This window comes from Lytechinus pictus, chromosome 16 (assembly GCF_037042905.1).
Source record: "Lytechinus pictus isolate F3 Inbred chromosome 16, Lp3.0, whole genome shotgun sequence".
NCBI classification, from domain to species: Eukaryota; Metazoa; Echinodermata; class Echinoidea; order Temnopleuroida; family Toxopneustidae; genus Lytechinus; species Lytechinus pictus.
Genome location: NC_087260.1, coordinates 1,151,295 through 1,218,910, shown reverse-complemented (window position 1 = coordinate 1,218,910; position 67,616 = coordinate 1,151,295). Strand labels below are relative to the sequence as shown.

General features: G+C 37.3%; 1 protein-coding gene across 1 annotated transcript; it reads right to left on the bottom strand.

The window, feature by feature from the left end:
- Positions 1 to 16,525: 16,525 nt before the first annotated feature.
- On the bottom strand, positions 16,526 to 64,706 carry LOC129279031 (conserved oligomeric Golgi complex subunit 7-like). Its single transcript, XM_064111559.1, has 13 exons — positions 63,523 to 64,706; positions 61,801 to 61,928; positions 61,088 to 61,162; positions 60,291 to 60,356; positions 59,407 to 59,575; positions 58,881 to 58,995; positions 56,318 to 56,418; positions 35,957 to 36,087; positions 32,892 to 32,969; positions 32,329 to 32,443; positions 26,099 to 26,236; positions 22,272 to 22,362; positions 16,526 to 18,961 (listed from the first exon to the last, which is right to left on the bottom strand). Exons 2-13 carry the CDS (start codon positions 61,801 to 61,803, stop codon positions 18,883 to 18,885), a joined length of 1,161 nt encoding a protein of 386 aa, XP_063967629.1. The 5' UTR covers positions 61,804 to 61,928; positions 63,523 to 64,706; the 3' UTR covers positions 16,526 to 18,882.
- Between the last annotated feature and the right edge of the window lie 2,910 nt (positions 64,707 to 67,616).

The following is a 67,616-nucleotide window of genomic DNA, read 5'->3' as shown; positions in this document are numbered from 1 at the left end:
ACATTTATGCAGTAAATTGAGTATTAATTCCCAAGTTTTCGAGTGTGCTCACTCGACCATCACAGTGTAAAAGTTCGGAAAGTGTGTGGTGATAAAACCAACACCAATTAAGTTACATCTGAAACCGAATTTGCCCCTATTATTCACTTTATAACCCCTCAAAATGAGTCTGTGGCATTAAAAATGCCAATTTTCCCCCTTTGAGGTGTGCTCACTCATCCATAAACAAACAAATCGACTTCATTTTTGCATAGAATTCTGCCCATAGGTTGATAAACATTAATGCCAAATGATAGTGCTAAAGATAGCTTTTAAAAAAAGTTCCACCATATTGAATAGGGGTTACTTATTCTCAAAAATATGCACCCATAGTGTACACAATGTCTATGAGAGAGGAAGTCAAAATTTTAACAAAAGTGAAATAAGGGTTTGTTTCATAGACGGTTTTTGTTACTTCTGCCAAAGATTTTCTCATGAAACTTCGCAAGTGGCTTTAGAGCGACACTATCCAAAGGGCTCGCACACTCAAATAACTATTCGATACGGCACAGAGCGGGGCCAAGGCCTTGAACTTTCTTCTCATTTACATAATTTTCGAATATTGTGTGCTCACTGAAGCATTAAATATCGGGATTTTCATTAAAATCCAATCAAATTAATTTTGCAAGAAGGTTTGTGACAGATATCCATAGTTAGCAATTTCATTTTTTCCAATAACGTAAAAAAGAGCTTATCACATTCCACATATTCATTCAAGCGTAAATGCTTAACTAAACGCCTTTGAATCATTGAAACATGTTAATTGGTCATGGACATCACAAAAAAAGGTTGAGAAAAAATAATTTCAGTTACCAATTTGAAGCATTATGATATTTGAAAATCGTATTTTTTGTTCCCATTACATGTTCATTGAGCCGTGAAATTATGAATATTGTTGAAGATGCTCTTCCCAAAAATTATTGTCATGTTCGATCATTTTCATCGATAGAAATGTGTAAAAATTCCATTAATGGCAAATTTTGACTGTGTTTATTCAACCGTGAAATTTAGCAAAAAATTGTATCGTCTTTAAGAAAGTTCTTTTTACAAGCCTTCCGACTATTTTTCATGATGAGAATGTGGAACCCATCCCAATAAACTGGAATCAAAGTCATGATATTCTGCTTGTGACTTTTGAAAAGTGAAAATTTTGCATTCTACCAATGTTCACTGAAGCATAACATAAAATATGTCCGTAACATTCACTAAGAGGGTAGCTTATAAAATTACCTACACGCTCATGTAAAAATATATTAACAACTCCCAGTGGTTCGGAAATTATGGATGTTTGTTTAATGGGGGACTTACTTTTTTGTTGTGTATATATGTAGAGAGCTTTTACTGACTGGTTCAATCCAATTTGAGGAACTGTCTTGGTACAGTGAATGCTGTAAAGTTGGTGTTCCTATTCAAAGCTCTTGACATGAAATGAGGATCAGTTTATTTGGAAGAATTCCATGACTCAGAGATTCAAATTTTCTAAAGATAAACATTTTGTTATTTTCAGGCCAAGGATTGAAGATCATATGTTTGTTTAAATATTATTTAGTTGTACAGTTCTTGCGATTATTTTGCAATTAAACAGCAATATATTTACAAAAAAGTATGTGTGATACATAAAGAAGCACAAGCATACTGAGTTTGATTACTTTTCTCTCAAAGGATAAAAACTGCAGCAAAGCTTTATGTGTATTACAAAAGAAGTATTTTTTTCAATCTGACACAGGTTATAACTGATACCGATGGTTGCATGAGCCTAATTACAACAGGAAGGCATAAGATATTCATTCGACCCAACCCATTCAATTTTTTTTTTAATTTGATATAGCCGATTGACCAAAGTGCATGATTATGATTGAAAATCTAAAACTGATTCTTGGGATGGTAACTACTGAACTTCCTTCGCCCAAATTGGGAAGATAAATAAGTGACTTGGAACTATTTTTTGACTGGCGGAAGAATTAGGGCTATTTTACTGTTTCAGTTGATGAATTTGATCCATTCATAGTTATCTTCATAAATGGCGATTTATTTTTAAAATGAGCTGGCTACGGTACCCTTTCCTGGTCAGATATATATCCTATCCAAGGGTAGTAAACATTCCACCCTCTAATTTCACGTTTATTTTTATGAATTTTTCAAAAGTGCCATTTTAACACACAAGTCTATGGAGAATGTTTTACGCGCGTGACACCTGATTGCTACTTATTTATTTTTTTTAAATGTAGCATTAAAACTTTCAGTTAGCAAATTGTATTTATAGAGCTCTCCATATATTGAAGCAGATGCAAAGTTTATGTATATATTTGTAGCACTGCAACTGAGAATGAAATGAGCCAACAGTGACTTAAACTTTATAAGAGATATGTTTCAACAACAAATTGTGACTTTAACTGCTTTGGTATTTCTATCCTTGTTGAAAGCATCAGATCTTTGATAACAAGGATTAACAATGCAAAATCTGTTGACAAATATTCATCATCCATTTTACATGGCAAAAGTAGCTAAAAATAAAAGAACTGCCAACAACCTTTTACTTTTATATTTTCTTGAAAACTGTCCTCTAAAACACTCTTATCATGTTGATATAAAGAACTTGGTTTAACTATCAACAAAGTCAAATTTCACAGGGAAGATTTTATAAAAACACTTATAAAAGTGGAGTTAGGTTCTAAGTGTTAATCGCGTATATAGGCTACATGTACATCTTTGGTTTTACGAGATTAACCTGATTTTATTGATCTGATTTCAACTGTTATGAGTAGGTATGGATGATTTATTCATGTTTTGATGGCATACAATTCACTATAAAATATTCTTTGTGTAAAAAATAAAACTGTACATATATATATATATATATATATATATGTGTGTGTGTGAAGTTATACATGTACTACAGCTTTTGGCAACTCTTTTATATTTAAATATTGTGTGAAAGAAATGGATGAAGAAAACAATGGTAGGCGTAGCTTAAATCAAGGTTCCCCAGAGCTATCTACCCTTTTTGGAAAAATTGGTGATGCCGAAAAAATGTCTCTGCCGGGAATCGAACCCGGGCCCCCAGCTTTGAACGCCGGTGCCTTAACCACTAGACCACAGAGACGGGTTAGAGGCTAGGGCGACCCCGATCCAATTGACCGTCAGATAGACAGATTTTCGACACCATACCAATTATAATTTCCTTTGTATATATATATATATATATATATTATTAAAAAAGAAATAAAAAATCCGTAATGAAAAGTATTTCACGAATTTTCGCCCATAGGGCTTTGTCAAGTGATTTATTGATTAAGATCAACTTTGAAAATGCGTCATGAACAACAACAGTAAAGCGCGCACTCTTTCAAGGAGCGCCCTTGATGTAGGCGCACCCGACAGAGGGGCGCTCTTACGTAACAAGAAAAGAGAGGAGGGAAGGAGACGATCGAGGAAATAAAGGAGAAGGGATCAGAGAATAAACGAAAGAAATGAAAAGAAAAACGGGAAAGCAGAAACAAGAGAGAAAGAGAAGCATTTGGAAAAAAAGCAAACATAAGAGGAACAGAGAGTAGAATGAACAGAAAATGGATAAAAATAGAGAGAGAGAGAGGGATATATATATATATATATATATAGTGGAGTGAAATCACGGCGGACAAGCATCTCACTAAGGTCATGCCTAAGGCCCCGTTGCATGCACAGAGGCAGCCTCCCAGCCTTAAAAGGTTGATCGTGAAGAGTCGGCTACCGGGACCCCCTCAACCTAAGGGTAACCATGGACCTATGGGGTAACCAACCCTGTGGAAAAGCCCGTTGTCAAATATGTCCGCACATCATAACCGACAGCTCAGTACACCTCCATACTGGTTATACAATCAAACCTCCCAACCACAACTGTGATTCAAGCAATATTTTCATAGGCGGATCCAGCTTTTGGCGAAAGGGGGGTACTGCCGAGCGGCGCACATATTTTTGCACTTCACCGGCGCCAAAAGAAAATGTTGAAAAAGGGGTAAAATCTGACCCTATCAAATGCTCTTTTCAAAATGTAGGATTTCCAGTCATATCATTTTGCATGACCACACGCAGATAATATTTCCGGGGGGGGGGGGCAAGACTCGAAAATTTGGTGCACATCTCACATTTGCATATTTTTCATAGTTTTCATGAAATGTTAAGGAAAAAAAATTGTTTTTCACAACAGCAGATCGCGAATGTGCCCCCTTCCCCCTTGCTGCGTACGGCCATTCCATGAAGTCCACTTAAACATATTTCATTATAACAGAAAATATACATCAATTTAAACATATAATCTAAAACATATATAGAGAGAGATTGAAAAACTTATTAAAGAAAGAAACAAGCAAAAAGTAACACAAATTATGCATGTTATGTGCGATTTCAAAATCTCGTGTAGTAACCCTTTTATTGCGATGAGGCCAATACTTTTGTATATTATTAGAGATACAAGTTTTTTTTAACTATATGTATATATATATATATATACACAGGGGCGTCGATCCTTTTTTTAAGATTTGGGGGGCAAAATCATGAATGAACTTTCCAAAGGCGCTCGATATCACACATAACAAACTCACACACACACACACACACACACACACACATATATATATATATTTATATGACTCATGAGATAGAAACACATATCTCACCAACAAATTAATGCGAGCGTGAAGCGCGAGCTGAAATTTTTTAATATACTGACCTGAAAACAGGAAAAAGGTGCCTGTTTAGGACTGTTTGTAGTAACCCATGAGGAGGATACATATCTCACTACACAGATAATGCGAGTGCCGAGGGCGAGCTGAAATTTCTTTATATTCTGACCAGAAAGCTTGATATTCTATGTATTTTTGGTACCAATGATTAAGATGGGTATCTAAAAAAAACAATAGATGCGAGCGCGAAGCGCGAGCATAAAATTTTGATATTTCGATCTAAAAAAAATGACAGTTTAATGGACGTTTGTAATAAAGAACAAGATTATATCCAGCAAAAGATTATTGCAAATCGAAGCGGGAGTTCTTTACATTCTATTCACCTATTTAATCATAAAAAGTATGGGGTTTTGCTACAGAAATGATGCGAGCGCGAAGCGCGAGCTGAAAATTTTTATATTCCAATCTGAGAAGCGGATAATTTAAGCACGATTTTAAATAAAGAACAAGTTGTGTAGCTCAATCTCAATATACGACTGGTTGCGTAATTATACACTCCCGGTACTAGCAACGGGTTTTAGCAAAGTTTTGGGCAAATATATCGAATCATCTTCATAAAACACTATAGTAGCTGTCTTAAACTAAAGGCCATAGAGGTGGCACAATGTGGAATGTGTAAAGAAGAAAAGTGACTGACCTTCTTTTTATTAAAGCATTGGAAAATAAGATCAAAATTAAAGGATTTGCTCTACGCTTTTGTATGATTCTGGGATTTTTTAAATAAATTAAAGATTTCATGACATCTGTCATTCTGTGGGCAACTGCCCCGCCCCAGTCCACTCTGTAAGGGCATGCGATAAGCTTTGTTATGACCATTCAACAATAAAATGTATAACCAGGTGCCGCTGATCATTCTTGACCGGCGCCGATCTAGATTTGGTTGGCAATAGGCCCTTCTTCATTATTGTACCGGCGCCTATTTATTGGAACCAGGGGACGCTGATTATTCTTGACCGGCACCGATTTAGAACAAGTAGTGCTGATTATTTTTACCGACGTCACGTAAGATTCAGGCAGCGGCAATTCATAATTGACTGGCGCCGATTTAGAACCAGGAGGCGCCGATTATTCTTGACTGGCGCCGATTTTTAACCAGGTGGTGCTGATTATTCTTGTCCGGCGCCGATTTAGATTTAGGTGGAGCTGATTATTCTTGATCGGCGCCGGTTAAGACTCAGGCAGCGCCGATTAATAACCAGATGGCGCTGATTATTCTTGACCAGCCCCGATTTAGATATAGGTGGCGCTGATTATCCTTGATCGGCGCCGGTTAAGAACACAGGCAGCGTCGATTTTTCTTTACCGGCGCCGATTTATAACCAAATGGCGCTGATTATTCTTGTCTGGCGCCGATTTAGATTAAGGTGGCGCTGATTATTCTTGATTGGCGCCAGTTATATGCAGGCAGCGCACTGCTGATTATTTTTAACAAGTTGTTGGGAAAAGGGTAGTTAAAAAAAAGATAAGGAAGATGATATGATTGTGCTTCGCTGGGGGATAGTCTTTCCTTACTGTTGCTAATATTATACCAGTGTATATTTTTTTTAAGCGGCGCCTTTTCTTTTCTTTCCTTTATTTTTATTTTTTCAAGCAGCGCCTTTTCTTTCTTTTACTTTTTTTTTTGAGCGGCACCTTCGGCGCCGCTCAAATATTAGGGGGGGGGGGGCGCGCCCCCTGCGCCACCCCCCTGGATCCGCCACTGATGTTACATGTGGGCATTTGCTACAGAGTAAGCAATACAGAATTTCTGTATTGCTTACTCTGTAGCAAATGCCCACATGTAACATACATTGGAGAAACCAGTACTAAATTAAAGTAAATTTAGGACAAGATTCAATAATCACGGGTCTACTATCCGACATCACCGCGATGGTTTCCCGGTAGCTGAGCACTTCAACAGAGAAAATCACTCTATCGGTGATCTCAAAATAGTCCTTTTCGGAGGAGGTTATAAATCCGCGGAAGAGAGGAAACTCGCTGAGCCATTATTGATAGCCGAAGTTTTCAGTATGGCCTAAACAAGGATCTGTCTTGGCTGGAAAAATACAATTTTTATAAATAATTTCAAAAATTTCTCATAGGTTTATTATCATTATTATTGCTCTACTCTCCTCCATACATTATTAACAGTTGATTTCAAGATAGAGTGATTTAGGAGGCCATTGTCACCTCCTTTTATCGTAATTTATTTTCTTGATATATTATAAGCCTTTATCCTTTCTATTCTTGCATTTTCATGATTGTGGTGGCGTCATAATAAGTGATTGTTACGTAACAATGATATCCTCACGCGATAATTTTTACAGCCTGCGCCTCCAATATGCTTTTTTTTATTATTATTATGATGGTGATGGTGTTTTGTGCGCGGTTCCATGACTACCACAATCATGAATAGGTGGTTTCAGACCGCCTCGAAGTTCGCCAGTTCCAGGTATTCTCTGATCGGGAAATTTACCCCGATCAGAAAATACCAGGTATTTTGGCGGTGTGAAAGCAAACTACGCGTAATATCCCCGAAAGAAAATACCCGATAAATAGTAGGTACTTGGCGAAATTACGAGAACTTTCGCGGGGATTTTTCCAAGGTCGTGGGTATTTTGGCGGTCTGAAAGCAAATTACGGGAACTTTTAGCCCAGCGTGTCGTTGGGTGCGGCGCCGTGCATGGGTTGCTGCTGGGTTAGTGATTTTGAATTTCGCGCCTTGCTGCTTATCAGACCATACTGCGCATGCTCGTAACTTCAGGAACTTATCCCGAAGGATATGTTTCAGGGCGGTGTGAATGCAGGAATAATTAATGGGTATTTTTCAGCCTAAAAAAGTTCTCGTAATTTAACGGGGATTCTTGTGATCGAGGCGGTTTGAATGTTATTATTTCAGTTCTTGTCTCTGTGAGCTTTATTGTATCCCTGAGGAAGACGTATGTTTAACGTCGAAAATTTTGAATTCAAAATAAACTGTTGGAACAAAGTACAATGCATTACCACTTTGCCTCATTAATATCTTCTATGTCCAACACGCGGAACGTAATATCGTCATATATATATATATATATAATAAACACAAGTTCACAAGGTTGACTGGAGGTTCATCAAATTTAATTGCAACTCTGAGTTTCACGCAACCTACGTGAGGTGCGATCTTCAGGCAACTGATAAAACTTTTCAATACCATTGAACAATGCATGTCGCGATCGCGCGAAGCGCGTTACACCAAACACGCACATACTGGGCGCAGGAAACTAGGTAACCAGTGCGCGCTGAGGTTTTTATAATTTGAATGTTTTTCAAATGTTTTTCAAATAATCGATACTCCGCGATTAATCGATAATTAGATGAGATGCCATAGGATTGATAATAATGAAAGTGAAAATGAAAATTATGCCTATAAAGGCTGCATCACTAGTATTGGTGATGTCACTGCATTATACGATGTGCGTGCATGGTGATTACGGAAGATATATATATATATATATATATATAAAGAGGGCCGTTTGCATAACGTGTGATGCATCGCGTCATGTTCTATGTATAGGCGTAAAATAATCCAGGTATTGACGCTAGACGTAGCTTTCAAGGTATCTCATTTAATACTAGCTTTCGGCCAGTAGGGCCTTCATCAGGCCTATATGTATTGAAACAAACAAAACAAAATAGAACAAAACCATACAAATAAAATCGTGATAACAACAAAGTAAATAAAGGGTAACAAAAGGTACAGAACAGAAGGATAACAGTAAGATAACACACACAAAAAAAGAGGGGGTAATGAATTAAACGACATAGTTGAGTACAATAGAAACAGATTTCTTAACTTAAACTGTGAAGAAAGACAAGGTATTTACCGGCAAATGAGATTAACTTAGGTTTCTTGGCATCTGGAAGGGTGGTTAGTCTATGTAGTATGTACTGTGAATTAAAATAACGGATAATATTTCATGTAAAATCACAACTCGTTTCAGTATTATATTATTTTTCATTTCATATTTAAGTACATAACTATATTGATATATTCATACATTTACATAATATTCAAGTAATCAAGGTATTGGTGGTACAAGTAATAGTTTGAGAGCTTGATATTCAATGTTCTATTATGTATAAATATATGAATATAAAAATATAAATGTATATTTCTTTATATTTATACTTTTATATTAATATATTTATATATATTTTTTTTGTCATCTTACATACGTATACTGATACTGTACTGTTCAAATTTCCCAAATCTTATTGACGAAATAGTTAATTGTACATGTACTTTGTAAGAACAAAATATTGTTTTAAAAGAACATTTTGTTATCAATTAGTAATAAAACATTTAATTGATAATAATTTGAATATATATTTTAATTCAAATTCATTTACGTTTATTAAGGTAAAAAATTGATATGACTAAAGTTATTGTAATATTTTACATCTTGTACTTTTATATGATATTATTTTAGGTTTAGTTGATATATTTTGATAGTATAGGTTAGTAGATAGTAATCATTGCTACTGTAGGAGTGTTAACCCTAAAAGGACTGGGCTATTTGAGACAGAGGACTGGGGGGGGGGGGGCATGATCTCGGTCGCCGTTCGCGCCGAAATTTGGCACGCAAATTCTTTACCACATAAACTACGAGCTAGTATAAAAAAATTATGAAAATTGTTATTTTTTTATTATTATGAATAAAATATTCAAAGTTATTCATGAAAACACTATTTGCATATTTAACACCCTATTTCGATTCAATGTTTTTTCTTTTTTGCAGATGTCATCTTTTTGATCTAATTTAAAGGTTTCCACAAAGAAAAATTGCAAAAGTCAATTTTTTCCTTATGTATTTCTTTGTTTTTAGAATTTCTTATGTATTTCTTTGTTTTTTTCATCTTTTGTTTTTCATTGTTTTTTTCAATGGAAATTATTACAGACCATTTAACAACTAAATTAAACCCTAAATTAATTCAGCAGACCAATTAGAATGAAAAATAATTACCCCCTTTATGAATTTCATCTCCCATAGACTTTGTACACAAAGTACATGTATAAAAATGAGCCATTTTCGGCATGACATTAGGTGGTTTCAGACTGCCTCGAAGTTCGTCAGTTCCAGGTATTCTCTGATCGGGAAATTTACCCCGATCAGAAAATACCAGGTATTTTGGTAATGTGAAAGCAAACTACGCGTAATTTCCCCGAAAGAAAATACCCGCTAAATAGTAGGTACTTGGCGAAATTACGAGAACTTTCGCGGGGATTTTTCCAAGGTCGCAGGTATTTTGGCGATGTGAAAGCAAATTATGGGAACTTTTAGCCCAGCGCGTCGTTGGGTGCGGCGCCGTGGGTGGCTGCTGGGCTAGTAGTTTTGAATCTCGCGCCTTGCCTGCTTATTAGACCATACTGCGCATGCTCCTAACTTCAGGAATTTATCCCGAAGTGTATGTTTCGGGGCGGTCTGAATGCAGGAATAATTAATGGGTATTTTTTAGCCTAAAAATGTTCTCGTAATTTAACGGGGATTCTTGTGATCGAGGCGGTTTGAAACCACCTATTGCATCATAAAAAGTCACATGACGTCGCGGTGGTTTACCCGTATGTCGTGAATCTGGTCTCAAAAGTTGAGCGAGACTTCAAAGACAAAAGGCATAAAATCTCTTTGCGTTCGGAAATATCGCGTGAAGCGTCGAGGGGGGGGGGGGGGGCATCATCCCCCCAGTCATTCTAGGGTTAAAGGAGAACTATATTGATTATGAATGTGGTCTTATTATATGTCAATGGAAAGGTAATGATGTGGGGATTATCAGTGGGTCATTCAAAAATAACGAAAATAATACATAAGGTGAAAATCGCCGATTAAAAAACGCTCAAAATGCCTCTCCGAAATATGCCTCGCATCGGTCTCTGAATTGACTTGAATTTGATGACGTCACTTTGTACGAGATGCGTGATTGGCTCTCCCACGTGAAGCTCCACTTGCATGCAAAACCTGTTGCGAGGGTACGTTTCCTCCACACTGTCACTGAATACTTCGATCACGAAATGAAAGAAAACCCAGAATTTTATCTAGATTTGGATTTTCAAATTGATGATTTTGAAGATGAAGAGAATGATGATGAAATGAACAACAAAGTGACGTAGTTGGAGGTAAATTGGGGGAATTACGCCGATGATGATGAGTCGGACAATTCAACTTGCAACACGATCACGATTCGCTACCTAACTCATGCAGCTGCTAAGTGCTAGCTACACCGCGCGGGCCAAATTGAATTCATGAAAATGAATTACCAGACTGTCCAGACAGAGTCTCTTACCTCTGTGACTATGAAGAAGGAAAATAATGAAAAAACTGTACTTACAAACAAGTGAATGTAATCCGAACCTGAAGGCAACTCAACGAATAGCAGCAGACGATATGCACCGACGATAAACTTCATGTGGCTGGGATAAATTGTCACTCGTTCTAGCTGTTAGATGTAATTTTTATCTCATTTATTTGACAAAATTACGAAACTCGGGGAATTATTTATCTATATAAAAATATAGTAACATCTCGTATTATTTTTTAAATTACGATAAAACCTTTTAAAAGCTCGTATATGTGATCGTAATCAAAATCACAAACATGCCGTATTGCTTGCTCGCCTTGGCTGAGAGAGTAGATCTATGCACGTGTTGCACGTATCTCTAGTTCAGTGGTTGCACAGCTCTCAATCAAGCTACGCATGTTGGGGATCTTTTACATCTAATTTTAATTTACCTCAACGTTTTCCTTCAAAAAACGTTTTATCGTAATTTAAAAATTATACGAGATGTTACTATATTTTTATATAGATAAATAATTCCCCGAGTTTCGTAATTTTGTCAAATTAATGAGATAAAAATTACATCTAACAGAACGAGTGACAATCTATCCCAGCCACATGAAGTTTATCATCGGTTCATATCGTCTGCTGCTATTCGTTGAGTTGATTTGCCTTCAGGTTCGGATTACATTCACTTATTTGTAAGTACAGTTTTATCATTATTTTCCTTCTTCATAGTCACAGAAGTAAGAGACTCTGTCTGGACAGTGTGGTAAGTCATTTTCGTGAATTCAATTTGACACGCGCGGTGTAGCTAGCACTTAGCAGCTGCATGAGTTGGTAGCGAATCGGCATGTGATCGTGTTGCAAGTTGAATTGTCCGACTCCTCATCATCGATTCCCCCAATTTACCCCCAACTACGTCACTTTGTTGTTCACTTCATCATCATTCTCTTCATCTTCAAAATCATCAATTTGAAAATCCAAATCTAGAAAATATTCTGGGTTTTCTTTCATTTCGTGATCGAAGTATTCAGTGACAATGTGGAGAAAACGTACCCTCGCAACATGTTTTGCATGCAAGTGGAGCTTCACGTGGGAGAGCCAATCACGCCTCTCGTACAGAAAGTGACGTAATAAAAATCCCCAATTTCGCGGACGTAATTCTGCGTGTTTGAAGCATTCAGAGAGAGAACTTTAAACTATCAATTAACTGAGTTCCATCGGTCTCCATGATAAATGATGTACACCATCGTGTTCTCCTTATTTTCTCCTTTGATTTGATATATGATTCTCCATTTTTACGATTTTCAATATATTTCTTCTTTAAGGAAACTATAGTTCAGTAGAAGATAAATTGATAAGTTTCACAATATTTTTTTTAATGAATTTTGATTGTTTTACTCTATTGGACCATTATTTCAATGTTTTTCTAAAGAAATGTGGGAAAGCCACATTTTCTAACAAAAGGGGATGTTATGTGATGATAAGACATATCTCACATATTCAACGATAAATCAATACTTAATACTTCTACAGGAAGTATAACAGCAAACTATTTGTTTACCAATTCCAACTTTCTTAAAGTATTACCCATTCATCTTCCAGCTAAACTTCTGACGCACACACATTTTATGGGTTCCTTATAAACTACATTTCATGTTCTCACTAAAAGGTCCACTCCCCCCCCCCATTCAGAGTAAAGTTATGATGTACAGATTGTTTTGGTCAAACATCCAAGTTGACCAACACCTGCTTGGCTGTAGAGAGTCTTGACCAGACCAATATAAAAGGGGTTCACTTCTGAACCCAAATTAGAATAAAGATTGGAATTAGATTTGAGAATGGTTTAGAGATACAGCTCCAGAAGAGTTAACATTTTATATTACATCAGTTTGCAGAGTCTATTTTACATACTTCAGAGTACAGTCACCATCAGACTTACTCATGTTCCTGTATTATTTGTCATCAACTTATTACTAATCATCTTCAATGAATGTATGATTTGTACATCCTGCATTCATTTGTCTTCATTTAAGACTGGTATAATGTGGAATAGACCCAACGATAATATAACAATATTTTGCTTTCAAATTCTTCCAATTTGTTTTATTCTAGCGTAAAATTTTTGCACTATTACAACTTCATGTTTTTACTTCTTTCATGTTTGTACCTTTTTTCTTCCAACATTCTGCTCCTCTTCTCCCCTTTGCATCTCCCCTTTCTCTCTCTCTCCCTCTCTCTATCTGCCACTCCTCCCCTCTCTCTCTCTCTTCCTTTCTCACATTTCTGTTCTATCTCTGCTCTCCTTCCCTCTTTCACTTCTGCTAAACCTCTCATGATTGATAGTTTTGCTTGATAAATTTGACATACAAGTGTCTTTGTTATGAATATTCTCCTTTTATGATAAAGCCAACTGTTAATTTTGATAATACATTATTAAAAATCCCGCGTCCATCCATTTAGGCGAGTTTGTTTTTGATATTTTAATTTGTAAAGCATTGTGTCACTGTGCAATTAATTATCATATATTCTTGTACTTGTTTTGTAAAATATTCTGCGATTCAGCCTTTGGCTGCGAATGACTTTTCAATAAACCATTACCATTACGAAACACAGCTGAAGGTACAATAGTCACTAAATTTGTCAAGTTATTTGGTCATCTAATGATAAATAGACACATTATCAAATTTCATATATTTTGATTTCATTCATCCATGTCATAATAATGTTCGTATCATGGAAACATAAGCTTTGATTGCCCCCCCCCCCCGCAAATTATTGATGCCCTCTGGTGTCCCCCACAATCAGGGCTGTTGCTAAAGGGGGCTGGGGAGGCACTTCCATTGACGATTGGATACCATACGTGACCAAAATACTCCCCCCCTTAGCCCCACCAATTTCCTGGGGTTAAGGACAATATGTGCAGTGTGAAAAGCATATACATGTAACTGGAAATGCACAAAGGGCTTTCATTGTTAGAAAGAATAAAGCAGTATATCTTGTAGGATTGCAAAAGGTAATGTTGAGAAGAGAAAATCCAAAAGGGCTAGTATTAGTCCAGGATAGAAGAGGTATAACCTAATTTTTTCATATATACAATATTTTTCCATGGTTTCTTGTCAATTCGAGGGTGCTGATTACGAATCTGAATGATGCCACTTGTGTAACCTTGAGCATTTTCCGCAAATTGGCAAAATCCAATATGGCCGCCAAAATATGCAAATTACCCATGAAAATCATAAAATTGCCAGCAGATTGGCCATAAAATGTATGTAATTGTGTTGCAGGAGTGAAATACTCTCTGAAATGATGTTTACAAAAATATATTTATTTTCTTGATATTCTAAATGGCCGCCATATACCCTATTATGTAAAATATGAATAGGGAAAACTAATTTTCACAAAAATGATCCCTAAACTGCAAGTAATTGTGATCTATGGACGAAGTAATGTATGAAAATCATATATGCTAACAAGATTATAGATATATCATTAATTATGTCATATATGGGAAAATTGTTGTATTTTATATTCAAAATAGCCGCCACTGGCTCAAATAGTATTATATACTATAGCAAAGGGGGCCAAAAAAATCACAAGAGTGAGCACTAAAATGCATATTATTAAGATAAACGAGTGGAATACTGACTAAAAACATAATTGTTCACAAAATATATTATTTCATATGCCATTTATGTGATAAATGTTGTATTTTGATATTCAAAATGGCCGCCAAACGCCCTAAAAGTAATATGTGCAATGAGGAAGAGGACCAAAGAAATCACAAGAGTGAGCACTGAAATGCATTTATTTGTGATAAATAAATGGGATACTGTCTAAAAAAACCATCATTTTCAACGAAATATATCATTCAGGCTTAAAGTTTGTGTTTAATACTGTATTTTGACTTTCAAAATGGCCACCATAGACATTGATTGTATTATGTACAATGCGAACTGGGAAATCAATTTTCACAGGACTGAGCACCATAAATGCACGTAGTTATGATCTATGAGAAAAATATTGTCTGAAAGCATAATTTCTAACAAGATATATCAGTTCTCCTGCTAGGTAGGTGATAAATACTGTATTTTGAAAGTCAAAATGGCCGCTACAGGCCCTAACATTATTATGTACAATGTGAATGGGGACAAATGATTTTACCAGAGTTTCGCTTTGCTTGACTAAATGGTGGTGTATGAGTAAAATATTGTCTGACATGATTACTAACGAAATATATCATATTATATAAAATTTAGGTGATTAATGTTATATTCAAAATTCAAAATGGCCGCCATATTCCCTTTTGAGAAAATTATCTGTCCTCATTCAAATTGTACATAATACACTTAGAGCCTATGGCGGTCATTTTTAATTTCAGAATGCAGCATTTATCACCTTAATTACACCAGATATGATATATCTCGTTAGAAACCATGATTTTAGACAATATTTCACTTTTACATCACAATTACATGCATATTTTATTATTCCCACTGAATATAAGTTTTCCTAAACGCATGTAACATAATTTACTTAGGGCTTGTAGCAGCTATTTTCAATGTCAAAATACAGTATTTATCACTTACATGCATGGCAGAAGAAATGCTATATTTTATAAAAATCATGCTTTCAAATACTATTTAATCATACAAAAAGATTATATGGATTTCATAGTCAAGCAAATCCAAATTCTTACAAAATTACATGTCCCCATTCACATTGTAGATAATATTGTTAGGGCCTATATGGGCCATTTTGAATTTAACAATACAGCATTTATCTCATGCATAACAAAAGAAATGATATGTTAAGCTATAAAACATGTTTCATACAAAATTTAACTCGTATATCACAATTACATGCATTTCATGTTCTTATTTTCTCCATTCGCATTGTACATAATGTAAAATGGGCCTATGGCGGCCATTTTGAATTTCAAAATACAGCATTTATCACATAAATTGCATCTTAAATATTATATTTCGTTAAAATTGTGTTTTTAGCCAATATTCCACTCGCTTATTTTAATAATATGCATTTTAGTACTCACTCTTGTGATTTTCTTTTGTCCCCATTAACCCTCAATCTCCCGGGGTATTCTGATTCTTGTCATTCCCGGGGCCCCCCTTAAGATCTCAGCCGTGGATTGCGCGATCACAACGAAAATTTGCATGATGGTAGAGAATGACGTAATCTACGCAGTTGCATTGGTAAATTTCACTGAATTCATATGTTTTTATTTTATATGAATTAATTATGCTAATTTATTCATGAAATCATACTTTTTGCTCTGATTCACTAAATAAAGCTCCTAGAATGCTATTTTTTGGTGAAAATATTCTTTATAGCATTCCCAACAATTGTGAATGAAAAAAATTCTGGTATCAAGACCGATTTCTTATGTATTTTATTGTTTTTTAAATTTCTTATGTATTCTTTGTTTTTTTACTTTTTGTTTTTTATTCTTTTTTCAATGGAAATCGTTCCAGACTTAATTCTAATCATAAACAAGGCAAAATTAATTAAGTTTGATCATTAAAAGTAGAAATAATGATACATTTATGAATTTTGGCCAAATACACAATTTGCATTGGATTTGTACATGAAATCACGTTTATGAGCAATTTTGGGTCTGACATGCACTTACATAATGTTGCGTAATGTCGTAACCGCGTACCCGGGCGTCACAAAATTTGCGCGAGACTTGAAAGTAAAAAGTCTGTGAGCGGCGAGGTCAAAAAATTTTGCGCAGCAGATATATCGCAAAAATTGTTGAGGGGGGGGGGGGCCATTTATGGCCCCCCCCCGGGAGAATTAGGGTTAACATTATACATAATACTGTCAGGGCGTTTGGTGGCTTTTGAATACTAAAATGCTTCATTTATTACATACATGACATAACAAATGATATTTTGGTTAGCAATCATGTTTTCATCCATTCGTTCACAAAAAAATCACAATTACTTGCATTTAGTGCTAACTTTTGTGAAAATTATTTTTCCACATTCATATTGTACATAATGTTGATCAAATACAGCGGTCTATGGCGGCCATTTTAAATATCAAGAAAATAAATATTTTTCAAAAATCTTTTTTTCAGAGAGTATTTCACTCCTGCAACAGGATTACATACATTTTATAGCCAATCTGCTGGCAGTTTTATGATTTTCATGGGTAATTTGCATATTTTGGCGGCCATATTGGATTTTGCCAATTTGTGGAAAATGCTCAAGGTTACACGAGTGGCATCATTCAGATTCGTAATCAGCACCCTCGAATTGACAAGAAACCATAAAAAAATATTGTATATATGAAAAAACAAGGTTTAGTCAATTTTCTATGGGGCCTATCCTGGACTACAGTGTAGTATGTAAAATCCTCATGATTCTAACACCCAATTAAAGGATACATATGAATTAATCATATCATTTATACAGATGAATGTATGGAATGTGTTTCTTATTTGCATGGAGAAAACAATGGGTCACCTTATTGGTGAGATAGTGCTTAGAGGATTCACACTAGCTATGGATAGCCATCAATGGCATAGGATACAATGTGTAGACTGATCAACCGACTCAATCAATTACACCCCCAATTTCTACTTTAATAGTCACATTATCACCAAAATGAGCCAAAAATGCACATAAAATACCATTATTTGACTTTTTCTGTCCATTCAACTTGCATTCTAAACACAGCTGAATCTGCCCAGGTCAAATTTCTTGATTTTTAAAGTATCCTTCCAAATGTTGCCCAGATTTGGAAGATATCTTTCTCCTTGATATTTCTGCCTAATCACTAATTGATACTGCCTGACTAAGAGTGAGAAAGACTTCCAAATTCTTATGGAAAGGATTTGAATACTTCAGAGAGGTACAATATACTTTAAATACATTCCACTTATGCAATCATGAAAACTTAACTTGTGGAGAGTGTCTTTACTATATGTGATTCAACTTAATAAGCTATCAAAAAAATATATGTAAAATCTGTACAAAATATTCAATTATGAAGAATAGAGATAATTCATTCTCACAGTATGGTGGAAGTAATTTATTTTTACCTAAGTGCTAGGACAACAGGAATGCTTGTTAACATGCAACCAGAGGTCTTCAAAAGACCTGAAGATAAATGCCTTACCAAGAGCACTAGTGCACATAATGGGAATGAAACCTGGATCTATGGATTGTGAAACCTAAGGACTAAGCTATCATGCCACCTCTGTGCTTTACAAGCAATATTTTAGAAATATTTAATTTTTCTGTTATAAAATTTGTAAAGGTAAAAATCTTACCATATCATAAAATACCACGCTACATGTAAGAGTGAAGTCACGTTCTCAGACCAACTGGTCTGAATTCACAAAATAGGTTTAAATCAGGAGGGATATATTACAGAGGACTACGCAAATTTTATGACTGTGCTTAATTCTGTATTTATTTATGGCCCTGTCACATCATTCCGTGCAAGCCTTGCATGTGATTTGTGGATGACTAGATTTACTACCCAAAGTGACCTGTCGGTGTCCCTCATTGACAGTATCTCACATGTATCTCGAACACAGTTGCCACTGGAGTGCACAGAAGTCTAATTCACATGAAGAACATTGAACTTGCTCAAAACTTGTTGTGGGTGAATTGCGAGTAACTGCCCTAAACTCACCCACATGACTTTAACAGAATGGTGTGACAGGGCCTATAACGCCCTGAGCAAAAAGCATAAATTTATTACAAGGCCGTTCTCAATGCATAAGCTGAATCAACTGCAATTATGTAGATGAAATCTGAATAGTTCATGTAGAATACAGGCCCATGTTGAGATCAATCTAGGACTCTGCTTGGCTCCTCATACTCGCTACAGCATGCATTAATCTATCTGGTATTATTCCTTTCTTTTCACCGTACCTGCAGCAAAGAAATGTTTAAAGGTGCAAAACACAAGTTTAATTTTTTTTACAAATATTTCCTGGCAAAACTTGACACAAGGCCATCCAAGCTACTGACCCTTTTCATTTTTTGTGGCAAAAACATCATTTCATTTTCTTTCTTTATTTTTTTTGTGGGGGCTATTAAATTCTTCCCCATTGTGCTGTACAATGAAAATGTGCTGGTTTTATGTGGCCTTGCCCCCAAAATATCAAAACCTAAAGGCCCCCTCACACCTAACCGAATTGCCTGAAATATGCCTTGCAATGGCTGGCGAAAGGCATTTAAAAAAATCTTTTTTCAATGGTAACTGATAGTAAATCATATTTACCCTTTGTGTTTGGGTTCATACACCTTCAGAACTAACAGCTGCGATTATTCAAATTCATGCGGAAATTTCCCGACGAATTGAAAAATCGCTGGTCATCTGTTTGAATTTGCATATCTTATTTAGTCTGCGGTAATCGTTCGTTTATCGTTCGAGTGTTATTGCCGCGCATAGTCCCTCATCGCGCTTTTGCCAAAGTGGACTGATCTCGAAAGAACCCTTAACGAAGCAACACATGACAAAATTTGAGTTGCGCATGGAAACGAAGATACTATGACAAACAAATTTTCGCTTGCCTTCTTCTATGTGAAGGGAAACCAATACTCACTTTTACTAAATCTTAATAGCGATACATACACGAAGACAAGGCTAAGAGATACTAAGACAAACTATGGATTGCGAATGACCAGACAAATAATTTGGCGAGTTCTGAGCTGCTCACTGTGACCTGCCACTCGCGATGCTACTCATATATAAGTACATTTCACCCCAAAGTTTCAGTTTCTTCAGTCAAATGAAAGATGCCGCCTTTTATTACACGCCGAGGAGTGCCCACAAACGTACAAGAACGCTTGATCTACTCTCTCATCTTCGTTTCTAATCGCACGCCATATTAAACCATTGCTCACTGTTCGTTCGTCTAATTGGGTTATATCAACCCTTTAGTCAAAGAGGTGAACCGAAAAATCAATATCCTTCGCATGTCATATATATCTTTCGCTTACCGTTCGCTGATAAAATTTGACAATAATTACTGATTTGAATAAATCAGCAACAATTGTGAGCATGATTTGACTAAAATTTTATTTTAGTTTGTTAAATTCGCTTGCATTCATGCATTTTTCCAATTTGTCACCCTTCGTCCGCCTACATTCGGTCAGGTGTGAGGGGGCTATAAGGCCTGCATTTCCTTCATCTTAGAGTAGTGAAATGCAATAACTTTTGAAAATATTATCTTGATTTCATATTGGAATATTAGATTCTAAGCTAGTTTTTCATAGTAATTGATGATAGTAATTGATGGCACTAATTGATGGTAGTAATTGAAGGTAGTGATTTATGGTAGTAAATTGATGGTAGTAATTGATGGTAGTAATTCATAGTAGTAATTCATAGTAGTAATTACAGCAGTAATTCATAGTAGTAATTCGTGGTAGTAATTCATGGTAGTAATTCATGGAAGTAATTCATAGTAGTTATTTGTGGTAATTCATGGTAGTAATTCATAGTAATTGATAGTAGTAATTGATAGTAGTAATTCATGGTAGTGATTCATAGTAGCAATTCATGGTAGTAATTCATAGTAGTTATTCGTGGTAATTCATGGTAGTAATTCATGGAAGTAATTCATGGTAGTAATTCATGGCAGTAATTCATAGTAGTAACTCATAGTAGTAATTCATAGTAGTAATTCATGGTAGTAATTCATGGTAGTAATTCATGGTAGTAATTCATGATAGTAATTCATAGTAGCAATTCATAGTAGCAATTCATGGTAGTAATTCATATTAGTAATTCACGGTAGTAATTCAAGGTAGTAATTCATAGTAATTCATAGTAGTAATTCATGGTAGTAATTCATGGTAGTAATTCATGGTAGTTCATGGTAGTAATTCACGGTAGTAATTCATAATAGTAATTCTTGCTAGTAATTCATGGTAGTACATGTAATTCATAGTAGTAATTCATGGTTATGATTCATAGTTATGTGTAGTAATTCATGGTAGTAATTCATAATAGTAATTCATGGTAGTAATTCATAGAAATTCATAGTAGTAATTCATAGTAGTACATGTAATTCATAGTAGTAATTCATGGTTATGATTCATAGTAGCAATTAATAGTAGTAATTCATGGTAGTAATTCATAGCAGTAATTCATGGTAGTAATTCATAGCAGTAATTCATAGTAGTAATTCATAGTAGTAATTCATAGTAGTAATTCATGGTAGTAATTCATAGTAGTAATTCAAAGTAGTACATGTAATTCATAATAGCAATTAATAGTAGTAATTCATGGTAGTAATTCATAGAAGTAATTCATGGTAGTAATTCATAGTAATCCATAGTAGTAATTCATAGTAATAATTCATAGTAGTAATTCATAGTTATTCATAGTAGTAATTGATAGTAGTAATTCATGGTAGTAATTCATGGTAGTACATGTAATTCATGGTAGCAATTCATAGTAGTAATTCATGGTAGTAATTCATGGTAGTAATTCATGGTAGTAATTCATGGTAGCAATTCATAGTAGTAATTCATGGTAGTAATTCATAGTAATAATTCATGGTAGTAATTCATGGTAGTAATTCATAGTAATTCATAGTAGTAATACATAATAGTAATTCATAGTAGTAATTCATGGTTACAATTCATAGTAGTAATTCATGGTAGTAATCCATAGTAATCCATAGTAGTAATTTATAGTAATAATTCATAGTAGTAATTCATAGTAATTCATAGTAGTAATTTATAGTAGTAATTCATAGTAAAGTAGTAGTTCATGGTAGTTATTCATAGTAGTAATTCATGGTAGAAATTCATGGTAGTAAATTAGTAATTCATAATAGTAATTCATGGTAGTAATTCATAGTAATTCATGGTAGTAATTCATAGTAATTCATGGTTATGATTCATAGTAGCAATTCATGGTAGTAATTCATGGTAGTAATTCATGGTAGTAATTCATGGTAGTAATTCATGGAAGTAATTCATAGCAGTAATTCATAGTAGTAATTCATGACAGTAATTCATAGTAGAAATTCATGGTAACAATTCATGGTAGTAATTCATGATAGTAATTCATAGTTGTAATTCATGGTAGTAATTCATGGTGGTAATTCATGGTAGTTCATGGTAGTAATTCATGGTGGTAATCAATAATATTAATTGATGGTAGTAATTCATGGTGGTAATCAATGATATTAATTGATGGTAGTAATTCATGGAGGAAGCTTACTGTGAGAGAGGAAGCTTGAGTAGTTCTTCAATGTGCTTCAGATTCTTTGATGGATGTATCCCAAGAGCATCAACTACATTGCACAAATAATCTACAAAAAAGCAAACAAACAATGAGAAATATAAATTACTTTCTGTCATATTCACATTGGTTTGTATACTGATGTTCGGTGTAACTTAACCCTATCTAGGCCGGGGTATTTTGGGAGCTCATATGGCTTGAGATCTCGGCCGTTGGCCGCGCGATCGCGCCGAAAATTGGCACACAGGTTGTCTGGGACATAATCTACAAAATTGTATAGTAATTTATTTCATGCAAATTGCTATTTAGTGATTATGCTAATTGATGCCTAATAAGTATGCAAAATCATACTTTTCCCTCTAACTCCCTAAATAAGCTCCAAATGTTCTAATTTTTTATTTGGAAACTCTTTGTGGTGTTCTTAGCAAGCGTTCATGAAAAAAATTGCGATATCAGATCACTTTCTTATGTATTATATTGTTTTTTGCACTTTCTTATGTATTTCCTTGTTTTTTGGACCTTTTGTTTTTCATTGTTTTTTCAATGAAATTTATTGGGGACTCTTCTGAAATCATAAACAGCATAAAATAAATACATTTGGACCAGCAAAACTAAAAATAATCATACATTTATGATTTTTGGTTGAAAACACAATTTGCATTTACTTTTTACACGAAATCACGTTTTTGAGCAATTTTTGGTCTGACATGCACTTACATAATGTTGCGTAATTTCGGAACCGCATACCCGGGTGACGCAAAACTGGTCTTAAAAGTTACGCAAGACTTGAAAGTAAAAAGTCAGCGAGCAGCGCGGTCAAAAGATTTCGCGCGGCGAAAATATTGCGCAAATCGTTGAGGGGGGGCCTGGATAGGGTTAAACCATGGTCTGTGCTAAATTCTGGGTAAATGAATACATCATAGTATTCATCTTAAGACTTTTTCACGATAAATCTGCCACGCAAAATTTTTCAACTGCACCGCTTGCTGGCTTTTTACTTTCAGATCTCGCACAACTTTTAAGCCCAAATTTGCGATGCTCGGGTACCCGTTTACAAAATTACGCAACATTATGTAAGTGCATGTCAGACCCAAAACTGCTAAAAAATGTGAATTTATGTACAAATCCAATGCAAATGATTTATCAAAATTTATAAATGTATAACTAATTAAATTTAATTTTTACTGATTAAAATTAATCAATTTTGTCTTGTAAATGATCAATATTAAGTCTGCAACAATTTCCATGGAAAAAACAATAAAAAACTGAAGGTCAAAAAACAAGGAAATACATAAGAAAAAATTGCAATACCACATGTACTTTTGACCGGGAGCCTACAAAAAGTCTGTTAATAAAAAATTAGCAGTTTTGAGGCAGTATGATAGTTGATTAGAACAAATGTTTTATTTCATGAATAAATTAGCATAATTATTTCATTAAATGAAAAATATTATTAAAAAAAAACTTAACCATACAAAATTGTAGATTATATCGCACACACGATCGATTCCTTGCATCTCTGACAAAGATACTTTTCTTGACCACTATTTTATCAAAGTTTTGTGAAACATCCTTTGATTTGCACAAAGCAAGACATCTGTTAACCAATACCCAGATGGGGAATTTATCTCAAGCCTCCTTTGATCAGCTTCTTTTCTTCACATTGGTAACAATACAAAGCAACTTATAATTATTTTTTGGGTATCATCCAATGGGAAAAATAAACTGAATCACAATGGCCCGTAGGTGTCTACTCCTGATATAATATACCGTATGGGTACTAGTATTCAACCCGGCATAATTCAAAGATTTTGACATATTCCCCAAAATATTTAGAAATAGGGAATTTATCTTAATTTCATACCTTTGTTATTTCCAGGGTAATCTGTTGTCGATATTTTCTTTGTCAATCTGTCGACTGTATGCGCGGAGGATCAAATTATGCGGCGATGGCCTTTTGCACTGAATGGTACTAGTATTCAACCTAGTGAGGATTGATAGCAAATCTCAAAAGGGTTTAGATTGCTAAATTAGATCTAGATCTATGTAAGTCTCTGGCTTTGATTAATTCCCTGTTTGGTCTCATCTCAAATGGTCTAGTCCATAGTCGGATGGGACAAGGGCAGATTGAGAGACAGGGCCATCTTTCATCGCTAGGTTGAATACTAGTGCCGACGGGTTGAATACTAGTACCAAAATCCGTCGCCGTATAATTCGATCGCCCGCGCACACAGTCAACTGGTTGAAGAAAAAAATAACGGAAAAAGAATAACCAGCATTTGCTCTTGAAAATAAGACGGGTCTGAAATTCAGGTAAATTCTATATTTCTATATATTTGAGGAAACTCTCCAAACGGGTTGAATACTAGTGCCCTTACGGTATGTTTTACTTTCTTTCTTTTTAAACCCTATCAAGGCCCAGATATTTTGGGAGATCATGGCTGGAGGGGGGGGGGGGGGGGTGGATGCTCACAGGCCCCCTTTAAGCTCTTGGCCGTCGACCACGTTGAAAATTGGCAAGCACATTGCCTGGGATATAGCATTCAAAATGTAGTTCATAAAAATGTCTATCGATTAATTATGCTAATTTATGCAGAATTAGTATGCAAAATCCTACTTTTTACTCTAACTCCCTAAATAAAGCTCCAAATATCCTAATATTTGATTAAGAATCTCTTTGTCATGTTCTTAGCAAATGCATGTGAAAAAAATTGCAATATCAGATTAATTTCTTATGTATTTTATTGATTTTGCAATTTCTTACGTATTTCCTTATTTTTTCGGCCTTTTGTTTTGAATTTTTTCGATGAACTTTGTCGGGGCTCTTTTGTGATCATAAATGGCATAAAATAAATCCATTTTAAGCAGCAAAAGTAAAATTAATCATACATTTATGATATTTGGTTGAAAGGACAATTTGCATTGACTTTGAATACAAAATTACTTTTTTGAGCAATTTTGGTGCCCTCCTACCTGCTGCTCCATTCATCAACAATTTAAGGGGCAAGCCCGGTCAGCTTAGAACTCACAGGACCTCTAGCATATAAGGGCACCATCCCCCATAGGAAGCCAGTCAGACCAGTGAGTGATGACAAAACAAGATTTAGAGTGTACTTTACAAGTATACAAAACTAATTTTTAAAAATATTGGATTAAGTTGTCGAAGGCATTAAAGCTAAAAGGTTGAAGAAATACATGTAGGTCTTAAGATGCACTTTAATAGTGTTAGACACTTAAATGCAGTGGAGTGACTGAGGTAGTTGATTCCACAACTTGGCCGCAGCATGTAGGAAGGACCTATCCCCCCAAGAATGTCGGGTAAGAGTAATTAGAAGTAAATTTTCACTTCCGGATCGTAAAGTACGAGTGGGATTGTATAGATGGAACATATCTTTAATATACATGTATTGTGGCGACATACCATGACTGGCTCGTTGGACGAGTAACCTGAGTTTAAACTTAATTCTTTTGTTAACAGGCAACCAGTGAAGAGAAAGTAAGATTGGTGTGATTGAGGACAATCTAGGTGTCAAAGTGAGAAGTCTCGCACTGGAGTTTTAAAGAGATTGTAAAGTATTTTGCTGCTGTTTAGGAAGTCCAAAGAGAATGGAATTACAAAAATCTAAGCGTGATGAAATTAATGCATGTATTAATTGTTCACATGCTTTTTTAGTCAAGAAGCTATATATAAAACAATGTAGTCTTTAGTCATCCACTTTTAACCCTTTAGGTTTGACAGGTAGATGCTCACCCACCAAGCCAACTTGCTTCCTAATGTGAGAAAAATATTTGATCTTATTGCTCACCTATGTCTGTTGCTAACTGCCTGGCTGCTTGTGGGCTTAGCTCATTGATCCTCAAAATGACCTCAACATACATATGCATTGTTGCCCTGGCAACAGACCCAATCCAGTGATCGGCTAGATGTGCCACTTCTGGAGAACCTGGTCATAAGAAATAAATAACAATTTATTAAGAAACAACCTGTAGATGATTTCTTATTGGTAATGTACAGAATGATTAAAGGCTAAGGGTTGGAATCATTTTCATAATAACTTGGGAAGCATGATCCATGTATCGACCACATTAAAAAACTCCCATGATATCGAAACCCACGGCATCTTCCCTCTGCAGGTACATGGTCCAGCCCTGCTGAAGTTGTTTAGCTCCTTGTAGACCTAGTATACCAACAGAAATATTATCTTTTGTGTCTGTTTTAGGCTAAAAATCACTGCTTTGACTAAAGTCAGATTCATCAATAGCTCCCCTATGTAGTTAGCAGGTGACTTGCAGCGTATTATGCCCTGTATTACCGAACATGACATAAGAGCCTTTGCAGTAGGGTAGGGTTAAGGTTGGGCGATTTTGAATGCTAAAACCTTCGGAAATCAATACCAATCTTGACTGAAATCATCGACGAAATATCCCTACATGTACATGTACTAGAAAGATGATCTCATTTTCAAAAGATCACCTGACATTTAGAAACAATGTTTTTTTTAAGTCACATGGCTTCAGGCCGGTATTCTTGCCTATCGGATATTTGCGTGTTCACTGCTCGGCCAGTATTCAAGCCTATCAGGTTCAAAGGGGCAATTTGATACCTTACATTTACTTGCATAACCATTATCATGGATCATAGAGGTAGGGTCCTTCAAAGGTCAAGGGTACAGAACCTACTTTTATCAGGTTTTGGGTTGGGAGGTACAAACCCATATTTTCAGTAAGTTTTTGGCTTCATCATGTTTTTTGTGTTTTATTAATATCCACTATCTAGCTTCAATCTCTGGTAAAGACATGGTTTATCTCTCCCTCATGCACTGATACCTTCAGTAGTTTCACAGTACCTCTCCTGATAATGCTGCATGTCTCTCATTGCTCTTCAAACCATTGCAGGACACAAAGAACTGCAAGTCGCCAAGGATGCACTCAATCAAAACTGCACCTAGATACCAGTTTTGTAACATTGCATTCACTCAGACAAGGAAAAAGCAATTTTGTGTCTCGCCCACTTATGAAAATGACCAGAAATATTGTGATTTGCAAGCGCACGCAAGAGAAATATATCAAAACTTCATTGTGAAATGACTGGGATGGAATAACACTTGTCATAAGAGCCTTGCACGTAAACTTTAATGTTGACCTGAAAATGACCTTTGACCTTACCAGGTGACCTCTGACTGCAGCATAACATGCAGGTCGCCTAAGTACATCTACCATCCAAGTTTTGTTGAAAAGTAACTTACGGTTGCGGAGTTAGGTGTCATAAGAGAGTCTTGCATGTAAACTTTAACGTTGACCTCAAACTGACCTTTGACCTAACCATGTGACCTCTGACTGCAGCATAACATGCAGGTCCCCCAAGTCCATCTACCATCCAAGTTTGGATGAAATGAAACTTACGGTTGCGGAGTTAGGTGTCATAAGAGTTTTGCATGTAAACTTTAATGTTGACCTGAAAATGACCTTTGACCTTACCATGTGACCTCTGACTGCAGCATAACATGCAGGTCCCAAAAGTCCATCTACCATCCAAGTTTGGTTGAAATGCGACTTACGGTTGCGGAGTTAGGTGTCATAAGAGAGTCTTGCATGTAAACTTTAACGTTGACCTGAAAATGACCTTTGACCTTACCATGTGATCTCTGACTGCAGCATAACATGCAGGTCCCCCAAGTCCATCTACCATCCAAGTTTGGTTGAAAAGCGACTTACGGTTGCGGAGTTAGGTGTCATAAGAGAGTCTTGCATGTAAACTTTAACATTGACCTGAAAATGACCTTTGACCTTACCATGTGACCTCTGACTGCAGCATAACATGCAGGTTGCCTAAGTACATCTACCATCCAAGTTTTGTTGAAAAGTAACTTACGGTTGCGGAGTTAGGTGTCATAAGAGATTCTTGCATGTAAACTTTAACGTTGACCTCAAACTGACCTTTGACCTAACCATGTGACCTCTGACTGCAGCATAACATGCAGGTCCCCCAAGTCCATCTACCATCCAAGTTTGGTTGAAATGCGACTTACGGTTGCGGAGTTAGGTGTCATAAGAGAGTCTTGCATGTAAACTTTAACGTTGACCTGAAAATGACCTTTGACCTTACCATGTGATCTCTGACTGCAGCATAACATGCAGGTCCCCCAAGTCCATCTACCATCCAAGTTTGGTTGAAAAGCGACTTACGGTTGCGGAGTTAGGTGTCATAAGAGAGTCTTACATGTAAACTTTAACATTGACCTGAAAATGACCTTTGACCTTACCATGTGACCTCTGACTGCAGCATAACATGCAGGTCGCCTAAGTACATTTACCATCTAAGATTTGTTGAAAAGTAACTTACGGTTGCGGAGTTAGGTGTCATAAGAGAGTCTTGCATGTAAACTTTAACGTTGACCTCAAACTGACCTTTGAACTAACCCATACCTGCCAACCTTTGATAATAAAAAATCAGTATCAAAGCTACGACGGCACCGAGCGGGTGTCCGGCCCGCTCCAACGTTAAGGACTCTTTGCATTTAGACCATGTAAAAGTAGCATTTCCCTACACCTTTTAAAGCAAATTTACCCTCATTACCACACCAGAGGATGACCTACATGTAGTCGACCTTAATTTATCAATTAACAATTTAGAAAAGGTATTTAAAATATCACTTTTGTGACAAAAACCCACCTAATTTCATTCAGGTGTGATTTGTTTTCATCTAAATCTGTAAGGAATAATTTTTCTTGTTCACCAGTTCTCTCAAAAACTTTAATTTTAAGCATATTTTTGTGAGGCCCTCTATTGGTGGAAAGAGATTGATGCAGATTCTCTTTTCAATTAGAAAAAAATTATTTCAAGAATTCAATTGAATTTTGGGCCAGGGCATATTTTTTATGACAAATTTAGATTTAAGTTAGCCCTACTTTATTAAAAATTGATGTGCCAAAAAATCAAACATCTATTTATCCAACCTACATCATCAATGCAATCATGCATCAAGTCAAGAGGAAATAAGCCAAACATTGACAATCTTATTTCACCACACAGGGGTTACTGACCGAGGACAAGGTTCTATCATAAACTACAATGGATAAGTGTTTGTTGGTATAAGAAAGCAGATTTTCAACCATGATAAAAACGGAGCTGAAACTAACGGCTGCATGCGCCAGACCCGCACCCACCACAGCACTTGCGGTGCGCCGGCGAGACGGGAAGGCTGAGGCGCAGCAACTCGGCAGGCGCCGGGAGTTTAGGCAAGCGAAGCAAGTAGATTTGGTGTTTGACTTCGAAGGCTAAATTGCGATCAAAAGTTGAAAATCTCCTTTCTTCCTCGAAAATTTGACAATTATTTGAGAAAATAAAGTACAGATCAATGTTAAAATTGCGTTGGGATAGATCTAAAAGCCCGGGGGGGCCACTTACATTGACAAGTGGATACCATGCGCGACCAAAAAAACACGTAAAAAGGATGTCTTTTTCAAGATAGGGCACATTACGTACGTAACGTGATAAGGGTGTCAAAAACACAAAAATAATGAAAAAAGGGTATCTAATTCGCTAGGAAAGCTACGTGTTTAGGGTCATATTTGCGGGGATGATAAAACAAAATCAAGATGTTTTATAAAGGATGTCCTTTTTGCCCCAGCTCTACGTGATTAGAGTCCGATTTGCGCGAGACGTAGAAGGTGCATGGGGCCGTACTAAACCAAATGATGTGTAAAGGTAAAACCGACGACCTACGGACCCATCACTGTACTTGTTTAGGGGTTCATTTCAGGGAATATACTTGCCAAGAGTATCGTTTTGTTTCCAATACTTGTTAAGGGTAGGGTTTCGGACGCCAATTCTTAAGGGGTGCATTTTCAGAATTTGGAAAATACGTGTTTAGGGTGCTTTTCGAGACCCCATGGTCGCGCATGGTATCCACTCGTCAATGGAAGTGGCCCCCCCCGGGTCTAAAAGTTAGTGTAACTGCGTCGGTGTGCGGCCATTACTTCAGCGCAGCCCAGCAGACAAGCAATATACCACTGAAATCACCAACACACTCTAAAGTTAGACATGTACACTACACATTCTCTAACTCACTCCCACACTACAAAATCATCCGGCGACATGGGCAATACTTCAAATAAGGTGATTTCTTCTTACCTATATCACCATATTTCGCATAAAAAATATCACCATTGGTGATTCTTAACATCGTAGTTAGGAAACAAGTGGTCTAAAAAAGTGAAAATTTCACGGTTTTTCCGATGTTCGTGGATTGTGAAAATATGTCCTCACTAAAAACTGGCACTTTCGCGAGCCGATATCAGCCGCCATTTTTTTCCGGAAGTCAACGATAACATCGAAGAATAGCGTGTACGCTCGTTATTTTCACATGCATTTGCAATGGAACTGCGCACTTAGCAGTGTTTGCGCGCCGTTTACTGTGTATTTGCGTAGCCGTGCGCTCCAGTCGTTTATGCGTTAGTCGCATCTTACAGCCGTGCATGCGTTAGTCGCATCATACAGCCGTTTCAATAATTTCAACACTAAATTGATTACCGGGTAACCCAAAAATCTGAATTTTGGTTTTAAAATTCGGAATTCGGAATGGAGGTCCAAAAATCGGTATAATTCCGCCAAAATCGGAATGGTTGGCAGGTATGCTAACCATGTGACCTCTGACTGCAGCATAACATGCAGGTCCCCCAAGTCCATCTACCATCCAAGTTTGGTTGGAAATCGACTTACGGTTGTGGAGTTATGTGTCATTAGGTTTGTGACGGACGGACGACATTTGGATCCGTAAGTCTCGCCTTCACCTCCGGTGGGCGAGTCAAAAATATTATCAGAAGGGATATCATTTCACTGAAAATTGCTGTTGAAACCAAAAAACTTTCAACAAAGTTTTTTTTGTACATGATGTTAAAACCCATAACTTGGAAAAGTAGGCATTGTACTCTTCGCCTTCGAAGGACCCTAATTCTCTATAACGCATGACAATTTTGACACAAGCAAAGTGTCATTGGTTACTCAGTTACATCCATGTAGAATAATAATAATAATATAATATAGGGTATTTATAATGTGCACATATCCACCTTGTTAGGTGCTCAAGGCGCTCCTATATTACCCGGCTAAGCTAGGCGTTCATAGCGCACACAGCTTTTTAAGGAATTACTTCCTACCGGTACCCATTTACCTCACCTGGGTTGAGTGCAGCACATTGTGGATCAGTTTCTTGCTGAAGGAAATTACGCCATGACTGGGATTCGAACCCACGACCCTCTGTTTCAAAGTCCGAAGACTAATCCACTGGGCCACAACGCTCCAGGAATAGACATCACCAGAATAAATTATATTGTATTGTTAATATAGCCCACCTCTGAACTTCAAGTTCCGTTTATTAGAAACACCATGTTGAAGTTTTATTTATGCAGACTTACGTGCATGCCAAACATTAAATAATAATAATGATAATAATATTAAGTTCTTTTATAGCGCATAACACATAGCAACGCATGTCCCTATGCACTTAAATGAAATTAAGGAAAGAAATTAGAAAGTGGGTAAAGAGTGTTGGGCACTGAATTTATTACAAGTTAAACAGATACTTTTTTAGGGAAGTCTTAAACTTATCTAAATCATGTACAAGGTATATTTCTCATATAATTAGGAAGTGCATTCCATAAGACAGAAGAGGCATGTGCAAATGACCGCTCACCATATGTTTTGGTAACAATGGGAGGAATAGCAAACAGTCGCTTTGTGCTTGATCTTAGAGTACGAGTAGTATGATGTAAAGTTAAAAGTTCGGTTAAATATGATGGAGCTATCTCATGGAAGCATTCATATGCAAAAACTAATAATTTGAAAGAAATACGAGAATGAACAGGAAGCCAATGTAAGTTTCGTAGTACAGGGGTGATTGATTCGTATTTTCGAGTTTGATTAACTAATCTTGCAGCAGAGTTTTGGATAGTCTGTAGTTTCTTTATTTGTCGCTGTGGTAAACCGAAAAATACCCTACACCCAATATCAAGCATTATTAAATGAGATTCTTACCAGTAGATGGTGGGAATGGTAATTGACTAGCTTCTAATGCTTTCTCCATGGCTGGATTATCCTGGTTTGTACAAATATCAAGCTGCTGGGGTAGGGTCATTAAATACTGACCAATCTAAAAGAGAGGAACATTTATTCTTAATTCATATTATTGACATTCAAGTTAACTGATATTGAGATTCAAGTACGTTTCATGTCTGACAATATGCACAATACGTCAACCATGTGATACAATGCAAGTTACATCCAAGGGACCAAGAAAACATGAATTCTCATGAATCTACCCATACTGTAAATATGTGAAATAAAAATTAATACATGTACCTCTGCATTTACCATATCAGGAATATATAAGATTCTTGATGGATAATTGGAGAATTTTGAAATCAATCACTAATGATTAACAATACAAGCAAATAATGCCACAAATGATTTCAATCTAAAATGAAATTATTGGAAAATGCACCTTTATGCTTTCATTAACAATCAATAATAACTGATCACCAAATTGTGCACTTCATATTCCAGACATTCATAATGGAATCAGTTTGCAAGCACCTCACCTTGGTAATATATTCTTGAGGAGATAAACTGAAAGTAGGTAGATCAGCTGATAACATTCCTCCCTTGTCAGTCCAAACCTATATGAGAAGAAAGGTACAGTGTACGATGTACATGTGTCAAATAAAATATACAGTTTAAAATGACTAAGTTTTGGTTTAACCCTTACTTAACCAGACCTGCTAACCTTCTACAACCAAAAAAAGTATTCTTAGAAGGAAAAAGGGTATTTATTGACAAAAAAGAGTATTTTTAAAAATTTGGCTCAATATAAGAAATCGCCAGCCTGTTGTAGTGAGATCGGTAAAAATAACATGTGATATGACTCTACTTGAAAACTTGATAATTCATCCTTTTAAACATGTGCTTGTAGGCCATGCAACAAGTTTCTGGCCAGACAGTGATTTGAGCTGCTCTGGGACTGTCGGACCAGCGCTAGTGTCACACACTGTGTATAATACATACTCCATGATCAGAAAAAAAATTAAAAATAACAAATTATACAAAAAAAGTATTGGTGTATTCATAGCAAAAAAGAAGAACAAATACTCTAAAAAGGGAAGGGTTGGCATGTCTGCTTAACCCTTGACGAATTTCAACACTGCGCCGCTGCATGAAATTTTTTTATTATGCCGCTCAGTGACTTTATACTTTCGAGCCTTGGGCATCTTTTGAGACCAAATTTGTGGCGCCCAGGTACGCGGTAAAGAAATCATGCAACATTTGTATTTTTGTCATACCCAAAATTACTTAACAAGTAAAACATTATTATTCACAATTCATATAATGATACAATACTATGTTCATTGACAATAAATTATATTTGACCTTGATCATGTGATCTAAGACTTGTCAGTGTTACTTGATTACCCCTATATCCACATTTTATAAACTACATGTATATCTATAAGCTTTGAAAGTTATGACAGCAATCAAATAATTACCTGCAAAATGGTCAAAGTTCATTGACCTTTATGACCTTTGACTTTGGTCAAACTTGCATGAGATGTTCAGTATTACTTAATTACTCTTATGTCCATGTTTTATGAACTAGATCCATACACTGTCGGAGTTATGATGGTTATTCAACAATGCCCCCCAACATGGCCAAAGTTCATTGACCTTTGACTTTGGTCATGTGACCTGAAACTTGCATGAGATGTCAGTGATACTTACATGTATGTCCAAAGTTTATAAACTAGATCCATACACTTTCAGAGTCATGATGGTTATTTAACAATTGTCCCCAACATGGCCAAAGTTCATTGACCTTTGACCTTGGTCATGTGACCTGACACTAGCCCAGGATGTTCAGTGATACTTAATTACCCTTATGGCCAAGTTTCTTGAACTAGATCCGTATACTTTAGAAGTTATGACGAAATTTCAAAAACTTAACCTTAGGTTAAGATTTTGATGTTGATTCCCCCAACATGGTCTAAGTTCATTGACCCTAAATGACGTTTGACCTTGGTCATGTGACCTGAAACTCAGGCAGGATGTTCAGTAATACTTGATTAACCTTATGGCCAAGTTTCATGAACTAGATCCGTATACTTAAGAAGTTATGACGAAATTTCAAAAACTTAACCTTAGGTTAAGATTTTGATGTTGATTCCCCCAACATGGTCTAAGTTCATTGACCCTAAATGACGTTTGACCTTGGTCATGTGACCTGAAACTCAGGCAGGATGTTCAGTAATACTTGATTAACCTTATGGCCAAGTTTCATCAACTAGGTCCATATACTTTCTAAGTTATGCTGTCATTTCAAAAACTTAACCTTCGGTTAAGATTTGATGTTGACGCCACCGCCGTCTGAAAAGCAGCGCCTATAGTCTCACTCTGCTATGCAGGTGAGACAAAAACATTATTCCATGTACAAAGTCAATGCAAATTGTGTTTTAAACCAAAAAATCAGATGATCATTATTACTTTTGTTGTTTTAAATGGATTTATTTTATGTTATTTATTTTCGCAAAAGGGTCCCCATTAAAGTTCATTGAAAAAACAAAAGAAAACACAGAAATATATTCAAACAAGAATGAAATGAATAGGAAATTAATTATGTTTTGACAATTTTTTGGGAGATATTTGTTAGAAATGTAATAATTGATATTTTCATCCAAAATAAGCATTCTACATGTACTAGCTATATAAAGTGAGTTAAAGGCAAAACACATATTTAATGCAAATTTCATGTGCTTATTTGCATAATTAATAAAAAAAAATATAAGCAATTAATTTTTCGAAAATTTTGCTATACAGCCTTGCAGTTTACATCCCGCTCTATGTGTCTGCAAATTTTTGCTGCGATCGCGCAATCAGTGACCGAGATCTGAAGGAGGGGGGGGGGGGGAGGGTCAATTTGACCCCCCCCCTCTCCAGTGTGTCCTGGTCTGAAATAGCCCACTTAAATTAGGGTTAACACTTTGGACTGAACTTGGATTTTAAAGCCCCGTACTTGGTCGTCCAGTTTAATCTCACTTCCAAAAATCTCATATTGGTGAGTATATACATGTAAACAAGAATATCATACATGTATGTTTCTCATGTTTGCTCTCTTCTGTTCTTTCCTTGTGCTTTTATTGTAAAGAAAACTGTTTAGTTCTTGTTTCCTGACAGTTATGAAAGAATTGAGTACCAGATTTGTTGACTAACTGAACATGCCCTGCTAGAGATTAATTGCAAACTTAGCTATCCATGGCTAATTAATCAAAGTTTTATCTCAGAATTCTGAATACACGTCTAATAGTCTTCAAGAATTTTAACTTTGTGCTATATTATGCTTAAATTATGAAATTTGTCCACTATGCTATGATCCTAATGTTAACTCTACAGTTGAAGAGACAAACAGCTTTAGAATATGGAAACATTATGCCACCCCCAGCAAGCTCCAACAGTAGGCAAAGGCTAGAGACACTAGTTATCTAAACTGCTAATTCAATGTTTGTTTGTGTTCTAAATATCACATTCTGTGTTCTTCTGTAAAATGTAAAATATATGATGAAGAAAATTAGAAATAAAAATGTTCGAAATGAAAGTTTCTATAAAAATATGATCTTACCTCCATTTGTGATACTTGAGAAAGCTGGAGTTGTAGCTGAAAGAAGACTATACCAAACGCAAGTTTCTGAGCATGCTCAGTGATCTTCAACATGGCTTCTAATGGCTCTTCAAGAAGAGATGAACTCTCATCTAATATAAAACAAAATTATAGCCATCATTATCAATATAATGCCATTGACAGGTGCTTTAAAAGTGTATATTTTGGTCTCCATGATATACCTGTACAATATCAAAGCCTATCGCACGATAAGCCGACATCGGACAAAAAAGGGATACTAGAGCTTTTCGACTATAGGGCCAATATCAGACTCAACAACACATGCAATATTGGACCTACAGTACCAGGAATTCATGGAATATTTCTGTTATGTCATTCTGAGCCATCCATTATGATATGATTTTTCATAATAATACTACATTTTGGGGGAACACTTCAAATAATGCATGAAACAACATTTCCTCAAAAATATTCAGGCCCAGAACTGAGAACACGCAAAAGTGAGCAAAATTACCCAATCAAAATTTAACAATGTATTAAACATACATGTATCAATTTAAAACACCCACACTCATATACTTAAATAGCAAAGCCAATAATGTAGTGGAAGGCTGCAGCTATTGCTGTTAGTCTCTATAAAGACATGTGTCTGAGTAGAAGGCTGCAGCTATTGCTGTTAGTCTCTCTAACGACATGTGTCTGAGTAGAAGGCTGCAGCTATTGCTGTTAGTCTAAGCATGTGTCTGAGTAAAAGGCTGCAGCTATTGCTGTTAGTCTCTATAAAGACACGTGTCTGAGTAGAATGCTGCAGCTATTGCTGTTAGTCTCTATAACGACATGTGTCTGAATAGAAGGCTGCAGCTATTGCTGTTAGTCTATATAAAGCATGTGTCTGAGTAGAAGGCTGCAGCTATTGCTGTTAGTCTCTATAAAGACATGTATCTGAGTAGAATGCTGCAGCTATTGCTGTTAGTCTCTATAACGACATGTGTCTGAGTAGAATGCTGCAGCTATTGCTGTTAGTCTCTATAACGACATGTGTCTGAGTAGAATGCTGCAGCTATTGCTGTTAGTCTCTATAAAGACATGTATCTGAGTAGAATGCTGCAGCTATTGCTGTTAGTCTCTATAACGACATGTGTCTGAGTAGAATGCTGCAGCTATTGCTGTTAGTCTCTATAAAGACATGTGTCTGAATAGAAGGCTGCAGCTATTGCTGTTAGTCTCTATAACGACATGTGTCTGAGTATAATGCTGCAGCTATTGCTGTTAGTCTCTATAACGACATGTGTCTGAATAGAAGGCTGCAGCTATTGCTGTTAGTCTACATGTATATAAAGCATGTGTCTGAGTAGAATGCTGCAGCTATTGCTGTTAGTCTCTATAAAGACATGTATCTGAGTAGAATGCTGCAGCTATTGCTGTTAGTCTCTATAACGACATGTGTCTGAGTAGAATGCTGCAGCTATTGCTGTTAGTCCCTATAAAGCATGTGTCTGAGTAGAAGGCTGCAGCTATTGCTGTTAGTCCCTATAAAGCATGTGTCTGAGTAGAGGGCTGCAGCTATTGCTGTTAGTCTCTATAAAGACATGTGTCTGAGTAGAGGGCTGCATCTATTGTTATTAGTCTCTATAAAGACATGTGTCTGAGTAGAAGGCTGCAGCTATTACTGTTAGTCTCCATAAAGACATGTGTCTGAATAGAATGCTGCAGCTATTGCTGTTAGTCTCTATAACGACATGTGTCTGAGTAGAAGGCTGCAGCTATTGCTGTTAGTCTCTATAAAGCATGTGTCTGAGTAGAAGACTGCAGCTATTGCTGTTAGTAACTATAAAGCATGTGTCTGAGTAGAAGGCTGCAGCTATTGCTGTTAGTCTCTATAAAGACATGTGTCTGAGTAGAATGCTGTAGCTATTGCTGTTAGTCCCTATAAAGGCATGTGTCTGAGTAGAATGCTGCAGCTATTGCTGTTAGTCTCTATAACGACATGTGTCTGAATAGAAGGCTGCAGCTATTGCTGTTAGTCTCTATAAAGACATGTATCTGAGTAGAATGCTGCAGCTATTGCTGTTAGTCTCTATAACGACATGTGTCTGAGTAGAATGCTGCAGCTATTGCTGTTAGTCTCTATAAAGACATGTATCTGAGTAGAATGCTGCAGCTATTGCTGTTAGTCTATATAAAGACATGTGTATGAGTAGAAGGCTGCAGCTATTGCTGTTAGTCTCTATAACGACATGTGTCTGAATAGAAGGCTGCAGCTATTGTTATTAGTCTCTATAAAGACATGTGTCTGAGTAGAAGGCTGCAGCTATTGCTGTTAGTCTCTATAAAGACATGTGTCTGAGTAGAATGCTGCAGCTATTGCTGTTAGTCTCTATAAAGCATGTGTCTGAATAGAAGGCTGCAGCTATTGCTGTTAGTCTCTATAAAGACATGTGTCTGAGTAGAAGGCTGCAGCTATTGATGTTAGTCTCTATAAAGACATGTATCTGAGTAGAATGCTGCAGCTATTGCTGTTAGTCTCTATAACGACATGTGTCTGAGTAGAATGCTGCAGCTATTGCTGTTAGTCCCTATAAAGCATGTGTCTGAGTAGAAGGCTGCAGCTATTGCTGTTAGTCCCTATAAAGCATGTGTCTGAGTAGAGGGCTGCAGCTATTGCTGTTAGTCTCTATAAAGACATGTGTCTGAGTAGAAGGCTGCAGCTATTGCTGTTAGTCTCTATAACGACATGTGTCTGAGTAGAAGGCTGCAGCTATTGCTGTTAGTCTCTATAAAGACATGTATCTGAGTAGAATGCTGCAGCTATTGCTGTTAGTCTCTATAACGACATGTGTCTGAATAGAAGGCTGCAGCTATTGCTGTTAGTCTCTATAAAGACATGTGTCTGAGTAGAAGGCTGCAGCTATTGCTGTTAGTCTCTATAAAGCATGTGTCTGAGTAGAATGCTGTAGCTATTGTTATTAGTCTAAGCATGTGTCTGAGTAAAAGGCTGCAGCTATTGCTGTTAGTCTCTATAAAGACATGTGTCTGAGTAGAATGCTGCAGCTACAGTGTATTGCTGTTAGTCTCTATAACGACATGTGTCTGAATAGAAGGCTGCAGCTATTGCTGTTAGTCTATATAAAGCATGTGTCTGAGTAGAAGGCTGCAGCTATTGCTGTTAGTCTCTATAAAGACATGTATCTGAGTAGAATGCTGCAGCTATTGCTGTTAGTCTCTATAACGACATGTGTCTGAGTAGAATGCTGCAGCTATTGCTGTTAGTCCCTATAAAGCATGTGTCTGAGTAGAAGGCTGCAGCTATTGCTGTTAGTCCCTATAAAGCATGTGTCTGAGTAGAGGGCTGCAGCTATTGCTGTTAGTCTCTATAAAGACATACGTCTGAGTAGAGGGCTGCAGCTATTGGTATTAGTCTCTATAAAGACATGTGTCTGAGTAGAAGGCTGCAGCTATTGCTGTTAGTCTCCATAAAGACATGTGTCTGAATAGAATGCTGCAGCTATTGCTGTTAGTCTCTATAACGACATGTGTCTGAGTAGAAGGCTGCAGCTATTGCCGTTAGTCTCTATAAAGACATGTGTCTGAGTAGAAGACTGCAGCTATTGCTGTTAGTCTCTATAAAGACATGTGTCTGAGTAGAAGGCTGCAGCTATTGCTGTTAGTCTCTATAACGACATGTGTCTGAATAGAAGGCTGCAGCTATTGCTGTTAGTCTCTATAAAGACATGTGTCTGAGTAGAAGGCTGCAGCTATTGCTGTTAGTCTCTATAACGACATGTGTCTGAGTAGAAGGCTGCAGCTATTGCTGTTAGTCTCTATAAAGACATGTATCTGAGTAGAATGCTGCAGCTATTGCTGTTAGTCTCTATAAAGACATGTGTATGAGTAGAAGGCTGCAGCTATTGCTGTTAGTCTCTATAAAGACATGTGTATGAGTAGAAGGCTGCAGCTATTGCTGTTAGTCTCTATAAAGACATGTATCTGAGTAGAATGCTGCAGCTATTGCTGTTAGTCTCTATAAAGACATGTGTATGAGTAGAAGGCTGCAGCTATTGCTGTTAGTCTCTATAAAGACATGTGTCTGAGTAGAAGGCTGCAGCTATTGCTGTTAGTCTCTATAAAGACATGTGTCTGAGTAGAAGGCTGCAGCTATTGCTGTTAGTCTCTATAAAGACATGTGTCTGAGTAGAAGGCTGCAGCTATTGCTGTTAGTCTCTATAAAGACATGTGTATGAGTAGAAGGCTGCAGCTATTGCTGTTAGTCTCTATAAAGACATGTATCTGAATAGAATGCTGCAGCTATTGCTGTTAGTCTCTATAACGACATGTGTCTGAGTAGAAGGCTGCAGCTATTGCTGTTAGTCTCTATAAAGCATGTGTCTGAGTAGAAGACTGCAGCTATTGCTGTTAGTCTCTATAAAGCATGTGTCTGAGTAGAAGGCTGCAGCTATTGCTGTTAGTCTCTATAAAGACATGTGTCTGAGTAGAATGCTGTAGCTATTGCTGTTAGTCCCTATAAAGGCATGTGTCTGAGTAGAATGCTGCAGCTATTGCTGTTAGTCTCTATAACGACATGTGTCTGAATAGAAGGCTGCAGCTATTGCTGTTAGTCTCTATAAAGACATGTATCTGAGTAGAATGCTGCAGCTATTGCTGTTAGTCTCTATAACGACATGTGTCTGAGTAGAATGCTGCAGCTATTGCTGTTAGTCTCTATAAAGACATGTATCTGAGTAGAATGCTGCAGCTATTGCTGTTAGTCTATATAAAGACATGTGTATGAGTAGAAGGCTGCAGCTATTGCTGTTAGTCTCTATAACGACATGTGTCTGAATAGAAGGCTGCAGCTATTGTTATTAGTCTCTATAAAGACATGTGTCTGAGTAGAAGGCTGCAGCTATTGCTGTTAGTCTCTATAAAGACATGTGTCTGAGTAGAATGCTGCAGCTATTGCTGTTAGTCTCTATAAAGCATGTGTCTGAATAGAAGGCTGCAGCTATTGCTGTTAGTCTCTATAAAGACATGTGTCTGAGTAGAAGGCTGCAGCTATTGATGTTAGTCTCTATAAAGACATGTATCTGAGTAGAATGCTGCAGCTATTGCTGTTAGTCTCTATAAAGACATGTGTCTGAGTAGAAGGCTGCAGCTATTGGTATTAGTCTCTATAAAGACATGTGTCTGAGTAGAAGGCTGCAGCTATTGCTGTTAGTCTCCATAAAGACATGTGTCTGAATAGAATGCTGCAGCTATTGCTGTTAGTCTCTATAACGACATGTGTCTGAGTAGAAGGCTGCAGCTATTGCCGTTAGTCTCTATAAAGACATGTGTCTGAGTAGAAGACTGCAGCTATTGCTGTTAGTCTCTATAAAGACATGTGTCTGAGTAGAAGGCTGCAGCTATTGCTGTTAGTCTCTATAACGACATGTGTCTGAATAGAAGGCTGCAGCTATTGCTGTTAGTCTCTATAAAGACATGTGTCTGAGTAGAAGGCTGCAGCTATTGCTGTTAGTCTCTATAACGACATGTGTCTGAGTAGAAGGCTGCAGCTATTGCTGTTAGTCTCTATAAAGACATGTATCTGAGTAGAATGCTGCAGCTATTGCTGTTAGTCTCTATAAAGACATGTGTATGAGTAGAAGGCTGCAGCTATTGCTGTTAGTCTCTATAAAGACATGTGTATGAGTAGAAGGCTGCAGCTATTGCTGTTAGTCTCTATAAAGACATGTATCTGAGTAGAATGCTGCAGCTATTGCTGTTAGTCTCTATAAAGACATGTGTATGAGTAGAAGGCTGCAGCTATTGCTGTTAGTCTCTATAAAGACATGTGTCTGAGTAGAAGGCTGCAGCTATTGCTGTTAGTCTCTATAAAGACATGTGTCTGAGTAGAAGGCTGCAGCTATTGCTGTTAGTCTCTATAAAGACATGTGTCTGAGTAGAAGGCTGCAGCTATTGCTGTTAGTCTCTATAAAGACATGTGTCTGAGTAGAATGCTGCAGCTATTGCTGTTAGTCTCTATAAAGACATGTATCTGAGTAGAATGCTGCAGCTATTGCTGTTAGTCTCTATAACGACATGTGTCTGAGTAGAATGCTGCAGCTATTGCTGTTAGTCTCTATAAAGACATGTGTCTGAATAGAAGGCTGCAGCTATTGCTGTTAGTCTCTATAACGACATGTGTCTGAGTATAATGCTGCAGCTATTGCTGTTAGTCTCTATAACGACATGTGTCTAAATAGAAGGCTGCAGCTATTGCTGTTAGTCTACATGTATATAAAGCATGTGTCTGAGTAGAATGCTGCAGCTATTGCTGTTAGTCTCTATAAAGACATGTATCTGAGTAGAATGCTGCAGCTATTGCTGTTAGTCTCTATAACGACATGTGTCTGAGTAGAATGCTGCAGCTATTGCTGTTAGTCCCTATAAAGCATGTGTCTGAGTAGAAGGCTGCAGCTATTGCTGTTAGTCCCTATAAAGCATGTGTCTGAGTAGAGGGCTGCAGCTATTGCTGTTAGTCTCTATAAAGACATGTGTCTGAGTAGAGGGCTGCATCTATTGTTATTAGTCTCTATAAAGACATGTGTCTGAGTAGAAGGCTGCAGCTATTACTGTTAGTCTCCATAAAGACATGTGTCTGAATAGAATGCTGCAGCTATTGCTGTTAGTCTCTATAACGACATGTGTCTGAGTAGAAGGCTGCAGCTATTGCTGTTAGTCTCTATAAAGCATGTGTCTGAGTAGAAGACTGCAGCTATTGCTGTTAGTCTCTATAAAGCATGTGTCTGAGTAGAAGGCTGCAGCTATTGCTGTTAGTCTCTATAAAGACATGTGTCTGAGTAGAATGCTGTAGCTATTGCTGTTAGTCCCTATAAAGGCATGTGTCTGAGTAGAATGCTGCAGCTATTGCTGTTAGTCTCTATAACGACATGTGTCTGAATAGAAGGCTGCAGCTATTGCTGTTAGTCTCTATAAAGACATGTATCTGAGTAGAATGCTGCAGCTATTGCTGTTAGTCTCTATAACGACATGTGTCTGAGTAGAATGCTGCAGCTATTGCTGTTAGTCTCTATAAAGACATGTATCTGAGTAGAATGCTGCAGCTATTGCTGTTAGTCTATATAAAGACATGTGTATGAGTAGAAGGCTGCAGCTATTGCTGTTAGTCTCTATAACGACATGTGTCTGAATAGAAGGCTGCAGCTATTGTTATTAGTCTCTATAAAGACATGTGTCTGAGTAGAAGGCTGCAGCTATTGCTGTTAGTCTCTATAAAGACATGTGTCTGAGTAGAATGCTGCAGCTATTGCTGTTAGTCTCTATAAAGCATGTGTCTGAATAGAAGGCTGCAGCTATTGCTGTTAGTCTCTATAAAGACATGTGTCTGAGTAGAAGGCTGCAGCTATTGATGTTAGTCTCTATAAAGACATGTATCTGAGTAGAATGCTGCAGCTATTGCTGTTAGTCTCTATAACGACATGTGTCTGAGTAGAATGCTGCAGCTATTGCTGTTAGTCCCTATAAAGCATGTGTCTGAGTAGAAGGCTGCAGCTATTGCTGTTAGTCCCTATAAAGCATGTGTCTGAGTAGAGGGCTGCAGCTATTGCTGTTAGTCTCTATAAAGACATGTGTCTGAGTAGAAGGCTGCAGCTATTGCTGTTAGTCTCTATAACGACATGTGTCTGAGTAGAAGGCTGCAGCTATTGCTGTTAGTCTCTATAAAGACATGTATCTGAGTAGAATGCTGCAGCTATTGCTGTTAGTCTCTATAACGACATGTGTCTGAATAGAAGGCTGCAGCTATTGCTGTTAGTCTCTATAAAGACATGTGTCTGAGTAGAAGGCTGCAGCTATTGCTGTTAGTCTCTATAAAGCATGTGTCTGAGTAGAATGCTGTAGCTATTGTTATTAGTCTAAGCATGTGTCTGAGTAAAAGGCTGCAGCTATTGCTGTTAGTCTCTATAAAGACATGTGTCTGAGTAGAATGCTGCAGCTACAGTGTATTGCTGTTAGTCTCTATAACGACATGTGTCTGAATAGAAGGCTGCAGCTATTGCTGTTAGTCTATATAAAGCATGTGTCTGAGTAGAAGGCTGCAGCTATTGCTGTTAGTCTCTATAAAGACATGTATCTGAGTAGAATGCTGCAGCTATTGCTGTTAGTCTCTATAACGACATGTGTCTGAGTAGAATGCTGCAGCTATTGCTGTTAGTCCCTATAAAGCATGTGTCTGAGTAGAAGGCTGCAGCTATTGCTGTTAGTCCCTATAAAGCATGTGTCTGAGTAGAGGGCTGCAGCTATTGCTGTTAGTCTCTATAAAGACATACGTCTGAGTAGAGGGCTGCAGCTATTGGTATTAGTCTCTATAAAGACATGTGTCTGAGTAGAAGGCTGCAGCTATTGCTGTTAGTCTCCATAAAGACATGTGTCTGAATAGAATGCTGCAGCTATTGCTGTTAGTCTCTATAACGACATGTGTCTGAGTAGAAGGCTGCAGCTATTGCCGTTAGTCTCTATAAAGACATGTGTCTGAGTAGAAGACTGCAGCTATTGCTGTTAGTCTCTATAAAGACATGTGTCTGAGTAGAAGGCTGCAGCTATTGCTGTTAGTCTCTATAACGACATGTGTCTGAATAGAAGGCTGCAGCTATTGCTGTTAGTCTCTATAAAGACATGTGTCTGAGTAGAAGGCTGCAGCTATTGCTGTTAGTCTCTATAACGACATGTGTCTGAGTAGAAGGCTGCAGCTATTGCTGTTAGTCTCTATAAAGACATGTATCTGAGTAGAATGCTGCAGCTATTGCTGTTAGTCTCTATAAAGACATGTGTATGAGTAGAAGGCTGCAGCTATTGCTGTTAGTCTCTATAAAGACATGTGTATGAGTAGAAGGCTGCAGCTATTGCTGTTAGTCTCTATAAAGACATGTATCTGAGTAGAATGCTGCAGCTATTGCTGTTAGTCTCTATAAAGACATGTGTATGAGTAGAAGGCTGCAGCTATTGCTGTTAGTCTCTATAAAGACATGTGTCTGAGTAGAAGGCTGCAGCTATTGCTGTTAGTCTCTATAAAGACATGTGTCTGAGTAGAAGGCTGCAGCTATTGCTGTTAGTCTCTATAAAGACATGTGTCTGAGTAGAAGGCTGCAGCTATTGCTGTTAGTCTCTATAAAGACATGTGTATGAGTAGAAGGCTGCAGCTATTGCTGTTAGTCTCTATAAAGACATGTATCTGAATAGAATGCTGCAGCTATTGCTGTTAGTCTCTATAACGACATGTGTCTGAGTAGAAGGCTGCAGCTATTGCTGTTAGTCTCTATAAAGCATGTGTCTGAGTAGAAGACTGCAGCTATTGCTGTTAGTCTCTATAAAGCATGTGTCTGAGTAGAAGGCTGCAGCTATTGCTGTTAGTCTCTATAAAGACATGTGTCTGAGTAGAATGCTGTAGCTATTGCTGTTAGTCCCTATAAAGGCATGTGTCTGAGTAGAATGCTGCAGCTATTGCTGTTAGTCTCTATAACGACATGTGTCTGAATAGAAGGCTGCAGCTATTGCTGTTAGTCTCTATAAAGACATGTATCTGAGTAGAATGCTGCAGCTATTGCTGTTAGTCTCTATAACGACATGTGTCTGAGTAGAATGCTGCAGCTATTGCTGTTAGTCTCTATAAAGACATGTATCTGAGTAGAATGCTGCAGCTATTGCTGTTAGTCTATATAAAGACATGTGTATGAGTAGAAGGCTGCAGCTATTGCTGTTAGTCTCTATAACGACATGTGTCTGAATAGAAGGCTGCAGCTATTGTTATTAGTCTCTATAAAGACATGTGTCTGAGTAGAAGGCTGCAGCTATTGCTGTTAGTCTCTATAAAGACATGTGTCTGAGTAGAATGCTGCAGCTATTGCTGTTAGTCTCTATAAAGCATGTGTCTGAATAGAAGGCTGCAGCTATTGCTGTTAGTCTCTATAAAGACATGTGTCTGAGTAGAAGGCTGCAGCTATTGATGTTAGTCTCTATAAAGACATGTATCTGAGTAGAATGCTGCAGCTATTGCTGTTAGTCTCTATAAAGACATGTGTCTGAGTAGAAGGCTGCAGCTATTGGTATTAGTCTCTATAAAGACATGTGTCTGAGTAGAAGGCTGCAGCTATTGCTGTTAGTCTCCATAAAGACATGTGTCTGAATAGAATGCTGCAGCTATTGCTGTTAGTCTCTATAACGACATGTGTCTGAGTAGAAGGCTGCAGCTATTGCCGTTAGTCTCTATAAAGACATGTGTCTGAGTAGAAGACTGCAGCTATTGCTGTTAGTCTCTATAAAGACATGTGTCTGAGTAGAAGGCTGCAGCTATTGCTGTTAGTCTCTATAACGACATGTGTCTGAATAGAAGGCTGCAGCTATTGCTGTTAGTCTCTATAAAGACATGTGTCTGAGTAGAAGGCTGCAGCTATTGCTGTTAGTCTCTATAACGACATGTGTCTGAGTAGAAGGCTGCAGCTATTGCTGTTAGTCTCTATAAAGACATGTATCTGAGTAGAATGCTGCAGCTATTGCTGTTAGTCTCTATAAAGACATGTGTATGAGTAGAAGGCTGCAGCTATTGCTGTTAGTCTCTATAAAGACATGTGTATGAGTAGAAGGCTGCAGCTATTGCTGTTAGTCTCTATAAAGACATGTATCTGAGTAGAATGCTGCAGCTATTGCTGTTAGTCTCTATAAAGACATGTGTATGAGTAGAAGGCTGCAGCTATTGCTGTTAGTCTCTATAAAGACATGTGTCTGAGTAGAAGGCTGCAGCTATTGCTGTTAGTCTCTATAAAGACATGTGTCTGAGTAGAAGGCTGCAGCTATTGCTGTTAGTCTCTATAAAGACATGTGTCTGAGTAGAAGGCTGCAGCTATTGCTGTTAGTCTCTATAAAGACATGTGTATGAGTAGAAGGCTGCAGCTATTGCTGTTAGTCTCTATAAAGACATGTATCTGAATAGAATGCTGCAGCTATTGCTGTTAGTCTCTATAACGACATGTGTCTGAGTAGAAGGCTGCAGCTATTGCTGTTAGTCTCTATAAAGCATGTGTCTGAGTAGAAGACTGCAGCTATTGCTGTTAGTCTCTATAAAGCATGTGTCTGAGTAGAAGGCTGCAGCTATTGCTGTTAGTCTCTATAAAGACATGTGTCTGAGTAGAATGCTGTAGCTATTGCTGTTAGTCCCTATAAAGGCATGTGTCTGAGTAGAATGCTGCAGCTATTGCTGTTAGTCTCTATAACGACATGTGTCTGAATAGAAGGCTGCAGCTATTGCTGTTAGTCTCTATAAAGACATGTATCTGAGTAGAATGCTGCAGCTATTGCTGTTAGTCTCTATAACGACATGTGTCTGAGTAGAATGCTGCAGCTATTGCTGTTAGTCTCTATAAAGACATGTATCTGAGTAGAATGCTGCAGCTATTGCTGTTAGTCTATATAAAGACATGTGTATGAGTAGAAGGCTGCAGCTATTGCTGTTAGTCTCTATAACGACATGTGTCTGAATAGAAGGCTGCAGCTATTGTTATTAGTCTCTATAAAGACATGTGTCTGAGTAGAAGGCTGCAGCTATTGCTGTTAGTCTCTATAAAGACATGTGTCTGAGTAGAATGCTGCAGCTATTGCTGTTAGTCTCTATAAAGCATGTGTCTGAATAGAAGGCTGCAGCTATTGCTGTTAGTCTCTATAAAGACATGTGTCTGAGTAGAAGGCTGCAGCTATTGATGTTAGTCTCTATAAAGACATGTATCTGAGTAGAATGCTGCAGCTATTGCTGTTAGTCTCTATAACGACATGTGTCTGAGTAGAATGCTGCAGCTATTGCTGTTAGTCCCTATAAAGCATGTGTCTGAGTAGAAGGCTGCAGCTATTGCTGTTAGTCCCTATAAAGCATGTGTCTGAGTAGAGGGCTGCAGCTATTGCTGTTAGTCTCTATAAAGACATGTGTCTGAGTAGAAGGCTGCAGCTATTGCTGTTAGTCTCTATAACGACATGTGTCTGAGTAGAAGGCTGCAGCTATTGCTGTTAGTCTCTATAAAGACATGTATCTGAGTAGAATGCTGCAGCTATTGCTGTTAGTCTCTATAACGACATGTGTCTGAATAGAAGGCTGCAGCTATTGCTGTTAGTCTCTATAAAGACATGTGTCTGAGTAGAAGGCTGCAGCTATTGCTGTTAGTCTCTATAAAGCATGTGTCTGAGTAGAATGCTGTAGCTATTGTTATTAGTCTAAGCATGTGTCTGAGTAAAAGGCTGCAGCTATTGCTGTTAGTCTCTATAAAGACATGTGTCTGAGTAGAATGCTGCAGCTACACTGTATTGCTGTTAGTCTCTATAACGACATGTGTCTGAATAGAAGGCTGCAGCTATTGCTGTTAGTCTATATAAAGCATGTGTCTGAGTAGAAGGCTGCAGCTATTGCTGTTAGTCTCTATAAAGACATGTATCTGAGTAGAATGCTGCAGCTATTGCTGTTAGTCTCTATAACGACATGTGTCTGAGTAGAATGCTGCAGCTATTGCTGTTAGTCCCTATAAAGCATGTGTCTGAGTAGAAGGCTGCAGCTATTGCTGTTAGTCCCTATAAAGCATGTGTCTGAGTAGAGGGCTGCAGCTATTGCTGTTAGTCTCTATAAAGACATACGTCTGAGTAGAGGGCTGCAGCTATTGGTATTAGTCTCTATAAAGACATGTGTCTGAGTAGAAGGCTGCAGCTATTGCTGTTAGTCTCTATAAAGACATGTATCTGAATAGAATGCTGCAGCTATTGCTGTTAGTCTCTATAACGACATGTGTCTGAGTAGAAGGCTGCAGCTATTGCTGTTAGTCTCTATAAAGCATGTGTCTGAGTAGAAGACTGCAGCTATTGCTGTTAGTCTCTATAAAGCATGTGTCTGAGTAGAAGGCTGCAGCTATTGCTGTTAGTCTCTATAAAGACATGTGTCTGAGTAGAATGCTGTAGCTATTGCTGTTAGTCCCTATAAAGGCATGTGTCTGAGTAGAATGCTGCAGCTATTGCTGTTAGTCTCTATAACGACATGTGTCTGAATAGAAGGCTGCAGCTATTGCTGTTAGTCTCTATAAAGACATGTATCTGAGTAGAATGCTGCAGCTATTGCTGTTAGTCTCTATAACGACATGTGTCTGAGTAGAATGCTGCAGCTATTGCTGTTAGTCTCTATAAAGACATGTATCTGAGTAGAATGCTGCAGCTATTGCTGTTAGTCTATATAAAGACATGTGTATGAGTAGAAGGCTGCAGCTATTGCTGTTAGTCTCTATAACGACATGTGTCTGAATAGAAGGCTGCAGCTATTGTTATTAGTCTCTATAAAGACATGTGTCTGAGTAGAAGGCTGCAGCTATTGCTGTTAGTCTCTATAAAGACATGTGTCTGAGTAGAATGCTGCAGCTATTGCTGTTAGTCTCTATAAAGCATGTGTCTGAATAGAAGGCTGCAGCTATTGCTGTTAGTCTCTATAAAGACATGTGTCTGAGTAGAAGGCTGCAGCTATTGATGTTAGTCTCTATAAAGACATGTATCTGAGTAGAATGCTGCAGCTATTGCTGTTAGTCTCTATAACGACATGTGTCTGAGTAGAATGCTGCAGCTATTGCTGTTAGTCCCTATAAAGCATGTGTCTGAGTAGAAGGCTGCAGCTATTGCTGTTAGTCCCTATAAAGCATGTGTCTGAGTAGAGGGCTGCAGCTATTGCTGTTAGTCTCTATAAAGACATGTGTCTGAGTAGAAGGCTGCAGCTATTGCTGTTAGTCTCTATAACGACATGTGTCTGAGTAGAAGGCTGCAGCTATTGCTGTTAGTCTCTATAAAGACATGTATCTGAGTAGAATGCTGCAGCTATTGCTGTTAGTCTCTATAACGACATGTGTCTGAATAGAAGGCTGCAGCTATTGCTGTTAGTCTCTATAAAGACATGTGTCTGAGTAGAAGGCTGCAGCTATTGCTGTTAGTCTCTATAAAGCATGTGTCTGAGTAGAATGCTGTAGCTATTGTTATTAGTCTAAGCATGTGTCTGAGTAAAAGGCTGCAGCTATTGCTGTTAGTCTCTATAAAGACATGTGTCTGAGTAGAATGCTGCAGCTACAGTGTATTGCTGTTAGTCTCTATAACGACATGTGTCTGAATAGAAGGCTGCAGCTATTGCTGTTAGTCTATATAAAGCATGTGTCTGAGTAGAAGGCTGCAGCTATTGCTGTTAGTCTCTATTAGTGCTGTAGCCGAACCGCCGAACCGAACGGTAGTTCGCCGAACATGGCACTTCCGAACCGAACAGAACCGAACCGAACACTAAGACTTGGTTCGGAAGTTCGGCAAAAAAAAAAAAAAAAACGGCTTTCAGCTAATGAATTTATAAGTTTACACCCTTTCTTATCATTATATTTGCACATTCTCTATTTAATCTTCTTTGCAATTGTATGTTGGAATATGCGCTTATTTTGCGGTTACTAGATTTTGTTTTCATTTTCATGTTGACATTGTGGTTTTTACGGCCCTGATTAAGAAAGGAGATCCGATGAATGATGTTGCGCGAGCTTGCGCTATAATCATTTTACTGGCTTTCATCATCTCTCGCTCTGTGGCCGAATCGCCGAAGCATGGTAAAGAAAACCAAAACTGTATGAGTGTTCATTGGTTAAATCTAATTATCTTAAATATTGTTGTTTTTAGGTGGCGAACAAGATTCTTGTTTGAAAATCTTCAAAGTATTTTGAATGAACGAGCTCAATAAACTGAAAGTGAAAGATGAAGTACCATTAACATTACGAATTACGATACGATGTGATTAAGATCGTAACTCGTGTATTGTTGCGGCGGAGAATAAAGATCTGATTGAGGTGATTGACATTATTATTGAGGTGTCGGCTCGCTACTGTCTAGTTTTCATGATTTTAGAGAGAAGTAAAGAGTTTTGAAAACGAGAGATCCAGTGAAAGTGGGAAATAAAGTGAGTGACTGTTAGAGATGGAAAGGAGAGACGCAAAACAAATAATATAGAAATGAGATGAGGTGAAGTTATCTTTTTTATTATTAACAATCAGATGAAAATAAAAATCAAACACTCATGAATGATTACGGTATAGCATATAGCAAGATCCCCTTCCCCTCGTTGACGAGTTAAATGAAGATAAAGCCATGCGGAAACATTCATCTCTTGGGGGAAAATGACCCCCAATCTTTACTTTTTTTTTCCCTTTCTTATCAACTTCTCAAATTAACCATAAACAATTCGATGATCACTCTACTCCCCCTGTCCCATTACAGTCGTAAAACTTTGCATCCCACTTGGTCTGTATGTTCATGGTCGAATGAAATCTGACCAATGAAATCATAGAAATCTCGGGAATTGCTCTTCAATCAGTGAGCTGAGTTTCGCGAGCAGACAAAGCACGTGGCTGTATGTACCGATGCGACAATCAGCGACATGCGATTGGTGGTTTAGTTCACCCATCGAGCCAATTAGCGAAAGGCGCATTACATAAGCACGCTTTCTTCGACACGCCCCTGGCCCTACTATGCCTACAGTTCAGTGCACTGGCGCTGGCCGCCTCGACTGTATATATAAATATTCATGAGCTCAGAGTCCCGCAACAATGCAAGGGGACTGCATGCGCTGGCGCTGGCGCCTAGCTGGTACGAGTACGAGTGCGAGCGTAGTTAATTTGACAAGTATCCAAAGTGTGGTCCAGGTACATGGACGACTAGGAAGAGTCGCCATTTTAGAACTGTGAGTTACCCAATAAATCTGTCATCAGATAATCAAATTCGAGATAACAGTTGATTCGTTGAGCGCTATAACTTTCATAGTTTCATGTCAACAAGATAGAGATAAAATGGTTTGATGTGACAGAGGTACACGCGAGCACATGCAGTCAATCAAGTACAAATTGTCTACCGGTACGCTACGTATACCTGATCAATGAACTATAGCTTTATCAGTCTATCATTACCGAACCCCGAACCGAACCAATGTTCGGCAAATTTCTGCCGAACCTTGCCGAACCGAACCGAACCCGAACATGGCGCCTGACTTGCAGCACTAGTCTCTATAAAGACATGTATCTGAGTAGAATGCTGCAGCTATTGCTGTTAGTCTCTATAACGACATGTGTCTGAGTAGAATGCTGCAGCTATTGCTGTTAGTCCCTATAAAGCATGTGTCTGAGTAGAAGGCTGCAGCTATTGCTGTTAGTCCCTATAAAGCATGTGTCTGAGTAGAGGGCTGCAGCTATTGCTGTTAGTCTCTATAAAGACATACGTCTGAGTAGAGGGCTGCAGCTATTGGTATTAGTCTCTATAAAGACATGTGTCTGAGTAGAAGGCTGCAGCTATTGCTGTTAGTCTCCATAAAGACATGTGTCTGAATAGAATGCTGCAGCTATTGCTGTTAGTCTCTATAACGACATGTGTCTGAGTAGAAGGCTGCAGCTATTGCCGTTAGTCTCTATAAAGACATGTGTCTGAGTAGAAGGCTGCAGCTATTGCTGTTAGTCTCTATAAAGACATGTGTCTGAGTAGAAGGCTGCAGCTATTGCTGTTAGTCTCTATAACGACATGTGTCTGAATAGAAGGCTGCAGCTATTGCTGGTAGTCTCTATAAAGACATGTGTCTGAGTAGAAGGCTGCAGCTATTGCTGTTAGTCTCTATAACGACATGTGTCTGAGTAGAAGGCTGCAGCTATTGCTGTTAGTCTCTATAAAGACATGTATCTGAGTAGAATGCTGCAGCTATTGCTGTTAGTCTCTATAAAGACATGTGTATGAGTAGAAGGCTGCAGCTATTGCTGTTAGTCTCTATAAAGACATGTGTATGAGTAGAAGGCTGCAGCTATTGCTGTTAGTCTCTATAAAGACATGTATCTGAGTAGAATGCTGCAGCTATTGATGTTAGTCTCTATAAAGACATGTGTATGAGTAGAAGGCTGCAGCTATTGCTGTTAGTCTCTATAAAGACATGTGTCTGAGTAGAAGGCTGCAGCTATTGCTGTTAGTCTCTATAAAGACATGTGTCTGAGTAGAAGGCTGCAGCTATTGCTGTTAGTCTCTATAAAGACATGTGTCTGAGTAGAAGGCTGCAGCTATTGCTGTTAGTCTCTATAAAGACATGTGTATGAGTAGAAGGCTGCAGCTATTGCTGTTAGTCTCTATAAAGACATGTATCTGAGTAGAATGCTGCAGCTATTGCTGTTAGTCTATATAAAGCATGTGTCTGAGTAGAAGGCTGCAGCTATTGCTGTTAGTCTCTATAAAGACATGTATCTGAGTAGAATGCTGCAGCTATTGCTGTTAGTCTATATAAAGCATGTGTCTGAGTAGAATGCTGCAGCTATTGCTGTTAGTCTCTATAAAGACATGTGTCTGAGTAGAATGCTGCAGCTATTGCTGTTAGTCTATATAAAGCATGTGTCTGAGTAGAATGCTGCAGCTATTGCTGTTAGTCCCTATAAAGCATGTGTCTGAGTAGAAGGCTGCAGCTATTGCTGTTAGTCTCTATAAAGACATGTGTCTGAGTAGAAGGCTGCAGCTATTGCTGTTAGTCTCTATAACGACATGTGTCTGAGTAGAAGGCTGCAGCTATTGCTGTTAGTCTCTATAAAGACATGTGTATGAGTAGAAGGCTGCAGCTATTGCTGTTAGTCTATATAAAGCATGTGCCTGAGTAGAAGGCTGCAGCTATTGCTGTTAGTCTCTATAAAGACATGTGTATGAGTAGAAGGCTGCAGCTATTGCTGTTAGTCTCTATAAAGACATGTATCTGAGTAGAATGCTGCAGCTATTGCTGTTAGTCTATATAAAGCATGTATCTGAATAGAAGGCTGCAGCTATTGCTGTTAGTCTCTATAAAGACATGTGTATGAGTAGAAGGCTGCAGCTATTGCTGTTAGTCTCTATAAAGACATGTATCTGAGTAGAATGCTGCAGCTATTGCTGTTAGTCTATATAAAGCATGTGTCTGAGTAGAAGGCTGCAGCTATTGCTGTTAGTCTCTATAAAGACATGTATCTGAGTAGAATGCTGCAGCTATTGCTGTTAGTCTCTATAAAGACATGTGTATGAGTAGAAGGCTGCAGCTATTGCTGTTAGTCTCTATAAAGACATGTGTATGAGTAGAAGGCTGCAGCTATTGCTGTTAGTCTCTATAACGACATGTGTCTGAGTAGAAGGCTGCAGCTATTGCTGTTAGTCTCTATAAAGACATGTGTCTGAGTAGAAGGCTGCAGCTATTGCTGTTAGTCTCTATAAAGACATGCATGTGTCTGAGTAGAAGGCTGTAGCTATTGCTGTTAGTCTCTATAAAGCATGTGTCTGAGTAGAAGGCTGCAGCTATTGCTGTTAGTCTCTATAACGACATGTGTCTGAATAGAAGGCTGCAGCTATTGCTGTTAGTCTCTATAAAGACATGCATGTGTCTGAGTAGAAGGCTGTAGCTATTGCTGTTAGTCTCTATAAAGCATGTGTCTGAGTAGAAGGCTGCAGCTATTGCTGTTAGTCTCTATAACGACATGTGTCTGAATAGAAGGCTGCAGCTATTGCTGTTAGTCTCTATAAAGACATGTGTCTGAGTAGAAGGCTGCAGCTATTGCTGTTAGTATCTATAAAGACATGTGTATGAGTAGAAGGCTTCAGCTATTGCTGTTAGTCTCTATAAAGCATGTGTATGAGTAGAAGGCTGCAGCTATTGCTGTTAGTCTCTATAAAGACATGTGTCTGAGTAGAATGCTGTAGCTATTGCTGTTAGTCCCTATAAAGCATGTGTCTGAGTAGAAGGCTGCAGCTATCGCTGTTAGTCTATATAAAGACATGTATCTGAGTAGAATGCTGCAGCTATTGATGTTAGTCTCTATAAAAACATGTGTCTGAATAGAAGGCTGCAGCTATTGCTGTTAGTCTAAGCATGTGTCTGAGTAGAAGGCTGCAGCTATTGCTGTTAGTCTCTATAACGGCATGTGTCTGAGTAGAATGCTGCAGCTATTGCTGTTAGTCTCTATAAAGACATGTGTCTTAATAGAAGGCTGCAGCTATTGCTGTTAGTCTAAGCATGTGTCTGAGTAGAAGGCTGCAGCTCTTGCTGTTAGTCTCTATAAAGACATGTGTCTGAATAGAAGGCTGCAGCTATTGCTGTTAGTCTAAGCATGTGTCTGAGTAGAAGGCTGCAGCTATTGCTGTTAGTCTCTATAACGACATGTGTCTGAGTAGAATGCTGCAGCTATTGCTGTTAGTCTCTATAAAGACATGTGTCTGAGTAGAAGGCTGCAGCTATTGCTGTTAGTCTCTATAAAGACATGTGTCTGAGTAGAAGGCTGCAGCTATTGCTGTTAGTCTCTATAAAGACATGTGTCTGATGTGACGAAACCACAAACGGGCAATTAATGCTTATATTACATGTACATAGATTATGTAGATTTGAATCAGTGATAGGTCAATACGCCATCACGTGACCATAGCTGCAAGGATCGCATTTGTTATATTCTGGGTTTTGACGTCACCTCAGTGAATATAACTGCATTTTGCATTATGTATTGAGAAAATTTTGATTCAAGATTAACATGAAGCTTCAAAAAATCTACCTGGTAATTTTACTAGGAAAATTTGGATTCAAGAATAACATAAAGCCCCTAAAATTCTTTAAACATATAAATGAAATGTATTCATTACCAAATTCACCACATCTGGTTGGGCCATGTTTGTGATATAGCAGAATTGAAAAAAGTGTGTCACATTTAAACTAAGCAAGTTTATGTAAATAATCACTTCAGCAAAAAAACAATTGGTGTCCTACTATTAAAGGATTTTAATCAAACATCACAATGTATTGCAATTTCAACCCTAAGAGTCATTGATATATGAATGTGTTCTCCATGTAACATTGCTAAAAATAATTTGAACTACAACAAATCCTGGAAGGTACATGTATTTCATAAAGCTGTAAGTTACAAGAAACTTAAGTGGTGATCCTTTGTTAGGCGCTAAAATCAACATCAATGAAAATTTGTTGCATATCATTTAACCCAAGAAAGTATCACCAGTTGATTGTAAAGTCGCATGTAACCATCTGAAAAGATTTCAACTTCAAACATGGATTACGATTAATTACAGGAGACCTGTAAAGTCGCTCATAACACCCATCTGAAAAGATTTCAACTTCAAACATGGATTACAATTACAGGAGACCTTCCTTTACATTGACACATCAGAACACTTAGCCACAACTGAATTGATAATCATTGAGAAGTGAAACTATTAATAACTACACATACACCACATATACAAGGACATTTTGTAATATGTTACCCCAATGAGATGGAATGCATGACTGACCTTCTCTGAGTTTGATTATAAGATCTTGAAAGGCGGCATGTTGAGAAGGATCTTCTCTTGCTAAGTAATTATATTCCTTGAATGGACTGCTGTATGACACACTGACAGGAAGAAAAAACATAAAAGCAACAATAAAATGAGATACAGTTTGACAGACTCTTTAACCCCATGGTGTGGGGACTACTACTGAAAACATTGAGGTATACAATGTACATTGTACACACATAATCATGGAAAATTCACTCTAGACAATAAATGTGTCTTTCAAGCCTTGAAAGAAGCAGCTGCAGACCAGGGGCAATTTTTCAAAAAAAATTGCCCCCGGCTCACGGGCTCTTTACAGGAACCGGGGGCAATTAAAAAAATATATATAAAACGGAGAACCACATCGCAAATTTGTTTATAGTAAGCGCAGCTCCTGCAATTTTTTAATTAGTACATGAATAGCATGCTAAGTATTAGGCTTATTCAAACGTATTTAAGAAATCAGATTTAAATGTTTAAGTGTGTTTTGACACCCTCACTCCACATCGCCTTTACAACCACACACACATGGGCTTATTTATTTTTCATCTTTAATGAACCACGAACAATGACCCCCCCAAAAAAAAAAACTAAATAAATGAATAAAATAAAAATATAAAAAAAGAGAGAGCTGGAGAAAGAGAGAATTCAAATCAAATAATAATAAATTAAAAAAAAAAAAAAATTTAAGGTATTTTTTCATGGTTAGAATCACGAGTGTGGGTGAGTGTTTGTGTGTGATTGTGACTGTGAGGTGCACTTGGATTGCATATAAATTATGTTAAAGAAATGAAGAAATGAAATCAATATCTATTCAAATTCCAGCACATAGCCACAGGCTATGTACATGTAGGTTCATATGTACCTTAAGTTTTTTCACAAGTTATTTGAAAACGCAGATCTCCACAGAAAATGCCTTTCATTCTGGGAGAGTCTAAATTCGGTGAAAATAATAATAATAATAATAATAATAGCGGTATATTTACCCAGGGTAGCCGCTTCAGTTCCGAAAACTGTTCTCCCAGCGGGCCCTGCTATTATTACCCCGGCTTTAGCTGGGCTGCCTAGGCGCTCAAGCATTCAAGGAATTAATCCTGCCGGGTACCCATTTACCTCACCTGGGTCGAGTGCAGCACAATGTGGATAAATTTCTTGCCGAAGGAAATTACGCCATGGCTGGGATTCGAACCCACGACCCTCTGTTTCAAAGTCCGAAGACTAATCCACTGGGCCACAACGCTCCACATCAATGTATTCATTAATAACTTAAATATTCATTACAATGAAGAAATCATAAAGTTTTTTGACAGTTCTCAAAATTAACATGAAATCTAAACTCTATCTGAAACGGAAAATCACCATCACTTACATGTAGGCCATTACTGATAGAATTCTCACCCAGAGCTCTGGCAGAGAACATGAGCTCAAACTGGCTAGCTAACACCACACTCAAGTGCACGGCATCCTCCTATTTTTTATTAGATGGAGCCTTGTTTGATGATTTATTGTCTGATATTTACCCCTCTCAAAGAAAGAAATTAAAAAGCTATAATTCACAACTATAAGCTAAGTGATTTTGGCTTATTAAGGCTCCGTTTTGACAAGCAAAGTCGGCGACTGTGAGGATAAAAGACTCGCACATCGTATGTGGTGTGAACAGGGATTTATCTCCTGTGCAATTCGTATTACTATATCGCAGAACTGGAAATGTGTGCATTAGAAATTGCACACGGTGAAGTATAAAAAAACTGTTACCGCTACCGGAAGCACGCGCGCACATGTATTAAAGAAAAAAAAAGACGGACGTAGCTCACTTTTTATGGTACAGAAAAAAAGACGCACTTGGCAATTTGAAACTGCTTATCGTAAATTGAAAGTTACTTGATTTTGGCTTTTCAGATATTTAAATTACATGTATGATATGGCTTCACTGCTCACTCATGGCGGGTGCAATTACCTGGAAAATATTTGTGCCCGGTCGTCAAAATTTTGATGATTTTGGGGCTTTATGGGCGCAATTGATGGCTTTATGAGCGCGATTTGCGCTCAGCGCCCGCTTATTTCAAGGCTTGGTGTCTTTAAAGAAATACAAACATTAAGTATTGTGCAAATTTGATTGTTTTTCTCTTTTTGGGTAATTTTCATTCACATGAAATTTATCAAATACAATGCACATCAAGTTCAAGAATTTTTTTTACAAGATCTTCGTAATCTTTACCAATGTCATTAAAATGTAATGTATGCATCACAAGACCCTTGGAAGATCACTGAAAGACTTCAAGACGAGTGATATTTAAATTTTCTTTGAAATGTGTCTAAAAACTTTTGAAAGACCAAACAACTTTTTTCCAGCAGGATACATGTATGACCTTGAAGACCATTGTAAGGTACTGTAAGTCAAAAATCTTGTAAAATTTCTGAGATCATCAATTGAAAGATCATTGAAAATTCAATCAACTTTCCTGGTCTTTCAAAGATCTTTCAGTGATCTAGTATATAAAAGAAGGTTGATTGGTGTTAATACATGTTTAATTATTACCTTGGTTTTGTTGGTGATGTAGGAGAGAAGATTTGTATGTCATAGCTACTACATGTATGAAGAAGACTGCTACTCAACTGAAGCTCAAACTCTTCACTCTGTAATAGTAACTCACCTAAAAAGGGGAAAAGTAACATTGTAATGATTTTTATTCAATTACAATAATTTGCTGCAGATGCAACCTACATGTACATGTAGACCCTGGATAGTGTAAATACTGGATTTTCAGGGCTTTATATTAATCTAATGCCAGCAAAGCCATAGCTTCGGATGCTCTATTGATTGGCTTTGGAGATCTTGTTTGCCTTTTTTGCCATTTATAAATGTACCATAGAAAACAGTGATGTTGTCATAAAAAAAAATATGCAGTGCCAGCTAGATGTTGCTCTATAAATTGTTGAATGTCAAACAGGACAGCAGCAACTCCAATCTTTTAACATCTTTTCATCTGATGCAGCCGATCTCACGACCTCCGGGTTATGAGATGGATGCTCTACCAACTGAACCAACACATCCTAATGCTTACCACAGGTCTGGACTATTTTGAGAGCATTCTGGAACTTGCTCCAATCCTCCCCCAGTTCTGCCCCAACAGAGGTCATCATAGCATTAGTACTTCCTGGGTCAAGTCCACAGGATGACCTCAATGTCTCCAAAGCTCTGTCAAACTTCTGACAATACAAGCTAAAGAAGGCCTATCCATGAATTAAAAAAGTTTAGTTTATCTTTCTACTTTTCATATCTCACTGTTATTTGCAATAAGATGTATTAGAATTGGTTGCATTATGCACCATTATCACAGAAAAGATAAAAAAAAAACCACACACATATTGTTCAATCAAGATCAACAGCTGTCCTGGGTGGAATTGATCCTAATAGTCCTAGGTTATTACCATTCTCGTCATCCCCTTAAGATCTCAGCTGCAGATCGCGTAAAATATGCAAAATGGTTGAGAATGACTAAATTAATGTGGTTGCATATATAGATTCCACTACATTAATTCATTTCATTTTATATGAATTAATTATACTAATTTATGCATAAAATTAGAATTTGAGTGTAAACCAAGAATTTAAGACCCTGAAGTACAATCTTTTATTTCTTTTGAGACTCTTTGAGGGATTCTGATCAAATGCACGTTAAAAGAATTGTGGCATCAACATTTTCTCAAATGTATTTGTTTTTTAAATTTTTATATTGTATTTCTGTGTTTTTCTACCTTTTGATTTTTTAACATGAAATTGATTTTGAGAGGTAAATGCAAATATAATAATCCAGTTATGAATTTTGCCTAGAAACAGAACTTGGATTTGTAAATAAAATCATTATTATATTCAAACACATTTATACATACTGGTATTTATCTTTAAACAGTAATTTCTAAAAACAGAGATGTAAGTGCGACATACTTTGAGTGCTGCTAATAGACCAGCAATACCAAAGCCTCCAGTAAAAGATGTACATCTGTCTAAAGCCTATAAAATGGAACAAAAACAAGACAAGTTTACAATCATTTCATTGTGATACTGGATGTAGTACATCTACACGTAATATTCTGTCAATCAAATGTAAATCTATTCTACAAATGCAGGTACCTTTCAAGATTCAGGTTTTCTCTTTTCCCTTCATCTAACAGTAGCTCAACAACATGGTATACAGTAGGGGGGGGGGTGCTTTTGAAGCTATTACAACTCACAATTTGTTTTCACATATGCTTTTGTATACCGATGGCTGTACATGTATCTGTTTGTTTGTGGGCTCAAATTCCATCTTCAATATGCATATGTGTTTTTGTAAATCATTGTAAATGTTTGATCCAATGGAATACAAATTTCTGCATTGCGGATCATGCCAATAAATTCAATTAAATACATTCACCTGAAGGAACCTACTTTGAGACCCCTCCTTGCTCTACCTAACCAGTTGACATCCCCCTCCCCTCTATCCCTATGCACCTCCCCTGGCTACCAGAATACAGTACCAGTTGCCATCTTATTCACCAAAGAAATTTTCAGATCAGAAACAATATGAAATTAAATGTGTTTTTTATTACTAACATTCAAAATAATAATTCTGTTATCATGACTCTATATGAACATAAAGCAAAATAAAACTAATGATTTTATAGAAAAGAAGACTAAGATTTTGTGTCTAATCTGGAGTTAAACTTGGGATTACTCACGACAAGACTACTCAATGTAATTACCTCATTTGTCAGTTTGAATATCTTATTGAGTGAATCTGAAAGTAACTGAGCGCAGTCTATCAAATCATGCCTTGCCTGTTGTGAAGAAAAAAAAATCAAAACTTTTCAAACTTTTTTTTTTTAATGCGACTTTTTCACTTCAATCATTTTCTTGTTTCTGATGGCTGGTCAGTTATGGTCTCCTTCTCGTCTTTCATACTGTATGTTTTGTCACTTCCGTGTCCGTCTTCGTAGGCAATAATCTACAATGGTTATTTAGAGGGGTCAACACAATACAAGCAATGCTGTTTAGTGGATCCCTCCATTTTCTCAGAATTTTATTTTAAAATGTTTATGATATTTTGCTTTGATGTTTTGTTTTACTTATAGACAAATATCATATATTGTACATGCCTCAATTTATATTGTCTGTATAAGTTCATTGTAATTATTTCGACCACTTTACTTTATTCTGTTGAAAATGAAATAAATTGAAATTGAAAAAAAAAATTGAAATTTCATATCTTCCATATTCATATATTTTCTATACATTGTTAAATGTTTCTGAAATAAAATAAACAGACACAGAAAAGTCAAAAATATGTTATTTATAAAAAAATGAATATGTATCATGTTATTGATAATCGATTTTGAATATACTCAAATGATTGTATATAATCTTATGATTTTTCAAACCTTAGAGAACTGATATATATTCAAGATTTACTTCTTACCATATTAATAGTTGAGAGTTCTTGTATTAAATGTTCTTCCTCATAGAAGCTGTATCTTATCAGATATGGAATGTATGGGGCATGGATCGCATGTACCAGGTCTTCAAAATGACTACCAATCAGTTTGTCTGTAGAAAATAAATAGAGCAATTCTTGTTGGGATGCTCTCCAGGGAGTGGAGAAAGTACATATATTGTGTTCAGGCATGCCAAAATCTGATGACCAGGGAAATGCAATATCTGTAGTGCTTAGAGACGCCATTCTAAATATTGTTATTACCATGGGGCAAGAGCAAAATCTGATGACCAGGAAATGCAATACATGTATCTGTAGTGCTTAGAGAAGCCATTCTAACTATTGTTATTACCATGGGGAAAGAGCAAAATCTGATGACCAGGAAATGCAATATCTGTAGTGCTTAGAGAAGCCATTCTAACTATTGTTATTACCATGGGGCAAGAGGACTCACACAATGACTTGGAATTCAAGCATGGCTTGACTTTAAAAAAATTCTTGATACCCCCCCCCCCCCACTTCTTGAAATTGTTTCAGCAAACTCCAAGGAAACATAATAAATGTCTGAGTACCCTGAAATCTCTCCAAAGTATTCATTTTTAAAAATCTTCTTTTGAATTCTTATCCATAGGCCGTTTATCGTTCCTCTCCTATTCCCCTCCCCAGTATTTTGTTTAAAGGAAACCAAAACCTAAGAAGAGAAGCAACCTTATTGGTAAGAGTGTAAAACAAGTTTCATCAAAATCTGTTATGAAATAGGCAAGTTATGGACACTTAAAAAGTCTTGTTGTACTTTCTATGGGGATCCTCAAATTGGCAAACATGCTTCAAAATGGCTGATTTTATGGACAACCCTCCTTTTGTTTTATACACAAATTTTCAGATTTTTACCTTTATTTTACATATTTCACATTATCCCCTTCGTTCCAATAAAGTGGAATCAAAATCATGATATTTGGTTTGTGAGTTTTGAAAAGTGACAATTTTGCCTTCTGGCGGTGCTCAATGAAGCATGACATAAAATACGTCCATAACATTTACTCAGAGAGTAGCTTATAAAATTACCTACACGCTCATGTATACATATTAAAAACTCGCATTGGTTTGAAAATTATGGGTGTTTTTTTAAGGGGTGACTTACTTTTTGTTGTTGTGTATATTAATAATAATAATAATAATATACATTTAAATAGCACTTAATACTAAATGTTTATAAGCACTGCATACTTTTACCCAGGCTTTAGCATGGCTACCCTGATTGGACGCTCGAGCATTCAAGGAATTCCTTCCTACCAGGTACCCATTTACTACACCTGGGTGGAGAGTGGCAAATGTAGATAAACACCTTGCCCAAAGATGCGAGTGATGCAGTGGGATTTGAACCCTGTACCTTGTGGTTTAAAGTCAGAAGACTTATCCACTGAGCCACAACAACTATATTTCTTCATCTACTCTCATATACATACAGAATATTATAAAGGGACTGACATTCAATAGGTCATTAGGCCTATTGGCAATCCCACCACTCTCTGTTGACAAAGTTGAATTAATTTCATACTACGGCATACTGTACTACTGCACTTTTATCAGAATTTTCCTTTTTTAATCAGATTCTGAAAATATAATAGAATTGATGTGACATGACATTTAATATGTGTAGAGTTTACCAAAAGCTAAAGAATTAAAATACACTGTACCAAGACTCACCCGTCACAGACTGTATAGCTCCCTCTAAACTTTTGATAAATCGCAAGGTGATCTGTGATCAAAACATCAAAATCAGTAATTCTGTCCGCGTCAAATATCTTAGGAGTTGGGATCACAGAAATAGCAAAGGAAGTTTGGCTTATTAGATGTTAATAATACAAGTGTTTAAAAAAAAAAGACTGGTCTGAGTGAATTGATTAAACGAGGTGATTACACACCTCGCTAAAGACAGATTTTACGACACATAAATCAACATTAACGTGAAACTTTTTCAAACCCATCCACCAAAAATATCAGTGTCATCTTACCTTTTCATCATCCTAAACCCTGCAGATAATTCATATGAACTATCTTTTGCATATATCTTGTTATCAGATCAAGGATCGTTGAAGAAGCGCATGTGTGTGGCCCCCAATAAACAAGGTGGTTCACAAACCACAAGTCTCGCCTACTTTCGCAATAAAAAAGAAGATGCAATATGACCTCTTGACCCCTAGATGACCTTTGACCCCATTATCCTCATGAACACACATGTAGTATTACCCCCATGATCATTTTTTTTCAATAAAAAAATAAAAATTCCTTCGCAAACTCACTTTCATTACATACATTTTCCAATATTGTCTACCTACAACCACATCATTTTTAATGAGAATATCTTACTAAAATCACCAAAAGAACTTAGACAGGATAATTTTCCAGTAAATCATGGCACAGCGCAACCATTCACAGATCTATTGTGCATGATAACGTTCTCTTTTTTTTTTGGGGGGGGGGGAACAACAACACATGTCTCGCTCGTCTTGCATTACGGACAGCGCCATCTATCATGTTTGAGCCTACAATCAGTATAACAATGGATGACTTTGCGAAGCTTGCTATGATCCAATTTTCAAACTTACAGTAGTGTCATTGAGTCATTCTCTTTCTTTCGAGGTATGCTTGATGTATTAGGTTTCACGGTACACCATGTATCTTTCTTGGGCAAGTGTTGGTCCTGAAAAGGACCACCCAATCTCGACGTTTCGACAAGTGCATTCTTGTTGTCTTCAGGAGAATGTTCTCTAGAAGATGACAAGAACACACTTGTCGATACGTCGAGATTGGGTGGTCCTTTTCAGGACCAACACTTGCCCAAGAAAGATACATGGTGTACCATGAAACCTACTACACTATTCTTCTTCGCCATGGAAACCTTCAGAAGTTACACTACCGCTCAAAGGTTTTGGCATCGGTACTCACCCATTAACCGTTCCGAACATCGGTTAGTGAACGGAGAGCGATAAGCGCCCGCTGCCCGAAGTTCGGAGCCGCACCGCTAGCTCACCGCTGGCTCACCGAAGGCTTACCTCGGTGCAAAACCGGAGCGCGTGCTGAGTCTACGAGCACGCATAAATGAACTCTCGATAGTCGCGCGCACTATATTTGCCTGCTGACGTCATGAGTATATTTTAGCAAAGTTGTATTTCAATCGTTAGGATCTTAATCATAATAAATGCATTTGAACTTTGCCTGGTACATGTATTTCCTCTACATTGTAATTGGTCGTTGTCATGAGAAAGTGTAATGTATGTTTCATGTCAAGTCCACGTACACGGGAGTATTCTTGTACATGTACATATAGATCTGCGGGTCAAAGTGATTGGTTAACATTGTTTTGACTTTTAAAAAATCTGAGCTAGAAGGTCACACTTGTCACCTGTGTCTGTGATATGTTACAAAAATGAAGCCTAGAAAAAAATTGCGTTCAAAAATAATTATTTAGTGCTTCAAAAATTGAAATATAAAGTGACCGAAAACACCATCTTAATTTCATCCCATACACTTATGTGTACCATTTAGGTGTCTATTAGACACCCATTTACAAAATCGGGGTTTGCCTTGTAGTTTTAGCTTTTCATTCTCAATAATGGTTGTTTTCAGGGTTTATTAGTTCTAATACATGCACTTGTACACATGTTTCATCTTGGTTTGATAATTTTTTTAATCGGCTGCTCACAAAGTTAAACAATACCTTCAATTGCAGAATGATCTTCTTCAATCTGTATTTTCATCCAAGTTCATGCATATCCCATTCACTGTACATACACACCAATCAAGCATGTTATGAAGATGAATAAAAACAAAAAATGGAATATTGATTTTTATTCACATTATCTCATTGAAAGATTGAATTGTTCAAAGGGGGGGGGGGGGGATACTTTATGTGTCTCTAAAATTCAAAGGAAAGACAAGATATGGTTTTGCAATGATCATTGATGTAACAGAGACATACATGTAGGCCTACATTGTTTTTTTGTGTGTGCGTGTTTTAATTTCAGACTTTGCATTCTCAAGATTCTGTATGATGTGTGCGGTGGCCGGGGGGGGGGGGGGGCTGTGATGAAATCTGTCAATCAGTAAGATCAATTATTTTAACTGTGAGCTGAATGATTGTTTACTTCATATCCTTCATATTCTCTCTTTTATAATGCCAAGATAAATTATTACAAAATTATCTTTCATATGCTCATAGGGGGAGGTACAGTAGCATTAGCTCCATATTTTTCTCTCCAATTTAAAGAAAATACACAAAAATTATGTTCTTGCAAACGCTGAAGAAAAAAAACCATGCACGGACATGATTCCAAGCTATAGTCAATTACTCCGAATACTGCAACATTCTCCAGAATTCTAATGACGACATGGATCATAACAATTGTAAAGATGATGGATATACTTGCCTTCATCTTGATGCGTTCAATATTTTTGTCAATCTGGTCGCGGGGGGGGGGGGGGGGGGGGGTAACATGGTGTAACCCCAGAGGTATCCCTTGCACGTGTTACCAACCGTTCAGTTAGAAAAGACAACGAACGAGCGCGGCTTTCACATCAGTTCAGTTATATCAGTGGGCAGGGGAGTGGTTTCACTGATCAATTTTGCTCCGAGCCGGCCAACCAGGGGAAAGAATTTTAGTAGATTATGAGAAATACGTTGAGTAAAAACTGAATCATTGACCTTTTGCTCCCCAGATGAAAACCTGTTAAATGTCTGTCAACGCGCGCAGCGGCAACTTGAAAGAAACAAAAGCGTTCACACCCTCCTGATTCCAAGAAACCCATTGAATGACTTGTTTATAGATGTAAACATTCCGCTTCCTTTATCTTTTATCAAAGATAGGAATATTTCACACTCCAATCCCAGGTAATATACTCGTCTACTACATTTGGTCTACCATCGGTTCATGAATAGCACAATAGATCGATGACGTCACAAAACAAACTGTGATGTCACAAAGCAACCTCCTGAGTGTAGGGGTTTCCTAACAAATAATTACTAACGTCAAGATCTAGACTACATTTAAAACAGCTCCAGATTGTTAAAGACTAGGCTAGAGTGGTACATGGGTGTGGGTATGGGGGGGGGGGGGGGTAGTGGAAGAGAAATGAATGGAGTGTGGGAAAGAAGGGAGAGTGTTGGAGCAGGGACGGATAAAGGGCCGGATTGGCCCCCCCCCCATCCCCCCAAAATAAAACCTTATTGACTGGGTCAGAAAGAGAAAGAGAGTAAGATGAGTAGTCTAGGAGATAAGGCTGTTAAGATTATAATAAGAATAGGAATTCTCAGTTTAATATGCATAATAAGGGGTTTATCAATCTAACATAAGCAGTAAGCCAAGAACTAAGGAGATCAATAAATCATTCCCCCGGGATCATTTCTCGTTATTCCCAGAATCATGTAGGCCCCTATAAAAGTTATCTGGTGAATAATTTAAACTAACAGTGTTCGAAAATAATCAAATGCAAACATAGCCAGGATACGACCAGAATTTTACCTCTTGAACCCCTGGCCTGGAAATGCGATTTTATTCTAGTTATTCTCTAGTCCAAACAGAATAAAAGACCGTCTTCAGATGCATGCATATATTTTTATAATAATAATAATAATGTTCATTTATATAGCGCTCTTACAATACATCATCTTTTCACAGCGCTTTACAGAATGATGGAATGGAAAATTATAATAACTAATATAATTATGTAAAGATTATTAATTGAAAAGCAGAGTCAGTTTTGAGATATTTCTTAAATACGTCCAAAGAAGGAGAAAGTCG

What these genes read in the sequence shown, in the direction of transcription:
- LOC129279031 (XM_064111559.1), bottom strand. An exon ending in GTCTATTAGCAGCACTCAAA is followed by an intron (nt 59,576 to 60,290) that starts GTATGTCGCACT and finishes ATTCATGGATAG; the next exon opens with GCCTTCTTTAGCTTGTATTG. An exon ending in CTCAAGTATCACAAATGGAG is followed by an intron (nt 32,970 to 35,956) that starts GTAAGATCATAT and finishes CTTCTCATATAG; the next exon opens with GTTTGGACTGACAAGGGAGG.